The 63571-nt window shown below is 38.2% G+C and overlaps 4 protein-coding genes across 6 annotated transcripts; 3 read left to right on the forward strand and 1 right to left on the reverse strand.

Moving 5' to 3' along the window:
• Positions 1-1654: 1654 nt before the first annotated feature.
• LOC125239205 (axoneme-associated protein mst101(2)-like) lies at positions 1655-18065 on the forward strand. The gene is made up of 12 exons (XM_048146729.1): positions 1655-1778; positions 6542-6697; positions 6744-6856; positions 7510-7590; positions 8123-8287; positions 10433-10595; positions 11696-11876; positions 13119-13306; positions 14530-14643; positions 15321-15533; positions 16242-16333; positions 17570-18065. Exons 1-12 carry the CDS (start codon positions 1698-1700, stop codon positions 17697-17699), a joined length of 1677 nt encoding a protein of 558 aa, XP_048002686.1. The 5' UTR covers positions 1655-1697; the 3' UTR covers positions 17700-18065.
• Positions 18066-23194: 5129 nt separating this feature from the next.
• Positions 23195-24534, forward strand: LOC125241467 (mediator of RNA polymerase II transcription subunit 15-like). The gene has a single exon (XM_048149978.1). It carries the CDS (start codon positions 23247-23249, stop codon positions 24054-24056), a length of 810 nt encoding a protein of 269 aa, XP_048005935.1. The 5' UTR covers positions 23195-23246; the 3' UTR covers positions 24057-24534.
• Positions 24535-24785: 251 nt separating this feature from the next.
• On the reverse strand, positions 24786-27676 carry LOC125241475 (adenine phosphoribosyltransferase). The gene is made up of 3 exons (XM_048149990.1): positions 27364-27676; positions 26483-26720; positions 24786-25867 (listed from the first exon to the last, which is right to left on the reverse strand). The coding sequence occupies exons 1-3, from the start codon at positions 27450-27452 to the stop codon at positions 25643-25645; spliced, it is 552 nt and encodes a 183-aa protein (XP_048005947.1). The 5' UTR covers positions 27453-27676; the 3' UTR covers positions 24786-25642.
• Positions 27677-27976: 300 nt separating this feature from the next.
• On the forward strand, positions 27977-59749 carry LOC125242355 (trichohyalin-like). Of its 3 annotated transcripts, none has more exons than XM_048151133.1 (10): positions 27977-28673; positions 32250-32390; positions 50259-50432; positions 51092-51282; positions 51445-51529; positions 53413-53509; positions 55825-55925; positions 56944-57038; positions 57804-57906; positions 58277-59749. In XM_048151133.1, exons 3-10 carry the CDS (start codon positions 50280-50282, stop codon positions 59006-59008), a joined length of 1557 nt encoding a protein of 518 aa, XP_048007090.1. In that variant the 5' UTR covers positions 27977-28673; positions 32250-32390; positions 50259-50279; the 3' UTR covers positions 59009-59749. The 3 variants fall into 3 exon arrangements, with proteins under 3 accessions (XP_048007090.1, XP_048007088.1, XP_048007089.1); XM_048151131.1 differs by having other exon boundaries at positions 27977-28300; XM_048151132.1 differs by lacking the exons at positions 27977-28673; positions 32250-32390 and adding an exon at positions 37845-38194.
• Positions 59750-63571: the final 3822 nt, after the last annotated feature.

Genomic DNA, 63571 nt, shown 5'->3' on the forward strand with positions numbered 1-63571 from the left:
GTGGGGGCTGATTTTTTTTTTCATTCGAACCCCAACGTGCGATATATTGTTGGATAGGTATTTAAAAATGAATAAGGGTTTACTAAGATCGTTTTTTGATAATATTAATATTTTCGGAAATAATCGCTCCTAAAGGAAAAAAAAGTGCGTCCCCCCCCTCTAACTTTTGAACCATATGTTCAAAAAATATGAAAAAAATCACAAAAGTAGAACTTTATAAAGACTTTCTAGGAAAATTGTTTTGAACTTAATAGGTTCAGTAGTTTTTGAGAAAAATACGGAAAACTACGGAACCCTACACTGAGCGTGGCCCGACACGCTCTTGGCCGGTTTTTTCTTTTTCGTTTCATGTTGTTGAAGGCTACGGGGTGGGTCAAGGTGCTGCATGCGTTTACTGCTTTGGCCCCCAACTTCCTGCGGTCGGCCACCGACAAGACCGTGCCTCGGATCTCGCTACCTTCCAGCGTCAGCTACTGGGTCCGGTAAACTTTAGGATCCAAAATGACTAGCTGTAAGCAACATAACTGATACCCAATCATCGTCCAAAGGCACTGGCACTGTACATAGATGAAACGCAGCATGGCTGTTTGGTGCCTGGATTTCGGCGGGAGGGTGGTAGCAGACCAGTCGGCTTAGCACAACTTGCGTTCTCGTTCTCGCGCGCGAGTCCATACATCAAACGCGACTTCAAGTATGGACTCGCGGGCGAGAGCGCAAGTTGTGCTAGATCGCCAGATGGCCCCTTGAGGGACCTACTAACGTTGGTTGTCGTAGTTTAAGGACATGCCCGTGTCCTATTAAGTAGTTTAAGGACATAACATTAACTCACCTTTAACTAAGCGTATCTCAGAAACTACTGGGGCCACAATGATCCTTTTTATATTATTTTATTGGTAATTTATTATTCTTAAAATTGTTCATAATGACTTTAGCTCTTAAGAAAGTTTTTGATGGTGAAATATGAGAAAAACCAAAAAAAGTCATGGTTTTTCAAGTATTTAATAATGACCCGGTGGGCTTACGAGGTGGAAAACTCGGATTTGACATCACTATTTCATCCTTAACAATATGTATAAAAAATTAGAACTACCTCATTTGATGCAAGGCTGAATGTACGATTTCAATGGATCACTACGGTCCCTACGGATCCAAATGAAAATCTTAATGAATACTTTTATTACGCGGGCGAAGCCGCGGGTAAAAGCTAGTATGAAATAGAATTGAGTGACGTCACGGTCAACTCAGTTACTTTATATATTTTTACCTGACTTATTAAATAGAAATTGGATTTAAAAATAACTTCTGTCCATGTTTTTCGTATAATTATCTGATGCTTTATTTCGTGAATGGTATAAAATATTTTATTTTAACTACAGTCAAGTTCCCTATTTTGCACAGCCATCAAATACCGCAATGAATAAAACTCGTATGCGAGTTCTCGGACCATCTACTACCATCTCCTGGGCCCTAAGCCCTAATAGTCGTAAGTACATAACAGAAAAACTGAAGACGATCTGGAATGCAAGCAACAGGAGCAGCCAGGAGGCCAACTTTTACAAAAAGGCCCACCAATAAAATGTGTATTGTCACAAATACTGGCTGAAACCTATTATTGAATGACAAGACAGTCAAGTCATTGAAGTCGTAAGTCAGTTTGTAGTGTATACACGAGTCTGAAGACAATAGTTTATTTTATTATGATGGATAATACGGATCCTCGGCGGGCAAAGCCCCCATTGGATGGGCCTGGGCCCCGCGGCGTTCCTGACTGTTATTACGTAAGTTTTAGAATATTTTACTGTATTTAATTTATTTGATCTTGTAATTACTATAATGTTATTCACATAGGTAGCTCCAGCCTGTAAGAACTATTCCCGCTCTTGGATGACTTGACTTCTACTTATTTCCTAGTCTGCCCTCACAGAATATTTTCCTACTAGTCAAATCAGCTTATTTTTAAGAACAGTCAAAACGATTTGCTAATATGGAATTACTATGAAATACTGAGGAGTGACGTCACGGTCAATTAATTTACTTTATATCTTTCTCTTTGACTTATTAAATAGAAATGATATTTTTACATAACTACTGTCCATATTTTTCTTCTAATTATGAGGTGCTTTATTTCGTGCACTGCATAATATATTTTATTTTAACCCTTTAATGCATATTGTTGCCATTTGGCTACAATGCATAAATATTTGCATGTTTGTATTTTTATATAAACTAGCCAAAATATAAGCTGGACGTTTTTATAGTCTAGAGCCAATTTGGCCACAAGTCGTCTCCTTCACGATTTTCGTCGACATCTCTTCTAAATACCTAAAACAGGTATGGATATGTTCCTCGTTCTCTCCAGATTACGAATTGACCTGTTTTAGTTTAAGGAGGGGGGGACGGGTCGAGAAAAAGGGGGGGAAAGATGGCGACCGACCATCATAGATATTTATTCACATCTCGAGTCCTATGGCACCAATCTGTTCGTGCGAGGTGTCATTTGAAAGCTTATTAAACCTACTTTAATTGTTTTCAAATAACTATGCTCATAAAAGTAACGGTTTAGGAAATATTTGAAAATATGTGTTTTTTTATCGCGCATGAATTGCACAAGTACTAGTAAAAAATACGTCTAACTCAATAAACAATAACTTTACCGCAATTGATGTTATTATAAAATTTTCGCGTCTATTCATGCTCTTTCTAAAAATATAAGTTTAATTGGTATATGATTATATATAACCATGTAATTAAGAATTTTGTTTGGCAGGGGTTATCCTACAGGTCGCATAAACGGGCGCTGACCGTAGTAAAGTATTAAATATTTTTGAGGTCTTATTTTACGGATCCATATGTGAGAGGTATCGTTTGAAAGATAATTAAACCTACTATAATTGTTTACACATAACTATAGTATTAAAGGTAGCTGTTTACATAATATTTGAAAATATGTGTTTTTTATCGGGCATGAATCGCACAAGTACTGGTAAAAAAATGCTTCTAAGTCAATAAACAATAACGTTACCGCAATTGATGTTATTATAAAATTTACGCGACTATTCATGAGCTTTCTAAAAATATAAGTTTTATTGGTAAGTGATAATATAACCATGAAATTACGAATTTTGTTTCGTAGTGGTCACTCCGCCGGTCGCATAAAAATGAGCGCTGACCGTAGTAAAGTATTCAATATTTTTAAGTTCTTATTTTACAGATCCATATGTAAGAGGTATCATTTGAAAGAAAATTAAACATACTATAATTATTTTTGTATAACTATAGTTATAAAGGTAGCTGTTTACAAAATATTTGAAAACATGAGTTTTTTTTTCGAGCACGAGTTGCACATATACAGATAAAAAATGCTTCTAACTTAATAAACCATAACTTTACCGCAATTAATGTTATTATAAAATTTACGCAAAATTTCATGCGCTTTCTAAAAATATAAGTTTTATTGATGTATGATAATATATGACCAAGTAATTACGAATTTGGTTTAGCAGGTGTCACTGCGCCCTGTCACGATATTGGGTGCTGACTGACGTCGCCAAATTTTCTACGTTACTCTGATCCTATTTTACTGATAAATTTGTGAGAGGTATCATTTGAAAGCATATTATGCGTACTATCTTTATTTCTAATATTTCATGTCGAAACTGTAGAAGTTTACAAAATATTTGATTAGTAATATGTGTATTTTACTGTGCATGAACAGCATTGGCATTGATAAGACACGCTTCTAGCTCAATAAATTATAGTTTTCCGCAATTGAAATAATAACAAAATAAACGGAAAATGTATGACTTACACAAAAAATAAGTTTGGTTTGTATTGCATAAACAATTAATTTGAATTTGTTCAGCTCACCTACTGCGCACCGTCATATAAATGGATGTCCACCGTCGTTGCCTTTTTTCATGATTTTTCAGATTTTATTTCATTAATCGTATATTCATAATAAATATAATCTATCACACTATCACGTATCGAATTTACTTACTTGATCAGTAAAATAAAATCTGTAAAATGATGAAAAAATTAAGGCAACGGCGGTGGACATCCGTTTATATGACGATTGATCGTGCGCAGTGGGTATGGTGGACAAATTAACATTAATTGTTTAAGCAAATCTAACAAAACTCATTTTTTGTAAAGGCCATACATTTTGCGGTTCATTTCGTTATTATATCAATTGCAGAAAAATATAATTTATTGAGCTAGAAGCATGTTTCACTCGTATCAGTGCGAATGCTATTCATATACAGTAAAAATACACATATTGTCAAATATTTTGTAAACTTCTACAATTACGACTAAAATTATTAAAAAGTAACGATAGTAAGCATAATATGATTTCAAATGATACCTCTCACAAATTGATCGCTAACATAGGATCTGAGAAATACATAAAATTAGGCGACGGTTAGCACCTATTTACGTCACGGGGGTGCAGTGACACCTGCAAACCAAATTCGTAATTACTTGGTTGTATAATAACATACATCAATAAAACTTATATTTTTAGAAAGCATATGAAATGTCCTGTAAATCTTATCATAACATTATTTGCGGTAAAGTTATTGTTTATTGGTCATGCACCAAGATACAATCTTAAAAATTATGAAAACGGCAACGAAAATGGTCATCCATGTATATGACGGTGCGCAGTGAGTATGATGGATAAATTAACATTAATTCTTTATGCAATACTGACAAAACTTATTATTTGAAAAGGTCATACATTTCGCCGTTTGTTTTGTCATTAACTATATCAATTGCGGAAAAAAATATAATTCATTGAGCTAGAAGCATGTTTTACTCACATCGGTTCCAATGCATATTTTCAAATATTTTGTTAGCTACTACAGTTATAACTAAAATTATTGAGAACTAATGATAGTACGCATAATATGCTTTCAAAAGATTCCTGTTAAATAAAATAGGATCTGAAAAATATAGAAAATTTGGCGACGGTCAGCATCCATACGTGGCCGGGCGCTGTGGCCCCTACTTAACCATATTTGTAATTACTTGGTTATATAATATCATACACCAATAAAACTTATGTTATTAGAAAGCGCACGAAATTCCGCGTAAATCTCATAGTAACATCAATTCCGGAAAAGTTGTTGTTTATTGATTAAGAACCATTTTTTACCAGTAGGTACTTGTGTGACATGGTCTATAAAACACATATTTTCAAATATTTTCTAAACAGCTACCTTTATGACTATAGTTATTTATAAAAAATATAGTAGGTTTAATTAGCTTTGAAACGATAGCTCTCGCATATGGATTCGTAAAATAGGACCTCTAAAATATTGAATACTTTACTACGGTCAGCGCCCATTTCTGCGACCGGGCAGAGTGACTTCTGCTAAACCAAATTCGTAATTACATGGTTATATATTATCATATACCAATGAAACTTATATTTTTAGAAAGAGCATGAATAGACGCAAAAATTTTATAATACCATCAATTGCGGTAAAGTTATTGTTTATTGAGTTAGACGCATTTTTTCTAGTACTTGTGCAATTCATGCGCGATAAAAAAACACATATTTTCAAATATTTCGTAAACTGTTACTTTTAAGAGTATAGTTATTTAAAAACAATTAAAGTAGGTTTAATAAGCTTTCAAACGACACCTTGCACGAACAGATTGGTGCCATAGGACTCGAGATGTGAATAAATATCTATGATGGTCGGCCGCCATCTTTCTCCCCCTTTTTCTCAACCCGTCCCCCCCTTCTTAAACTAAAACAGGTCAATTCGTAATCTGGAGATAACGAGGAACACATCCATACCTGTTTTAGGTATTTAGAAGAGATGTCGACGACTTTTTGTAAAATAGGTCGTTTGGTCCCTGACTATTATATATTTTTCCTAGATCCTGCATCTAAATAACTAAATAAAAACATTATTTCCAACCAAAAATAAAAAAAATCATGCATTTAATTAAGGATTAAGATAAAATGGCGGAAAAGTGTGAAAAAACTGGATGATGGCGATTTTTAGTAAATGATTTGGGCAGATTTTTTCAGAGTTAGTAATTATTTTATCAAAGGGGTTCCACAAATAGTGTACCTTTTTAATAGTAGTCATTTCTTTTAAATAAAACTTATCAATTACGATATATTCATATAAATAATATTTGGCCTATTTAACTTCTAACACTGATTTAGTATAAAAATCGATCTTAAATATTTTTTTTATTATTTTTCCCAGAGTCAGAAAACCATTGTCTATCACATATATTAATATCTCGTTAAAAGAATAATTCATGCATTTAAGGGTTAAGTATAGGAAACTAGCCTATTGTACTTAATACCAAAATTTTATAAGGCACGATCCAGTGTTTCATCTCACGCCCTCCTGTCCTGTTTGGAAATGTTAGCTTAGTTTTTACCTTTTTAGGGTCCGGTATTTTGTATCAGGGACTAAATTATTTCATAAATTAGGTGATAAAATATCCTCGTTTTCACAGTTCACATTTTAACAGCTGTAAAAGGACACAAACTAATTTCGATTATGTTCAGACCTCCCGCGTCCTAGACTCGACGTACCGCTACGTGAAGTTCGTGCGAAAGCTGCGAGCAGAGGAGGAAGAACAACGGAAAGGAAAGGAGAACAAGCTAAAAGAGCTCAAAGACCAGCAGTACAGCGACTTCTTCATCAGTTGTGATCGCAAGCAAGTATCTCTCTATGTTCTTCTTAAGTGAGTCTATTATATACTTGAAGTTCGTGCGAAAGCTGCGAACAGAGGAGGAAGAACAACGGAAAGGAAAGGAGAACAAACTAAAGGAGCTCAAAGACCAGCAGTACAGCGACTTCTTCATCAGCTGTGACCGCAAGCAAGTATATCTCTATCTTATACCTTTAAACGAGCAATAATAAAAGAGTATATTTATTTATATATATATATATATATATATATATATATATATATATATATATATATATATATATATATATATATATATATATATATATATATATATATATATATATATATATATATATATATATACATATGTATACCCTCGGAAACCGCACTAACGATTTCGCTGAAATTTGTTATGTGGGTTTTCGGGGGTGAAAAATCGATCTAGCTTACGGCTCAGCCACGACATTGGTCTAAGCGCGGCAGCGGTGAGCGGCGGCCGTACATTGGAGCGAGACACAGCTATGGGACTTTTCATTCGCACGTATGGCTGCCGCTCACCGCTGTCGCGCTTAGACCAATGTCGTGGCTGGGCCATTAGCCTTAGATCCCGGAAAACGCGAATTTCGAGTTTTCAAGCGTTTTTTTTTTGCGTTAGTAAACGCAAAATATGGTCGTTAATTTCGCCGACCGAGCATCGGCTGAGCGTAGTTCAGTCGTAAGAGGTCGGTCTAATGTTCGCAGGCTCATCGTGGGTGTTCGGGTTTCGAATCCCGGACAGAAAAAACAATTTATTTATAAGAGTTTGCAATTTTTGCATTGACAAATTGTGCTTTTTATTAGGTCTCTGCTGAACAATGTGGCTCGCCGAGTAGAGTTATGCATGGAGTCTTATGAAGCGGATCTGGCAAAGAAAAGACAAAGGTAATCGGACCTAATATTTTTTGTTCAAGTGTCCTTAAACGGTAAATGTTTTGTCTTCTTAGCACCTGTCACCTTGGTCAGCACCAAAGTCCTCGTATAAATCTGAAGAGAGGATCCTAAGCGATGTCTTACCGTACAAATATTCCGCCATTTTTAAGGGGGAAACGTTCACACAGTCTTACTTTAAACGAAGTACCTAATTCTTTATGCCCAAAGGTTGTCTGGAAGAGATCGCTCTTAAACGATAAGACCGCCTGTTGTTACCTCTGTTTAATTGTTTTTGTTTCTTGTGCATTACTTGTAAACTATGTGAGGTGTGCAATAAAGAAGATGTTACCTAGGTACAGTCAACCAATTGGAACCCTAGGCCACTGTAGAACTATATCATAGTGACGTTATAAATCAAATTGTAAGAGATCTCTTACTGCTTGTCATTTTGACATGGTTGTAGAGTGGCCTAGGGTTACAATTGGTTGACTATACCTCTGAAACCATAATCTCATTGACTGTTCTTTCTTCTTTGTTCGTCAAGACTAAAAGAGCTGTACACTGAAGAAGAGGAAGAGAATATCCGCAAATTCGTGGCGCAGGTTCAAGCGGGAAGGGAAGCGGCCTGGCAAGCGAAGAAGGAACGCCTGGCGTATCTCATCGCGAAACGGAAGAAGGAACACGCGGACAAGTACAAGGACACACCTTTGTAAGTCACCTTTCATTACTTATTTTTTCTCACGTAGTTATTCGACATTTACATTACACAGATCTTTAAAACATATAAATAGTGTTGTGTTCCTGCCGGTGAGTAAGGCTGCCAGAGCTCAACGGTGTGCTGACGACGGGAGGAATTACGGAACTAATTTGTTTCGTCTATTGTCCTTTGAGTCGTCGGCAACAACCCAAACCCTCCTTGGAACTTGTGTACACTCCTTTTTGCTGTGTAATTAACACAGCAAAAGGGAGTGTACAAGTTTCTAATGGGGTGGCAACGCGCATGTGACACTCTTTGAGTTGCAGGCGTCCATAGGTTACGGTGACCGCTTTCCATCAGGCGGACCGTATGCTTGTTTGCCACCGACGTAGTATTTAAAAAAAAGATGCTCGTCCCCGCCCGGCGCCCCGCGTACCCACACAAGCTCTTAAAGCATTGTTAGGAAGCCTTTAATGGATATAGGTGGCTGGCGGCGGCGCGGGGGAGTGCGAGCGACAGATTGAGAGCCAGAAACAGAGGGGAGGTCGACTTCACGAAAGTTATTCTAGAAAACTATTAAAAAGTAAGTGCACGGTCGTAGAAAATAGTACATTACGATACAAGTGCGTAAAAAAGGAACTCGTGTCGATTTAAATCACTCCCTTCGGTCGTGTTTTAATTTATCGCCACTCGTTTCGAATTTCCTTTTTGCACGTGTATCGTACGACGTTTTTCAGTACAGATGAGCCTCAAAGCCTCAAAGTTTCGACCTGGCATATAATGAACCACTTCTCGCACTAGTGCGTAAAAAAAACACCATCTGTACTGAAAAATATTGTATGCAACGGTGTTTAAGAGGGCTTTCGTGTTAAAAATAGTGAAATCGCAACCGAGCGCTTGATCATACCGTGTGTGGTATCAAATTAAAAGGCTTTGCGAGTAGTTTATAAATATATATCACATTATAGGACTTTTTCTACTTGATCTAACAAAATATGAGAAAATGTCCAAAAGTGCTAATAATTGTACCGGTGAAGGCTCGTTTTCAAAAAATTGGCAAAAATCAATAATAGCAATTTATAATCACTAAGGCATAACAGCAATTTAAGTAAACGTTGCAGATTAATTTAGTACAAAACTTACTTCGATGTGATGTAGATTTTCAAAGAAATTGTCACTTAATTTTAGGTAATTTCTGAAAAAAATTGAATTCGCCTTAGGCTAGTTTACTCTTTTTCAAAAACTTAAAATAAAAATCTAGTCTGAAATGATTGTGGTACAGGATATACGAATTATAAATTTACCCGTTTTAATATTCAAAATTGTCCAAATTTTACAAATAAGATCGACTGATTCAGCTCTATACGTGCGTTTTTCTAAACGTGCATTAAAGAAAAATTCATAATTAATTTAGTGACTTGGTTTTCAAAAATCCAGTCTTATAAAAATCAAGATAATAAGATGCTCTAACTAGAACTTGAATTAAATAAATCTATTGGATAACGGAAAGTGTAGTATTTCACCGACTAAAACTATCAATTTTACATTCTTTTGACGTTTTTTTTGAAAGCAGCCTTAACTGAGTCAAAAAATACTCGTGGCGTCTTTATTAACAATTTTTCGGCTTCGCCTCAAATTGTTACTCACGCCACTCGTCTGACCTCACTTAAACGCCAGTTGCATAAAATACTATTATATGGCTGCCGAGTTTGAAGAGCGGAATATTCGAGAAGAGGAGGATGATATCGGCAAGTCGAACAAGCGGGCAGCGAAAGCAGCTTTGCTGGCGCACATGGCATACCTCATCGACAAACGGAAGAAGGCGCATTCAAACAAGTACCTACGGTATACTAGCTTTTGCCCGCGGTTTCGCTCGCGTTAGAAAGAGACAAAAAGTAGCCTATGTCACTCTCCATCCCTTCAACTATCTCCACTTAAAAAATCATGGCAATTCGTCGCTCCGTTTTGCCGTGAAAGACGGACAAACAAACAGACACACACACTTTCCCATTTATAATATTAGTATGGATTAGTATGGATAAGTCAAATAGTTTTCTGCAATGAACTGCCTATAGCTGACTCAAATATGTGTAACCAATTTAAAGTTTAGTAGACGATTATACGTCCTAGGTATCTCATATGCTATTTTTTACCCAGATCGAAATGTGTCCACGTGATGCCATGCCTCGTAAAACTCCGAGCGATGGAAGCCCAGGACATCCAGCTTTACCAGATGAAAGAGAAGGCGGCACGACGCGAGGCCGAGAAAGAGCTGGACAAGATGTGGTACAACCTCGCTATGAAAGAATCCGACGCTCTGGTAACGTACACTTTCTATAATTTAGGTTTTTTTCTTTTTCAAAAAAACTTATGACTAATGTATACATTTTTTCTTTTCGCCAAACTGGAACCAGTTTGTTGGCGAATACATTGGCGAATAGTGTTTATACATTCTTTTTTGAGGTCGCGGGTTCGAACCCCGGCTCGTACCAATGAGGTTTTCGGAACTTATGTGCGAAATATCATTTGATATTTGCCAGTCGCTTTTCGGTGAAAGAAAACATCGTAAGGTAACCGGACTAATTCCAATAACGCCTAGCTACCCTTTGGGTTGGAAGGTCAGATAGCAGTCGCTTTCGTAAAACTAGCGCCTACGCCAAATCTTGGGATTAATTGTCACAGCGGACCCCAGGCTCCCATGAGCCGCGGCAAAGGCCGGGATAACGCAAGGAGGATGAATATGACATTCTTTTTTGCGAGATTTGTTTTACGGCCCAGCCACGACATTGGTCTAAGCGCGACAGCGCTGAGCGGCAGCCATACGTGCGAATGAAAAGTCCTATCGCTGTGTCTCGCTCCAATGTATGGCCGCCGCTCACCGCTGTCGCGCTTAGACCAATGTCGTGGCTGAGCCGTTAGTTGTGCCGAAGGCCTAACGCGCCAAGGGCCTTGACTGGATCTAGAATTTTACCATATGACTGGGAGCTGGAAGAGCCTATTGACCACGAGATACGACGAAAGAATTTCTCTCAACACGGCTTCCGCTAAAGAAATATGTAAAAAGCCTTGACCAGAAATATATGAATACGCGTCATGTTGTGGAATTTAATTAGAACTATTTTCTTCACACTAAACTGAACTGTCACCCCATACATCAGAATAACAGCGCCCTCCTGACAATAGTCATATATTTGATCCACCGTAGACCGCATCATCACTTACCATCAGGTGTGATCGTGGTCAAACGTCTACCTATTCATACTAAAAAAAAAAATGGTTTCTCTGGTTTGTGGTAGCTAATGGACAATGTACTAAAGTCGGTGTTTACTGCATGAGGGACTTAGCTTATTACGTGGCCATCAATTTTCAGTGTTTACCTTCCCGACTATATTTTAGATCGAAATTATTCACGCATTACAGGCAGCTCGCATGGAATACGATGCCATACAGCGCGCTCGCCTTGACATGGCCTGCCATCGATACTCCATGTACCAGGTGGAACAGAACAAGATCAAAGAAGCTCAAGAGAAAGAGAAGCTTCGGAAAGAGACCCTGTACTTCAGGGGGCTATGGGACAAGGCTATTAAGGATGAAGAGGAAGGTACGGTGGAGTTAGTTTTCTTTATTCTGAGGAAATGCATGAATTTTAAAACTTTAACAGCTGTTGATAAAAGCTGATATATACTCGTATATACTTATATTATAACCTTCTCAGCACCGTGTCTGATTGGACTGAACTTAATACTACGCCGTAGCGTAAGTCAACGTTGCTCTATGGTTTGTGACAGATCTGCACGGGTAGCATGGTCGCGCGATAGACGATAAAATATCAGGCCGTCCCTATCACACTATTAAGGCAACTTGCACCAACGAAAATGGAGGGTTAACTCGAGGGTTAACCACCCACCATTTTATATGGAATTTGACAGTTGACAGCCCACTAACCCTGAGTTAAGTGGTTGGTGCAAGTGGGCTTTAGTAAGTGCGATAGGGACGGCCAGATGTTTTATCATTTATCGCGCGAACATAATTGCCTGCCTGGGGTGGGGTATTTGGCGTTGGACCTGCGCTGCCGATATACCTATACCTACCTATATTCATCGTCGATTTGGAAGGAATTTAGTGTCTTGCGGACCGAACCGCGCGGAGCGAATGGAACGACCAATTTGAATGAAGTTGATGTTGTCGTCCGCGGGGATCCGCCCGCTTTACTCTAAAATGCTCCTTAAGAGGACACGGTAGCGAAAATGCTAAAATGGAAAGGAGCCCCCCTTTCAACTTGGGAATTTTAGTTAAATACACATGTGTTATTAACTAGATTTATCGAAAAAAAATTGTCCATTAAGAACAACTCAGTCAAAAGATATTTCAAAAAAATCTTTAAAATCGAGGTTCTGCTCTCGACTCTTTCCTCCTTCAAAACTTAATCAATCGGAACGAAATTTGAGAATCTGAATAACAATGAAATAATCTATGTCGGACCGTTTAGCTTTTTTTGGTTAATTGTTACCAATCTTGAGTATCACACCTTTTTTTGCGCCACAATGAAAAAGGCAGTTTTTGGAAATTTTTGATTGGCTCTAGAGTCTTTAAAAAGCAGAATATCAAAAAAATCAAAACAGTCCGACACAGATAAAAATAATAACAATATGTGTTGAAAAACTCATTGCTCTATCTTCAAAAACCAGGGAGGAAATAGTCGAGGGCGTTTGTATGGAGAATTGACCCCTACCGTATCGTCTTAAACTGAATTCATATTAGACCGGTCCGATTGCTCCGCGCGGTCGGTGATACTAAAATCAGCCGAAAAGGTTAAATCTAAAGACATTGTTGTCGATTTCAGCTGAACGCCGTCGCTCAGAGGCTCGTCACAAGACCGGCCATGATCGAGCACAGGCGATCGAAGAGCGAAAACTAAACCTGGAGAAGCAGGCGCACGAACAGCAAGTCATACAGGACGCGTGGGCGTCCCTGGGCGAACAGGGACTAGCGCAGGTTAAAGCTGAAGAGGAACTCAGGAGGCGCAAGGAGGTAACAAACATTTTTTTTATTTAGTGTCCCACTGGGCAAAGGCCTTCCTCGTTTTTTCCACTCGACCCTGTCGTCGGCGTTTCCCCACCATTTTGGGTAGAATGCGTCCAGAGGCCCGTTTCTCGAAAGGTACAAACCAAAAATCATTAGGTACTAATTGGTCAAGAGTATATAATACTAGAGAGTGGATAAACGGACGGCGGTGGACGTGTCGCATTTGTTAGCTCATTCGGTTGTCGTTGTGTGCGTGCGTGATGACACGACTCGCTAGTCGTTCGCTTGTAGGTACACAGCGGCATGGAAATGACGCGCGTGTAGGTATTACGCAATAGCCCAATATAGGAGCGTCCATCTAACAAGTGTGTGTGGGTTCAAGAATCTCTGGGCTCTTTCATTCCTATCGTCATCATCATTTCAGCCATATCGCTCACTGCTGAGCATAGGCCTCCCTTCGTTTTTCCTTTTTCCTGGGCTAATCTCATCCAGAAGTGCCCCGCAGTTTTTCGTCGTCAACCCAACGAGCCAACGGATGCCAGGCGCTTCTTACATCCGATAGCGGCCACCATTCGGTCAACATTTTGTTCCACCTGCCATCACTCTGCCTGGCAACATGCCCCGCCAATTCCATTTGAGTTTGGAAATGACGTCACCCACGTCCCGCACCTTGGTGCGGCGTCGGATCTCGACATTCCTCACTCCTGTATCTCATCATTCTCATTCTTCATTCCTATATCTGTGCGTAATTACCCATTTATCCAATAATAAAGACGAAAATACGGAAGTCTTGACGCACAACTTTGTTGCTTTTGGTGTCGAGACCCTCAGTGCGTGGGGCCCGGCGGGTTCCCAGATTCTGTATAATGACTTGGCGAAGCGGTTGACTGACGTCACTGGAGACAAGAGTGTCGTGTTTTAATTTATCGCCACTTGTTTCAAACTTCCTCTTTTCCGCACTGTATACCATCGTAATGTATGCCAATATGTACCTAACCACAGAACTTAATTTAGATAGAAGAAACAAATTCATATATTTGTATAGGGGCTACAAGTTGATTCTTGCGTAATTTTAAATATGTCTCAGACTGATAATTTTTGTGTTGTTGCAATTGAATATCGTAACAATTTTTTATGATGATAGCGAACTCCGGACAACTCAATTTCACTGAGTTCATTTGACGCGCCTCTGACATCGGCCAACGACGACTAGACTGCAATACAGGAAGAACGCGCGCGACTCGGCCAACGACGACCTCATACAGGAAGACGCGGCGCGTTTCCAGAAAGTTCTCGACGAGAAACGCTGCCAGTACCTTGGCTGGTCGCAGAAGACCAACAGAGTGAGTCCACTATTACATTATAATCATTTCTAGTCTATTTTTTTCGCACACATTTGGTAGGCCTCCGTGGCGCAGTTGGTCAGAGCGATCGTTATCGCTTAAAGGCTAACCAAATATTGTTGCCAAAATAGCTCCTAACTAAATCATCACGCACAGTACGGTTTAGAAAAATTTTCTTCCGCAAAGTCTCCAGCTGTGGAATGAGCTTCCCTGCCGAGGTTTTTCCGAGGGTCTATAAAATGGAGTTCTTCAAAAAAGGAATGTACTGATTTCAAGATTCGGCAACGCGCATGCCTAATACAGGTCAATTTACAAGAGCTGGCACGAATGGAACGAATGTTTGAATGAAAATATGCATGTGTGTGACAGATTAACCAATAAAATGGTGGCTCTTGACAGTTACGACTGTATCCCAATACAGGTGTCACTCACACAATCAAAGTTTCGTTCGTTCCATTCGTACCAGCTCTTGTGAATTGACCTGTACCCCTGGAATTGCAGGCGTCCATAGACTGCGCTGAGTGAGCTGACTGCTAACCACCATGCGGGCCGTATGCTTGGTAGCCTCCGTGTTGTATGAAAAAAAACTTTGAACCTAATCGAAATTGTTACCGTTAGGAATCTAAACTTTTGTCGAAACTTTATTATTTACCTAATATTTCTAATTTACTCCATAGGACGTCCGCAAAGCCATGATAAACCAGATCCTCGACCGCAAGCAAGCAAAAGAGGAGCTGCAAAAGAAGCTTCTCGAACAAGACGAATATCACCAACAACTGTTCAACCAGCTGTTGCAACTTGCGGCACATAAGGACCTCACGGATGCTCAGAAGAGAAAGCAACATCAACAGAATCTGCTGAAGCAGATAGAGTACAATAAGCTTCTCAAGGTAAACTACTATTGCATATCAGACAAAAGATAAATTTCTCGAACAAGACTAATATCACAACCAACTGTTTAACCAGCTGTGGCAACTCACGGCACACAAGGACCTCACGGATGCTGAAAAGAGGAAACAGCATCAACAGGACCTGTTGAAACAGATCGAATACAAGTTATTGATTATTACACTTTTCTAGAATATTATGCACATATGGTTTATTCATGTTGATTAGAACTTTGTCACATGTTTATTTATTTATTTAAACTTTATTGGACAATCCAAAAAAAGTACAAATGGCGGACTTAATGCTTAATGGTGTTGCATGTTGAGCAATGGTGTTGAGAAGCGCTGGTAGCCTAGCGGTAAGTACCTGCGACTTTCGTTCTGAAGGTCGGGGGTCGAACCCCGGCGCGTACCAATGAGTTTTTCGGAATTTATGTGCGAAATGTAATTTGATATTTGCCAGTTGTTTTCTGGTGAAGGAAAACATCTTGAGGAAACTGGACTAATTCCAATAAGGCCTAGTTACCCTTCGGGTTGGGAGGTCAGATGGCAGTCGCTTTCGTAAAACTAGTGTCTACGCCAAATCTTGGGATTAGTTGTCACAGCGGACCCCAGGCTCCCATGAGGATGCCGGGATAACGCAGGATGATGATGGTGTTGCATGTTAAAGCTGGGGATTCAATGTATTAAATGCTTTCTCATGACTTTCAGGAGCGAGCCTTGCAAGAGGAGCAAGAGCAGAGAAAGAAATGCCAGCGCGCAGCCAAGGAATATGACGAGGAAATCAGCCGCATGCTGTGCAGGTCAGCGTTTAGTACTTACCTACCTACTCGTCTATCAGTCAATATGACCACGACTAGTAACTTAGAGAAAACATTGTACGTGAAGATATATTTTATTAACCGCCTTCCAAATCTCAAGGGAAGGGGTTCTCAATTCGTCTGTATTTTTTTTTTTAATGTTCCTCGATATCTCCGTCGTTAACATAATCCAACATTTGAAAGTATTTATCACCAGAATCCCAAAGGAAGGCGGTTTTTTTTTCTTAAAAATTATTATTAACCTATATTCGTTGAGATAAGCTTGCATGCCCTCACATGGCGCCATGAATTGACCTACCTACTGTATTACACCTGCATTTTAATGTATGTGGCATGACTTTACAATGAAATAAATGAAATGAATGAGTCACTTTAGATGGTCTAAAAAGAAATATTACTGTCCATTGTCTAAAATTTTACTCTAAGTATACTAGGACCCTCCACCAACTTGATGTTTCGGTTTAGCCCATGGTTGGTAGAGAATGCCATCTGGCATTACATCCGCCATTTTTACTTTTTGTATTGTGCAATAAAGTTTAAATAAATAAATAAAACGGTACGGTTGTATAGGATTCCGAAATCGAGGGTGTGTGAATCTACCATCATCGGCGGAATGAAATTCCACAGAGTTCGATATATCGGCCACCTAAGTACTTAAATTGGAAGAGTATAAATAAATATTATTATAGGACATTCTTACACAAACGCCGCGTTGTAGTATCGCGCTGCCAATAGCTACTCGGGACAACTGCCGCCCTATACCACTAGAAAGACAGTTGAGGTGGATCTGCAGCAATTTCGTACCGATAATTGTCAGGAAGCGGTGCAGGATCGGATTCGTCAAACATTCGTGATGACGTCCTTATCATTTAGATACTTAGCGAGAGACATCTCTAATATTCGCCGAATAGGCTAGTTTCCTACACTTAAAATAAAATATTTTATGCAGTGCACGAAATAAAGCACCTCGTAATTAGATGAAAAATATGGCCAGTGGTTATGTTTAAACATAATTTATATTTAATAAGCCAAAGAGAAATATATAAAGTAAATGAATTGACCGTGACATCATCACTCATTCATAGTAATTGCATATTAGCAAATCGTTTTCACAATTCTTAAAAAGAAGCTGATTTGACTAGTAGGAAACTACCGAATTCCTGCATGTCTAATGGCTACCGACATACTGATGTCAGCTCAAATGACTTGTTCTTCCAGGCCGTTCTACAGCGACATGCAGCACCCGTTCCTGAGAAAGATGGCGAGCGGCCTGACGATGAGGGAGAAATGCCCCTGCTCCAGGCCGGACTATTGCGCCGTCCCGGAGAAAAAGCCCGTTAAGGAATAGTTTACTTGCCTGGATAATTGAGAATGTTACTCGGCAACGGTCATCTGAGCGTTTTCACACGATCCGATATCGGATGTAGCACATGTCACAAGCAAGAACCAATGATATCGAATTGGAAAACGCACTCAGACGGTTTGTTATTCCGAATATCACCCATATAGAGTATTCCATTACCTATCTGGTCTCTACACTAAAATGTGTGCCGATTACCTACTTTGAACTCCAGAAAACGAACTTGGCTAAGTCTTGGAATTTATTTATTTTTGAAACAATTTTATGGGTAACAAATATAATTATTATTTCAGCTTAATTTTGTACTTAAATTCACCCTAGAATAAATAGCTCAACAATAAAAAATATTGATTCTTGTAAGTATATTGATTCTTGTATTATACTTTTCATTATTTTAACAATGTCATCCATAATGTCAAGAGTGTTGATGGCGGACAAAGGAAAGGCACACAGCACAGACAAACCTATTAAAAACCTTCACCAAAAAATCTAAAATATGACTTAATTATAGATTATCTTGACCTATCAATCCTATTATTAACGGAATAAGTACCTACCTACGCCAAATAGGTATAACATAATCTCACCCACTAGGCGCCCTAAGTAAATGTATAAATGTCTTTAACCAGTTTAACCTAGCACACCATTATCATGGCCATAATACAACAACCTTACAACTTGTCATACCGGACATAATAAATATAATAATCGTGTTTCCTATCTGCATCTAGATCATACGCTACCACATTTTTATGAACGACTATCCTTATAAGACGACAAAGTTACTGAAGGCTGTCATCAAAAAGCGCTGCCTACTATCGAAATGAATGAAAATACAGTTAGTTCTTGATTTGACCACCGACATTCATAACTTGGTGAAATGGCAGCTTTCCATGACACAAATTTACGTTAGCATGTCCTAGTGTCGCTGTAATCGCGCAACCTAATACAATCTGTTTAGTTGCAGCGTTCGTTTTAGATTTCGCCACCCGCATTATAAGTCTGTAAAGTTAGCTTCCTTAAATCGCTTCGAAGTTCGTCTCCATCGCAATAAGAGTGATGAATGAGATAAAAAATGGAAGAACACGTGGATGTCATCTAATTTGAATGCAAGGAACGTAGTAAGATGTGGCACGTAGGATACGCAGTAATATGATCAAATCGTGTACAGTGGAGTGGAAAAGTGATAACAACAGATATAGAAAGGGAGGAGATCGAATATGCCGGGCGATTTAGAATAGAATAGAATAATTTATTTACAAATTTAATTTATTTGTATTGAATACGCTTGTCGTTCTTAAACTCACACACAAACTTGGAAACTCGCATCATTACCATGTCTGTGTACTAAAAGATTTGGTTAAACATCGACAGCCAAAGAAACAGTCATGTGGTCAGTAAAGACGGCTCATGGTGCAAGAGGCTGGTTTGAATTGAAAGCACGTTTACAAAAACAACATAACTAACATTTTTGCGCATTTGAGTTATTGGTATTATAGCAGGTTCTACATTCTACAAGTAGAGCAAAAGGTAGTGTCCAAAAATGACCCCAATTTTCCAAAATTAGACTCCAAAAATATTTACAACTACATATCTACACTGCGGATGGAAGGATTGATATAAATCCAAAGATGAAAAAATGAAAAAAATGAAATAAAAAGATAAACTTGTACCTCTCTCATACACCGTGTTTTTTTTGTTTTCCGTTAAATTCGACACGTTGTTAGGTTCATTATCAGGAACTCTGTTAAATTCGCAAAAAAAATTTTTTCATCGTTTTCATACATAATAAATGAATTAGTTAGTGTGAGAGATCCTTAAGAATAATAATATTCAAGTCAGTGTCAAGTGATTGACATCACATTATAACAAATAACATTGAGAAGTGGTAAAGGCTGTCACACACATGTTCAGTAATTATTTTTATATTTTTAATAACTCGATAACCGTAAGAGTTAAGACACTAGTTTCTTAGAGAAATTAATTATATTCGATCTAAAGAACCATCCCTTAAAGTTAACGGAATTCAATAAAAACAGGTTGTATACCCATTTGCCATTGCTCGCTCAGGTTTTTATTTAATTTAATTTTTAAGTAGTTTTAGTATTATTTTATGTTATAGTTGCCTGCAATTTATTTTAAATAATAATATATAATTGTATTCTTCTGTTTTTGGCAAATAAAACGATTCTTATTCTTAACTAACAAAATTTTACAAAAACCGCATTAAATCAAGAGTGAACAGGCATCTTCTGGGCGAGCTCACTCCATCGTAGGCCACGTCTTTGCCTTTGGCTAGTCTGTGGTCAAGAGTAAGCCCATTTATAATAAATAAAAATAAAAAAATAAGCTACGAACTTATTTTTAAATTCTTTTTCCAAAAGTACTGGTCTTTGAAATGTGTAACAGTATATTTCGGAACTATTGGCCTATTAATAAAATCACGTAGGTATATCTCGAATATCTAAAATAAAATAAAATAAAATAATATTTATTGCCACAACTAAGAATATTGTACAACTTAATAACTTAATACTACATTTACAGAACAGAAAAAAAAATATAATAATAAACGAAAGTACATACACTTAGAAACTAGGCAATGGGTACGAGTCTCAGCATGTGCTAGTTAGACATAGTGAGCTATCTAGCGCTGATTTTCAGACTAGCCCCTAGCTAGGTCGTCCACGATTCCAGCAACTGCCATACATTGCACTAAAGGCTACGGCGACTGTATGTGTGTGGGCAACTGAGTAATTGGGTGTGTGTGTGTGTGTGTGTGTGTGTGTGTGTGTGTGTGTGTGTGTGTGAGTGCGCGTGTGAGTATCTGTACATAAAGGTATGTAATATATATGTAATCTTGTATGCTAATGGGACGATAATTAAAAATAAAAATAATTAAAAATATATATAAAATAAATAAAAATAGAAATGTTTAATTATAAATTATTCAATTATATCTACTGGGGTTGGTTTCCTTTTTGTAAATCGAGCAGGTATAATTTTACCATTTTCTTGTATTTAAACAAAGACATGGGACATAAGAAGACATTTAGTTTTTTAGTTTCCTGTAAATTCATGTCTAGTGTAGTTTTTTTTTTTAATAGGTAGACGTTTGATTACGATCACACCAGATGGTAAGTGATGATGCGGTCTACGGTGGAGCATGCAGTTATGTTGTTTTTGTAAACATGCCTTCAATTCATTATGTTACCTTATTTACCTACTTACTATAAAAATTAGGCACAAGAATAATTCTTGTCTAGGAAACTTACCTACAACAGGTTGGCTGATTCACCCGTGAGGTGAGACATAGAGGGTTATTGTTACAGCATTACTACACATAATTAGTTTAATTATAGTGCCTACTGTTATCCATGTTTAGAAGCTTGTCTGCTAGATATTGCCTCAGTACAGGAAATCATTTTAATTTCGATATACGCAAGAAATGTATACACGGTGTTTCCGGTAACACTCAAAACCTCAGACACCCCAATTGATTTTTATTTTTTTAAACTCATCTAGAGTATTCATCTTTTAATCTGATGGTTACTTTTTTTTGAATTGAATTTTTAATTTTTTGTACAGCTCTACTTGACTTTTAGCTCTACACTCAATAAAATAATTGCTAACTTCCACCATAAACCACAAAACTATTTATTTGTGTACGTTACTGCAACGACATAAGGTTTACCAATAGACAGCTAATATGTCACCGTAAAACACTTTAAAGCTTTGTCACAGTAAACTTCAAATTGGACAGGTAATCAAATTTAAACCCAATGTTTAAAATGACAAGGTTGTAATTAGGTACGAGTTCAATTTGTTATGACTTATGATAAACATTAAGATTAAACTGACAAACAACGTCAAACTCGTAGCGAAAAAATAATCGTCCAAGTAACCAGCCAGTATTAATACCCCTAAATACTGAAAAAGGTAAACAACCTCTAGCAATGCGATATACACAATGTTGTCTTACGAGTACAATAGAATAGGCACGTAAAAAATAACTAATAATACAAATTTAAATAAAAATATTACCCCCATCAAGATATAGCTGAATCGATTCTACTCTCGATTCTGAACAAACTGTTTTCAGGTTTTTAGTGTTAAGTGAAACACGGTGTATATACTTATTTAAAAAAAACATTCAGTCGAATTTAAGTTCCTCCTTTTTTTGAAGTCGGTTACTAAGCACTTAAAACGTAACTCAGACTTCAACATCTAATTTAATTCAAAGGTTGACTGGAATAGATCCCTTATAGGGATAAGTTCGCCTTTGTACACCATAACCACAGTATAATAAAGAGTACTATCGTACAGTATAGCCACTTCCGCTCCCCTCTGAAAGCGCCGCCCACCCCCTCTCGGTTACCTCACAGTTACCGCCTGTCAAAAACGCGAACAGTCAACCTGTCATATCTCACTCACACAAGCATGTTACGCGTTCACCTACACGAGCTTAGAATGTGTGCTAGGAACGCGCCTCTTTCATATATTTGATAGCCAGTGTCCGAGATGTGCCATAACTATACTTTATTTCTATGTCCTAACTTGTCTTATGTACAATAAAGTGTTTACATACATACATAGGTACATAATTTAATACAAGCTTTAGTAGTGATATAAAAGCAAGCTAGAAGATATTTTAAAATTAAATATCCTAAAAGTCCTGTCCATCCACGGAGCAGGTATCAAACTGCGCGTGGTGTTCTTGTCTGTCAGTGACTGAGATCATTTTTGGGACACTGAGCTAATGAAGCACCATGTTAAATAAGCAGGTAATATGTACCTACATTAAGCAACTAAACTAAATAAATTGCATTTTTTTTTATTTAAGTAGGTATATCTAATATGCGTTTATTGGTGATAAGACTGACAAGTTAGTCATATGTGTCTTGCCATTAAAAAGTTAACCTTGCATAATAAATATTTTATTTATTTTTATTTTATTGATTAGGGAAACAAACAGCATACATAATTTCTTATAGTATACAATAACGATATGTTAACACATTAGCCAAAACAGTTTCCACTGAAAGTTAGTACATACAATTTTGCTCTGAGAGACAAACATGCGATTAGGTCAAATGGCATTTTCGACTTACTAGAATTTAGGTACGATGTTAACAATTAAAATGTATAGGTACAAGTATTTAGTAATAACTTATTCTGCGTTAAGTAAATCCCCTTGTGTTTTTCGATTCAACAATATTTCGTGGTAGAATTCCTGATTAATTAAATTCCCAGCTCAATTCAGTGGTAAAATTCCAAAGATTAAATTTCCCCAACACGTACATGACTCAATGAGAGTGCAACAGGGTGCAATGAATAACAACAAATGAAACATTATTCACGCTTGTGTCACCGACTGTACGCGGGATATTTTCCTGATGGAAGCGTTATGACTAAGAGACACACAAAAAGAACGGAGTGATTTCATGCCTCAAATTTTCCTTAAACGCCGTATAAAAGGCTCACGTAAATTGGATCAGCATCAGTTCACTCCCAACATCCATCAGGACATCCAAAATGTATTGCAAAGTGATCGCAGTGCTCGCAGTTGCGGCGTTCGCCAGCGCCAACGACATACACGAGGGTTACAATGGCACCGCGAGCCAGAAACCAGCATTCCAAGGGCACTACGCTGGCGACTGGAAGTCTGCGGTCAGGCCTGGGATAGATATCTTCGTGAACACCACCGGCCTCATAACTGCGATCAACGTGACTGATCTGCGGGACGGCAAGGACGGCGTAGCGAGCATCGCCAGCGGCGGAGTCGGGCACGACAACGTCACCATTTCTCTCAAGAGCCCTAACATCCTCAGAGGATACGATTTTCTGGTCGAAGTTTTTGATGACGAAGAGACAAGTAAGACAAATGAGAGGGGCAACCGTGACGTTCAAGAGTCTGCTACGCCAAGAATCTGTCACTACCCTGCCGAGCAAATTCAGAGGGACAGTCGTGATGTCCAACAAACCGTGACTGCCAAGCCTATTATTTGTCACTACCCTAAGCCTGTCCAAACCAGCACTACTGGCAAGCCTACAGACCAACAGCAACAACATGGAACCACCTCAAAAACTGGCAAGCCAAATGAGCAGCAGCAAGCAACTGCCCCCACAGGCCAGCAACAACACCAAGTACCTACAGGCAAACCCACAGGCCAACAAGAACAAGTAACCACTGGCACGCCTGAGCAAGAACAGCATCAGCATGGAACTGGCAAGCCTACCCAGCAGCAAGCTGGACACCCTACCACAGCCAAGCCTAAGCAAGAAGTGGAAATCCCGCAGGAAGTCCAAGAGCAAACTGGTTTCCAAATTGAGCAACAGCATTAAACAATGGGATGTTATGTGACTTCTTGAAATATTTAAGCAATGTAGCTGAAGTTTGATGAAAAGAGCGTTGGTCAAAAGTGTAACTAGTTTATAGTTCTCAAAACTAATCTAATATTCGATATACGGCCTTTGAGACTAGTGTCCAGTTTAAATATTTCAATAAGTAATTGTCTGAATTTGAGCAGAGTTTGCCTGTGATTATTACGGTAGGCGAATGGCATAAAATTTCATCTTTTGGCCATGATTTCATGAATGATAAAGGTACAAAGGTATCATCAATGAAATGCCATTTTAGGTACATAGATTAGATATGATTCATTTGGTTATAACGCATTTAATTTTTGTTTATTTCCATTGGCCTTTTCAGAACATTCTAAGTTACCCTAGAATGTTCTGAAATGGCTAAAACTGATATTTATATTCATAATTCCATTAAACACCAGCTTAAGGATACCTACCGTTTAGTTAGATGTTCAATTCAAAGTTATATTTTAAAGTATTTTGTTCATTTTAAGTATATATTTAATTTTATGACCTTACATGAGATGATATTGTTAGTAAATTTGGAATAAGATCGGAAAAAAATATATTTACAGTATTTACCTACATAAAATAAAGGTACTTATTGATCTAACTAGCATGAATGAAATATTTCAACATTTTTGGATGTAACTATTCATAACTTTGTACTGTGTTATTAGCTTTAGTAGAATTATAATAAAACAATTATTTAAAACAATACAAATATTTTATTTTATAAAATATCCTCATTTTGTGAACAATAATTATGTACTTATATTATTATTATTAGACAGCCACCGCCACAGAGGCGCGACATTATCTGGGCTAGATAGACTACCCATCTTATTCTAACCCCCTTATTCATAAACGTACTCGTACTCATACTCGTAAGTTATCAAGCCGATAAAGTTCGTTTGTCCCTTTCCGACGTATTGGTGTGATAGAAAAGGACAAACAAACTTTATCGGTTTGATAACTTTAGAGTACGTTTATGAATATAGGGGTAACTATTTTAATACAGATGGATAGTACATATATCTCGCAGCTCGCAGGCGAGATTTGCGAGACACTTTCGCGCCGATCCGGAGCTTGCCTTGCTAGTAACAGGAATGATGAGACATTCAACTTTTAATTGAATCAATGGTTTCATTGGCATTTAAAAATTACAACCCTTATATTAAATGTTGTACAAAAACTTTGCTCATTTTCAACAAGCATTCATAATATACAAGACTACAAGTAATAGAACTTTGGATAATAACAGCTTACATCTTACAAATAGAATATCTTTATTTAGAAATATCTTGTCTCTTAAAGAAAAGTTTTAAAATACTTCAAAACGCTTTGTACTTTATTTTATGATCCTATCTTATACCCCATATGGAATGTTGGGCTGGTATGGTTATGGTATTCATATAAATTTCAAGTATTACAACTTTACAGATAATCCTGATGAATTTCGGCCTAACTAGCTCTTTATTATTCAGTGGTGCAATGCAATATTGTTTTTGGATGGTGTAACCCGCTTGATTTTGGAAAATGCGGATTTTTCCCATTATTAAATGCTAATCATACTTTATCAAAGAATGTACAGGTATACCTTCAGGAATGTTTTTGCGACCGTTTAGCGACTCCAACTCCAGGACCGCCAAGCATCCAGACACCTCTGCTCCAGTAGTCTTGAGAAGGCTCACAGCAGCAGACAAGGAACCGCCAGTGGCTATGAGGTCGTCTACAATGAGGCACTTGAGGCCGGGATGGACCGAGTCTTTCTTGATCTCCAGAATATCCTGAAATTTGAGATTAGGACTTAATTAGTTCTCTTCAAAATAAATACACACTGCTACCTACACAATTTATTTACTTTTTATGTTGGATGGACAATTTATCCACTGTGTATTTAACACAGCAAAAGGGAATGTACAAGTTTCTAATGGGGTGGCAACGCGCATGTGACACTCTTTGAGTTGCAGGCGTCCATAGGTTACGGTGACCACTTTCCATCAGGCGGGCCGTACGCTTGTTTGCCACCTACGTAGTATAACAAAAAAAAAATTATTTTGATGTCTACAGTAGCAAAGAATGCCATGAAAAATACAATTGTAGGCCTAGAGTATGCAATGTAAAAAAATCTTAGTTTTTGCAAAAATATATTTTGTCTTTCACACTGTTCCTGAATATTTTGAAACCTGAGATGTCTTCATCATCATCATCATATCAGCCGGAAGACGTCCACTGCTGGACATAGGCCTCTCCCAAAGATTGCCACAATGACCTGTCCTGCGCCACCCGCATCCTCTGACATGTCTTATTTTTGACAAATTGAGTGACTTGGTGGCTACTAGATATGAATGTTTATTTTTATTTTACTTTTGTCATATAGAAAAGCCTAAAATGATACTCACTGAGCCATACTCCAAATCATATTTATATGCCACCACCTCGCCCGGCAGTTTGCCCTTCTTCCGCACAGGCAAACAGCCCACGCCCAGCTCCGCAGCCAGGGAGAATGCGAACAGGAAGCCCCGCGACTCCAGCCCTACTACTGCCTCAATGCCTGGAAACTTGCTGCGCACTGTGTCAACTAGTAAGCCTTGGAGTAGTCGGCATGTGGCACCGTCAGATATGGCTGAGAATATGTCCCTGGAAAAGATATAATTCAAATTTCAATACTGTCTATACAATATTTAAAATTATTTCAATAATCCCTAATATAATTATGTACAGATGTATGAATGTTATTTAACTTATAATACACCATTGATTTATTTAATCTTATTATAACAGCACAAGATATAAATCATTAAAGAAATGTATGTTAGAAAAAAGTTATATCACCCTCCAATAGTATTGTGAGAAATATTTATAATAATAAAGATAAAAAAGATAAAGATAAAATTTATTTCATAGAAAAATGTCTAAAATTAAAACAATCACAATACTCTTAAATAATGCTTAAAAACTAATGATACTAATGTTACATGAACTTTATACCAAATTTAATGTTCTAATAATCTAAAATAAAAATAAAACATCATGCAACATGATCAAGTTATTTAATCATTACTATCATGAAAAGTCTTTACATGATCATATTTACATAATTATATAAGAAACTAAGACTAAACTTAAAAGCTAGCTAAAGTCTACAATAGGCCCTTGAGTCATTGTACCAAGGATACTGGCGACATTTCCTGGTTGTATTGCAATGCTGATACATTGTGCGAGGAAGTCGCCAGCTCTTTGGTCAAGGAACACTGACATCTGAATGACATAGAATACTAACCAAAATAGGATGCCCTTTTTGGGGAAGTCTGGATAGCTCTTAATCTTACTCTTGAGCTCTGCGATTTTCTTATCATAATCAGCGTCCATTATAAACCGAGATAAAGTTAATATTTCATTCAAACTATTCAAAAACACTTTAACACTTAGGCTAACCAAACTCACTACGCATGCCAAAGCGTTGATTAGTTTATAAGTATGTTACTTGATAAACTGTTATGTAAGTCTAACCGTCAAGTGTTTTAAGATATAAAAGTTATAAATAATTGAATTTTTTAATTGAAAATACCAGTTTAATGCGGCTAACCTATAACTTGATTAACTTGTCAGTGTCACTGTCACAGTTCGACTTTCGTGTCATTTCAAGGTCGAAATGTTTCAAAAGATTGTAAAACTAAAAAATGCGAACGTATTCAATTCACTTTATGTTAAAGTATATGAGTGTGAAGGATTTATAAATATATAAAATACAATATTTAAACTCGTGGCAAATTGGGAAATGTGTTACAATATAATAGCTATACATATACTCGGTTATTATGCACCGTACTGCTATAGAAATGTGACCGGAACGGAACGGAACCTTATACAATTCCTCTGTCAAAACTGTCAGTGTCAACGTCAAAGTTGTCAACATTTTCAAACACGCTCTCTCTCTAACGACTTTATTGTCGTCACGTATCGCTTTATTATTTATTTATTGTATAATATTCCTAGATTTCTCGGAGCTTTAGATCATCTATCGTATATAACATTAATCAGTGTGCGATCAATAATGGCATAGAATAATACCATACCCCACTTTTGCATGTGAAAACTGGACTTTCGCGTTAAGCGTTACAATGCTATCTACATCGGATTTAGAAAGGCTAATTGCAGTGAAAAGGCGTGAGATAGAAAATGAAAAAGCGCGACTGGGGCTGCCGACGCGACCAGACGTGAGTTAGACTATACTCTGTAAAGTTAGCGCCAAACGGTAACCATTAACCACCTGTTGTTTGCTTCGTCTAGCATATCGCACTATCGATTTTCCAGCCAGTGAGAGCCGGTGCGCATCGACGTTGCTGCATTCACCGGCTAATTTCTCAAATCGCCGCAATTTAAGTTAATTTTGTGTTTTTTATGTAAATTAGTGCTTGGTGGAACTTTTTGTAAACAAGTGAGCTTAAGTGGTGAATATTTTATGGTGCTTAGAGTGGTTAGCATAGGGTTTAAAATAATTGTATTGTACTTAGTTAAACTATTTGTATAAATTAGTCAGCTGCTGGTTTTCATTGGCAATTACCTTTTAATACTGAAGGCTTATTAAAGGTAGGTTCATTCATGTTTTAATAAAATTATATGAGTGGAATAGAAGGTTAATTTTATGAAGCCATTCTCAATTCTATGTAGGGTTTCATTTTAGGGCAGCACAGCCAAAATGGAAAACACAGAACCCATATACCGGGTGGGCCCTGGATCAAAAACAAATAAATTAACCGTAGGAGATGTATTGTGCCCGCCCATCTATCAATATGTCACAGCCATTTCACTTAGATACAATAAGTTTAAACAAAATTTGGATCAACCTTGGACCATGTGAATTATTATTTTCAGTTAGTTTAGAAATATACTCCAAATATACATGAGTCGGTACTGACCATATAAATAAATAAATAAATAAATATTGGGGACACCTTACACAGATCAACTTAGCCCCAAACTAAGCAAAGCTTGTACTATGGGTGCTAAGCAACGATATACATACTTAAATAGATAAATACATACTTATATACATAGAAAACATCCATGACTCAGGAACAAATATCTGTGCTCATCACACAAATAAATGCCCTTGCCGGGATTCAAATCCAGGACTGCGGCTTAGCAGGCAGGGTCACTACCGAGTGAGCCAGACCAGTCGTACACATAGCCATTTTCGTATATTTTCCAATTCCTGTCCTGCATAGACTCTCCAAAGGAAGTCTTTACTGAGAACACTGAAGTTTGCAAATTCTCCATTCTGCCTCAATTAGAGTAAAGAAGAAAGCTACCAACAACTTGCTAACTTCAGTCATTTTAGTATTCTCACTAGGGCTTTATCAGCCCAACCAACCGATCAGGGTAAGTAGCCGAATGGCACAAACGCTTACGAAACGAAACGCTCGTACATATCTATCTCTATCTCTCTTGCGTACTGGCGTGACAGAGCCAGACTACCTTTCGCGGCGTTTCGTTTTCGTTTCGCGTCGCAGAAATGCTATTTGGCTATGGCACCAGGAGTGTTAGAGGGTGAATTCAGTAGTGTTAGCTATCAAGATAAAGAATGTGTGGATGGGGGTTGTACCTATATGTTTCCTTCAGCTTTTATTTAGAGTGCAAAAAATAGCTAATCATTTTAGTATCTCCTCTGTTAACAATTTCTCAAAACAAAGGGTTCATTTAGAGTGCAAAAAATAGCTAATCATTTTAGTATCTCCTCTGTTAACAATTTCTCAAAATTTCTCTTCGTCCTTCGTCCTTATCAACCGCAAAAAACACTCAAACCAGTAGCTGTCTCCATCTCCATCAGCTTTTTACGCGTTTGAGCGATATACAGGCAGATAACGTTGTTTGATGTTAACGCTATATAGACTCATTTTAGTGTCGCGCTGACTAGCAAGGCTCTGAACCGGTTTAAAAATAGCGGTAAATACCCATTTATTTCGAATTTACTCCAAACTTTCATCAGTTCGCAAACTTTTCAACTTTCAAGAGCATTATTGTTATCTAACTAAATTGGTTTAATTTGACATAAGAAATTCATTTTCTTTCACGGGTATTCATTTTCCTAATCCGCTTAGTTTGACAATTAAAATTGTTAGCCAAAAGTAAAATCGTTGACAATCTAATATGGTAGTAATCTCTTTTTATCGTTCTTCCGTATTGGTGTGACAGAGCGAGTTGCGCATCGCTCGCCATGGAGCCTCAACAAATTTACATATGGCTAGAGGCCTTGTTATCCTAGAAACCGTTTAAAAATAACAAATTTTCAAACGAAATACGCGAAAAGTACATGCCAACGAATGTGGATATACTATAACCATTTCCGACCGAGCCTTGCTGTGACTAAACGAGTATTTATCATAACTAATTAGCTCAATAAAGTTACTCGGCTGAGCAATGTTCAAGTCCAACCCTCCAAGCAGGCAAGCACTGAAATATTGAGCAGGCTGGTCGTCTGATGTATTCGTTCCCTGTTTCTTCACCCCGTAAATGCCAAGACGTATCGATTAGGCATTAATAGTTCGTTGGTCTGTTTGCTGTTGACATGCTCACTTGCTCAGGTGATGGGTTATATTTGGGTCGTAGGTAAGTAACCAAAATTATTACCTACTCGAAAAACAAAACAGACTTTACAAAACACTGGATATCGACTGTGCCACTTCCGAAAGGCTGTTACTCAGTATGGAAAATTAGTTTTTTCTTCACAATTTCTCATGGTAATTATAATTAACAAAAAAATCGGAAGAATCTTTAGTTATCCTGGAGTAGGTAGCGGCAATTTTACGCCTAAATAGTATGTATGTATGTATGTATAAACTCTTTATTCTCTTTACTCTTTATTCTTTATTCTCTTTATTCTTTTTATTAGTAATAGTTGTATGATATAGAGCCGGATTTCAACGGAAAGTTGCCTTTGGTTGCTTGACTATGGTTTTTTGAATGCAAGGGCAATGATGAAGGAGGCCCCCGATTAATTTAAGGGGCCGCTGGTAATGCAACTACTATGCGAAGTGCCTAGGGGCCCTAGATTTCTAATCTGTAAAGCCGGAAATGTATGTTTGTTTAGATTGTTTTTAACCGCCGTCGCAAAAACGACTGGGTGTTATAAGTTTGATGTGTCTGTCGGTTTATCTGTCTGTCTGTCTCTGGCATCATCGTAGCCCTGAACGGATGAGCCGATTTAGATTTAGTTTTTTTTGTTTGAAAGCTGATGAATTAGTCTGGAGTGTTCTTTGCCATGTTTCATGAAAATCGGTCCACTAGATCGGGGGTTTTTAGGGTTCCGTAGCCAAAATGGCAAAAACGGAACCCTTATAGTTTCGTCATGTCCGTCTGTCCGTCTGTCCGTCTGTCCGTCTGTCCGTCTGTCACAGCCGATTTACTCGGAAACTATAAGTACTACAGTGATGAAATTTGATGGGAATATGTGTTGTATGAACCGCTACAAAATTATGACACTAAATAGTAAAAAAAAGAATTGGGGGTGGGGCCCCCCATACATGTAACTGAGGGATGAAAATTTTTTTTTCGATGTACATACCCGTGTGGGGTATCAATGGAAAGGTCTTTTAAAATGATATAAAGTTTTCTAAAAAACATTTTTCTTAAAGTGAACGGTTTTTGAGATATCAGCTCTCAAAGTCGTAAAAAGTATGTCCCCCCCCCTCTATTTTGGTGAGGTGATGCATGCTAATTAACTCTTTCAACGATTTTTGGTTTGATCAAAGTATCTCTTATAGTTTTTGAGTTTTTTAATTTTGTGGTTAGGTTTATGTAAGGATACACTCAATGGATCAACTGAAGTCCGGGACCGTACATCACGTACTCTTAGGGACCATCCACACTCATAAGACGCATGTCTTGCGGCCGCGAGACACGCGACGCCTAAGTGGGGACGCTGCCTTACATGTACGTATCAGTGGCGACTGGTAAAAATTTCTGCGAGGCAACACTGAGCAAAAAGAAACCTACCTTTACATTAGGTACTTTACTAGTAATCAATTTTAGGCAAGCCTGTGAGAATTGGCTTGTATGGATCAGCCGCTGCTTGTACCTATTTAGTTGTGCGAACATTGTTTAAACTTGTGTATGTTATTTTAAAATTTATTGGGTGCTAATCTATCTATTAATAATTGTTTACAGGAGAGCAACAATAAAGAAAATGCTGCACCGAAACAGAGCGGAAAAGTGAGCGAAGTAAGAGTAGAACAGAATGAGCAGAGCAAGGAGGAGGGAGAGAGAGAGACTGAAGAGATTCCGCCCGACCTAGAGAGATATATACGGGTATGTCAATTTGCATGATCCTTCCGAGTCTTCTGACCGTTTTCACTGTTTTCAGGAACCTTTTTACCAAAGAATATTCAAAATTACTCATCTAACCTATCTAGTAGCAAGACGAGGTGAATTCGAGTGTTTTAAATAGATTCCGTGACATCGACAGAGACTTTGACACCTCATTGAAGACCGCGCTTAGATGATCCTTGGGCGGGATGTCTTGGTCCGGAACATCATAGTTGATCACAGTATTTAAGAGCTATTATGATAATGACAGTCACTTTTATGTTTCAATTCCGATTGCGGGATTTTAAAATCTTTTATTTTTATACCACGTCGGTGGCAAACAGGTATACGGTCCGCCTGATGGAAAGCGGTCACTGTTATCTTGAAATAGTATAACGTTAAAAGTCATACATAGGTACACTACCTTTACATACACCTGCCCGTATAGCGCAACTTGCCTTGTCGCGCGCGAGTCCATACTTGAAGTCGCGCTTGATGTAGGTATGGTCTCGCGCGCGACAAGGCAAGTTGTGCTAAAGGGTCAGCTGAGGTAGCCTATTAGAATGAAGCCCCTTATGGATGGTAAAATTGCTGTTGTAGGTTATTTTGAAGATGGTATGGTATGGATGGTAAAGGTGGATCTTACCCGATCTTCCCGCTAAGGATACCAGCACCAGCGCGTTAACGGCATCCTTAATTTTAATAAATAAATGTTTGTGCTGAATTGTAGAGCCAGCTTGTACCACCTAAATCTCTCCATATCAAATAGATCCATGCCATCGTTTTGATTGTTTCTGTAAACATGATGTGTTGCAACGGACAAAATACCGCGATTACTTCCTGAGTTGCGCACGCGATCGAACCATTACGACAATTTACTGATCACTGATAGACCGTGTCACAAACAGATAAGGCATATTACTGATGAATTTGTTAGTGCAATTTGTGGGGAAAGGAAAAATTCGCGCAGATTGAGCAGTTAGATAGTGATTTGTTGGCATTTGAATTTCTTTTTCTTCGTTAACAATGGATTGAAGATTAGTCTAGTTTTGTGGATTCTATGAAGATTGCCGAAATGGTATTTGAATTTCAGTGTTTATACATTACATTCTAAGCCGGGGAAGAGGTGGATGGGCTGTGTGTGAAATGATACGAAACGAAAGCAAGTTAATGATAATGACGGGTGATAGAAGATGTATGGAAGAGGAAGGTAACTGGGATAAGGGCAAGAGAATGATGATGATATTCTGTCAGGTTGTCATTTACATTTTACACTAGCTTTTGCCCGCGGCTTCGCTTGCGTTAAATTCGAAAAATTGCGGAATGCTTCATACAAAATTTCACCCCCCATTTCAGCAATGTGGGGGGTTAGAAAGAGAAAAAAGTAGCCTATTGTAACTTTCTAGCCCGTCAACTATCTCCACTTAAAAAATCACGTCAATTCATCGCTCCGTTTTGCCGTGAAAGACGGACAAACAAACAGACCCACACACTTTCCCATTTATAATATTAGTATGGATAACCCAGATGAACCTAAGGGCAGGTACAGTACAGTCGGTACAACGGGGATTTGCTCCTCGACTGTAATCTAATACTGAAATCGCGCGCATATGACTACTTACACATCGAATGAATGCAATATTCTTGAAACCTAGGTATATAGCTATAGAGGCACCTAGCTATTTGAGTTGAATGTTTGTGTTTAGATACGTGATAACGTTTAAAATAATCATAGTTATTAGCCAGAAAATTACAAGGATACTTCGACAAAGTTACTTTAATTGCCCTTTACTACGAAACGTAGCTGCGTAGGCGTGTCCTATTCTACGCTATTACAGTAAAGTTAACTCGTAACAAATACTCCAATAGCATGCTGCGATCGTGATACTACGCGATGAAAATTGAATACTGAATGGGGTTTTGATGAAATGATTGATTGACATAGTACGTTTGTAACGGCCTCTTTTCAAGAAATTATTGTTGTGACAATGGGTTTTTACAATTACATGCATTGTACTTAAGTATTATTTATTACATTTGTACTTAACCCTTTATCGTCTGAATAATCAAAATGTTTTATGAAGTTGAACTTATACTACTTACCTACTTTTTTTATTTGAGCTGTCGATATTAGTTGAAGATAAATTGGCCATAAATGGCTCAGTCCCTATGCAGTAGAGGGTTAAATAAATGAGCTATTGGACCTCGCTAAATTTTCATGCCATAGATATTAAGCATTTTCTTGAGGTGTCATCTATTAGGTATATCAGTTTGGCAATCATAATATTATCACAGAATATATAATAGTACAAGTACAGAAGGCCCACTGCTTTGATGTTCACGACATGCCGCCTTTTTAAATGCCTACAAAAGTCTTACAAAGAAACGAGCCGCACGTGCACCGAAGTTTACCAACATAAATGTATGAAATTTTCACCAAACATGGGTATTATAATGAATATTAGGCGTCCGGTGATAAGGTTGCCTATGGATTAAAACGAATTAATACTCAGATAAAATTTTATACTATTATATTCAGCTTTTGGGTACTTTCTAGGTATATATATAGTATTTATACATTTTTGTTTAAGTTCCAACATCACAAGCCTTATTGAACCTCTCCGGGAGACTTAATCAATAGTAGATCTGTGTAAAAATGTCCTATGGTATTTATTTTATTCATGATATTTATTTAACTAAGCATTATTAGCCATTCCACACGCGGACAACGCATATGTACCTAAAAAAACTCACGACGTAAAGTAACAAAAGAAAGTGCGAACGTGCGTTCTGTGAGAATGCGCGCCACCCCTGATTAGGCCGCGAAGTCGCGGCCGCCAGCATGTACTTGTAGCGCGGCGATAGAATCGCGGAGTGAGCCGCCCCTGATATTATAGCAATTTTAACCTCCGGCATAGCAGCTTTTTGGAACTCTTTCTTTGCTGGATGCCACTGCCACGATTATTCTTATTGCTCTTCGTCTTCTGCTATTATCAACTGTATTAGGTATTATTAACTCATACTTACTTTTGACTTCCCAATATGGGGAACATCATTTAAACTACCAATTAATAATCAAAGTTAGCACATAAGGAGTGTAATAGCAAAAAATAGGTAGGTATAACTTATTCGTTACATCTTATAAATATCATACGCTACTTGCGTATTCTTAATCCGTTGAGTGATATCATTGCCAATGTCGAATCACTGAGCGATATAAATTAGGTATACTCGTCGCCCACGCGCTTAGGTTTAAAATAAAGCAATAAGCCCTAGATGTTTGTTACTCGACTCAGTGAGATTGGTCTCTCGTGCATAATATTCCATACTTTTTAATAGTTTATATACATATTGTTACTTGGACTTGTCTTATGGATTATGTTAATTAATTTTTTCTACTCCCGAACTGTTATTCGTCATTTACAGGGTCGTGCATAGATATTTAAAGCCCTACATAAAAGTCTATTCCCCAAAGCCAGCGTCCGCCGGATTTCCGCGCCGCGCAGTATCGAAAACACTGAAAACGCATTGTTTGGCTCTGTAACCATGGCAACGCATTGTTATAACGATACTGCGCGCGTGCGCGGGAAGGCTTTGGGCAGCTGAGCTGACAGTTCAAACCTTTGCGTCAAAATACAGGAAACAGTGTTACGAAAGTTATTCAAGAAAACAATTAAAAACTAAGTGCATGGTCGTAGAAAAAGTGTTGTATGCAACGGTGTTTAACTGAGTCAAAAAATACTCATGACGTCTTCGGCTCGCCTTCGGCTTCGCCTCAAATTGTTACCCACGCCACTCGTCTTTTTTGACCTCCTTTAAACGCATGTTGCATAAAATACTATATCCTATGTGTAGTTTTTCGTCTTAATTCGTTTTTTTAGTAATTTCGTAATCCGACTAAATACCTTTTATTTGGCTTTTCTAACTCCACTTAGGGCCAGTTGCATCATAAACCGTCTATGAAAATTCCCATACAAAAAAATGCGTACGCTAAATTCGATGACAATCGGTTTGGTGCAATGCAATGCAACTGTTTCTTAGAGAAGTTTATTGATGGGTAAATAAGTAGATAAACCTACATGATTATTCTTCATAAAGCTTCATAATATGGAACCGCGAAAATGGTTAAATATATTGAAAACCACATTTCTCCCTGTACAAAAAGGGATGTGTGGCAATCAAATTGAACCCTCTCCCTCTAATTTCTAAACAACTGTCACAGGTCAATTTGTCGCTGACTATACACGAAACCCTAAAAATAACAAAACTTATATTACTTTTACAACTATTGCTTTCACCGAAACTTGGCTGAAAGGCGGCATTAGCCAAGGTTCAACGCGTCATTTATCTTCCTAATAGCTTTCAGTCCTTGGGCCGAGTGTAGGTTTGACATTGGATTGTTGCCAAACGATGCGACAATCTGCCAAGCCTGGAGGCTTCATTGATCTGAACTGAACTGCAGATATAAGATAGAGAAGATAGAAACTATTAGAAGCTAGCCAAGAAGAAATGCCACGGACTTAAGACTACAACGTGATTAGTTGATAAGCTATACAGTCTAACGCAAGTAGTTGCACGATACGATAGGCTTGCATGAGTGCGCGTGACGCGATTTGGCACTAATATCCAGTAAATCATATCATTTATCTTCCTAATTGCTTGTAAAAGAGTCCTTGACATTGGCAAGTTTGATTGTTACCGATACGTCAATTCGCCAAAACTAAGAGGCTGCATAAATTGATCTGAATGCTGCAGATGTAGATTAAGAGCCAGCTCTGAAAAAAAAACCATTTTGAGTGCTACGAAACTAGGTACGAGATCTAGAAGCTACACTTTTTAAGTCCAGCTATATTTGGCGCTATAGGCACGTTAATTGGTACCCTTTTCATCAGCAATTACAAGTAAACAGTCCACCATATTTAAAGCACAGACGCTGTGCCAATATCAAAGCAGTGGCGTCATACAAGTCATACAAGATAGTGTCACCCACACACATCAAAATTAACGCTCGCATTCGCACGGATATACCTACACACAGCGCATCAGTGCGAAGTGACCTCGGACACAATATAATTATATACGCACACAGTAGGTCTTTTCCGATTAGATTTTTTTTCTATTAAAAGTGACTCATCACTGCTGGAAAAAATGATTGATAGTCACCAACGTCAATTTAGATAAACAAAAGGAATAACTCACATAATTTTGTGCTTTCAATGCAATGCTTTTTAACTTAACATCACCTATTTCATTTGTCTAATATAAACCTCCCATGAAGAGAAAGGAGGACTAATCATTCTCGCATATGTGACTCGCATTGACACATGAGAGTCTGCTAAAACTTAGGGTCATTAACTTAAACAAAAATAACGTCTGCGCAGTTCAGCAAGCCTTCTGTTAGTTCGTTGTTTCGCTGTGCTCAAACAATACAGCCAGAAACAATGTAGCCGCCGCGTCAGGAGCTCGTTTTGGACCGAAACGGAGCTAACTGGCCGATCAGGCATACCCAACTTACTTTTACCGCTCATAGTGCTATATTAAACTCTAATTTTATCGCAATAAGAACGGTCATAAGTGATTTAAAAAGTTTGACTATTCAGTATTTCAGACAAAAACCAACTTACGTTTACTTTTTAATTACATGAATTTAGACTTTAATTTCATCGCGTTAAGGCGGTAACGTGTAACAGAAAAGTTCGCGTGTGATTTGAATTTGGAATCGAATCGGAAATTCAAAATGTTTGACACAAATGTTTTGTTTTTAATTTCCGTGAGTGGTTTAACTGGATGTTTATTTGCCTAATGAGGTAAGTTATCTGTGATTAAAATCTAATCGTTTACCTAATGGATAACATTGAAACAAAGAAGAAACCAAAATAGAATAAAATTATAGTAATTATTAGCCAAACAATACATTTTATACCTAATAAATGGATGGATTATTTATATTACGTAGATGTGATCTAGTATTTTCGTAGAATAGGCCGTGACAGACGTACAGGCAGACGAACTTTTGAAGTACGGAACCCAAATTACGGTGGTATACATCACACGCACTGCAAGCAGGATTAGTCGCCATCATAAGCAGGGCGTGTGAAATTGCCTGCGTCTGCAGATATTTTGTCATTCATCAAAAATGAAATCGCTCCTAAAAAATATATTCCAATAATGGTTGTAACTGTTTAAGGAATTCCTGGCATTCAGCGCGGCCATGCAACGCTGTCAATCTTCTTGGCATCCTACCGGACGACACTCATCCTACAATTTGACGCTAACTTATTTTTTACAAATCGGTTTACAAATCGGTACTATTGAATTGCAGAAATTTTTTCGCATATATTTGATTTGTATAATACTTCTTGGCAGAAGTCACGTTTGGCAGAAACACCTTACGCAGAATATGCTTTGGCATAAATCATTTCGCAGATTTTTATAATACCTACCGAATCGTACGTGGCATAATGTTCATGAGCGTAATAGTCTTCTAGTCGAATAGTACTTTTTCGCATTCGCAGATAATTTTGTGCATAATATTTAGGCGGCATAAAGTTGAAATTTGCTTTCTGATAGCGAGTCAGATGTTTTAGGGATGCAAGATACCTAACACTCCTCCTCGCTTCTCTCGTCGTCGTACCTAACGGGGCCTTGGGAATTTCCTTTTCGATAGAGTGTCATAATTCTGCTGTTGTAATAGTATGCTATACGATTATTATGGTACATTACAACAACATTACATACGATTATGCTAAAACAAAGTCGACCAAAGTAATGTTCTGGAAAACAATATTCTGCCAAATGTGTCGTATGGCAGAATATTGTTATAATAACTAAGTTTACTGCTAAATTACCATTCGACCGAAAGTGTTTCTGCGAACCAATTTATGCGAAGTGTGTTTCTGACCAAAATTATTCTGCCCGATGAGGGTAACCCTTACAAATCATCTTTTCGGAAAGGGGTCTCTTTTCTCTGCTAGTAGGGAGCATCCAGCAGTGTGGGACTATTCTTAGCTGATGGGAGCAAAGTGACACTTTTCTGTTCTTGGACGCATTTTTTTCTTACAGTTTTGCATAGGTACCATGTTTTAGTTTTCTGTGTCTCTAGTGGTAGTGACACAATCTTCTATTTTAAAGCAAATGTTTTTTTTATTCCAATTGTAGCCAGGTTTACGCGAATGAAGAGCATTCTGTTACTTATAAAAACATTACCTGACAAACTCCAGTAACTGTAGGTTCGCCATAACTTGCTGTCCTATATTATAGCCATAGATAAGCGAATTAATTTGTCTAATGTTCTGTTATCGCCGCGCCCGCGTCGGCCTCGCCCGCCATTGTTTTCAGCTGGTTCAGGGCGGGGATTCGCAACACTTACAGAGCTACACAGATGACACTGACCAACCAGCGTATAGCGTGATTAACGAGGTTTAAGATTGATTCAGGACAACAACTGATATGAGCTTAGAAAATCCCGACGAATTGAGAATCTCCTCCTCGTTTTTTGAAATCGATTAATAATTTAAAAAATGGAAAATTTGTGCCTTCGGTTAGACGTAAACAAAATTCTCACCCAAGACACACATTTCTGTGCTTGTTAAGACATATGCATGAGACTACTAGAATGAACCACTGAAATAAATATTAATAAATTCACCTTTAGATTCTGCATGTTTGGAAATTCGCGGACCACTTCAATTATTTATAGTGTAAATTGTCTCGTGTGTCCGTACCCGTATAATAGAGGTAAATCTATAATTATAGATTTTTATCTTGTTGGGGCCGATACAAACGATCTGCAACTCAACTTCGCTGCAACGCAAATTGTATGGTAAGTGCACGCTGACGTTTCAGTTGGCTCTTATTGATACGTCAGAACGCTTAGCTATGGAGCTTGGATTTACCAGCGTTAGGTACGGTACCCAAGCAAAGGGAATAACTCATGTCATGATAGGTGCGGCCAAGGTTCGGCAAAAATATATTAAAATATACATTATACACGCCACGTCTCTATTCCCATGATATATTTGTTTCACAAGCTTTTAGGTAGTGTTGTAGGTACTATCAGCAACACATCTTAAAAAAATCTCTATTTGCATGAAAATTAATTAGGTTTACAAAATAAGTTTGTCGCTGTCATAACATTCATAACTATCATAAGAGCCTAAAACACTGTTTTAGAATTTAACCCTAAATGGACTTGAATTTTAAAACAACGGGCACATCAAAAAGATCGTGCACTTAAGGTTCATTCATCGTCATTCTAACATATACAGCATATATCTGAACGAAAAGCCAACACTTAAACCCGTTAACGTTTAGATCATACTGAGTAATTTCTGCTATGGGACCAAGACTGAAATCGCGAAAAAAATATTGAAGCTCCCATAGAAAAATTCAGCTTAACACGACCAAAATATAAGAAACAGCCAATTTTTTTTTAGTAAAAGTCGCTCAGTATGATCTAAACGTTAACGGGTTTAAGTGTTGGCTTTTCAATCAGATACATGCTGTATAATACGAGATTTTGTTCAAGAACTATATACAAGAATATGATGGTTCAGAGTGATCTTGACGAGTGCCTCCAAAGGGATAATAGTTATTTGTTATACAGGGGGGCAAAGTTGTATTTTAACGCCGTGTGGAATTGAAACACACGAGAAGTAAAATACATTTGCACCCGAGTGTAACTCAAAACTTTTCCCCTCACTATAGCGAGGAAACTACAACGCAAAAACTTTTTTCAGTAGTTCCACAGGTGGTAAATCATCTTTATTACTAGATTCACCTACTTTTATCAACTTTGAAGCAGTTAATTTGACTTTATTCAAGGTCAAATTACTTTACCCACTAGTGGATAAAATGCGTTTTTACCCGCTGGTATTAAAGGACAAAACATATGTTTCCAAGCTACACTGAGAGAAATTTGCATTGTGAATTTAACAAGTTCGACTTGTTGCGGTTTATCCGTTTGAATCAACCAAACGTATGTTTAAAACAATATGTGTCAGGTTGTTTTTATAAAATCGACTTGTTGATTCAAATATATTGCCGATTCAAATGACAAGTAGCTTGTTGTTTGAACCAAAGAGCACGTAGGCGCTATTTTAACCAAAAAACTTGTTGAACGAACATGAAAACTGGTTGTATTTTCTCTCAGTGTAGTGAGGGGAAAATAAGTTTATGTACCTCTGCAGCAGGTTACCTCCTGCTTATTTTTATGGTCGTTGCATTTTCGAAATTAACTGAGTGTGCAGTTTATTAGGTCAACCTGCATAATCATCATAAACCAATTACTTACACATGGGCAATTTTTCACCCCGGAAATTATAAAACTTCGCCACTTACCGTAATAGCAGTATTAAGTAGTTCCTTTCAGGAAATTTTCCCATTACGGCCATAAGTCATGCGTGTTTATAAGTATATAACCCATGTGAGTTATGGCAGGTACGGCCTTGGCCGAAATGAGTCGGCTTAATAAATAACTGCGTAACCATCCCTTTTTCCACCCTAAACGAATAGTTTAAGAGCTTGCACTGTTTATGTGCAGCTTTTCCAATCCGCCGCTTTATCCAGTCCGCTAGGTGATGTGATGATGTCTCAGATTGATGAACGTCTATAACCAAACGCATAAAAATATGATCAGTGTGTTATGAGTTCCCAAGGCTCCAGTATCCCAACCATACCCGATCCAATACAGCAGTATAAGAGTTTGGAGCACCATACTACAATTCAGCCTTGAAAGAAATTTTTCTTTCAATGTATTTACTACGTCTACAGCGCGTTTGGTTATGCGATAGACGCAACAATGAACGCATGCGATTTCGGAATGTATGAAAAATGATAAGGCTCTTACCGCAGCGTTATGTCATTTTCCGGACATTCTGTTGATAAAACAACAGCGCGATTAAGAAAACTAATCTGGTCGATAAAACTAGTTTGTCGAAATATCGGCGCTAGCTCTTAGCCCTACCCCGTTGCAAAACTCATAGCGATAGCGTGCAGAGCTCACTTACAGTTCGATGTACAGATGGCCCGATACCAACTTAAAACCTTGGAAATGTAATCACTGACAATCGTGCGAAGGAAATAGACCGAGTAGATCTTCAACCGACTGTTCTGACTAGGAATTCAACGAATTTCCAACTTACTCTTTTATACATATTACATTATACCTAAAAAATTACCTACGATTGTCCATACTAGCGTTTAACCCTACCCAATAACTCTTGGTGTGAAAATATCCCTAACACTTGGGTATACACATCCTAGATATACCATTACAGAACCTCGGAACTTAAATTCTAATCACTGCCAATCGTGTGAAGAAAATAGCTCGCGTTTTAAGAATCGAAGTGCAAAAGTTTTAAGTTTGGCCATAATGTTAAAATCATTTCAGTTGGCGTTTGATGGACTGATTTCAGTCATTTTCGTTTTAGTTGGCGTCTGAAGAGTTTTTCATGTAAATAACAAACTACACTGCGCGATTTAAAGTTGTATGTACTTTACGAGTTCCCAGATTTTTTATTTTCAATATTTTCTAAAGTCTTGGTCGTTCTTGGCTAGACGCCCATCTAGGCGTTTATATGGTGTGTTTGCACTTGCAAATGGGCGAGTGGTCGGTCTCGCACGTCCTATGCTCGCAGCGGGTGAGAATGACCACTTCTGAACAATACAAAACAAATAATCTTTATTGCACACCTCAATAAAGGACAACACAAAAAGATACAAAAAAATAGCAACCCCAACTAAGGTAAACAATTTAAGGCGGTATTTTCGCTCAAGAGCGATCTCATTTCATTTTCAAACATAAATAAATAGCAAATATTGGGTTGGCACAAAAGTAATGACACACTCTACAAAACTCTATACATTTCCTTTCTTAAGTTAATTGTTTTCGATAATATTCTAGTATGTTATAGAACATTCTAGGTACTTCTAATGTGAGGGTATATATAGCCGCCCTCGTGATTGGTTTAGTTAGATTGACATAAAATGGACGAGCGACAAGTTCGAACACTTATACGAGTACTAGTTAGGCCACAGTGCGCGGGCTGCGGCTGACAATATCAACACTGCATTGGACGCTGGAAGTACAAGCCATGCCACGGTGTCCAAATGGTTTGACCGTTTTAAATCAGGAGACAGGAGCCTTGAAAGTCAGTCACGCTCAGGGCGACCACCTGCATTCAATGATGACGATTTACGCCGCGAACTACAGTCGAATCCTGATGCTACTACTCGTGAATTAGCGGAAGCACTTAACTGCAGTCACCACGCTGTGGAATACCATCTGCGTGAGCTTGGGTATCGAAAAGTTTTGGCTCGATGGGTACCGCACATCCTTACCGACGCCAGTCGTGCAGTCCGTGTCGCCATCTGTCAATCACTTTTGCTGCGACCCCGACGTAAAGAGTTTTTGACTGATCTGGTTACGGGAGATGAATCATGGATTTATTATGAGAACGATACACGTCGTGCTTTTTGGCTGCCTCGAGAAGAAACGCCACCAACTCAGCCGAAGCTGAGTCAAAAGAACCGCTTAAAAGTTTTGCTTTGTTGTTTCTGGGACTCGCAAGGCATGCTGTTTCATGAACTATTACACCAATGAAACTGTAAACGCTAACAAATATTCAACACAGCTCACCGAACTATCTTCTGCTATCAAGAAAAAACGACGAAGACGAGCCACTGTAATTTTACTACATGATAACGCTCGACCTCATGTTGCATCTACCGTTCGCCAACAGCTGCAGAACTTGGGCTGGGAGACGATACCCCACCCACCTTATTCTCCAGACCTCGCACCATCAGACTTTCATTTGTTTAGAGCCCTGAAACGACATTTGCAGGGTAAACAATTCAATGATTTCCATGATGTACAGGTGGAGTTGAACAACTTTTTCGAGGCACAGCCATCAGAGTTCTGGGCGAAAGGCATCCAAACTTTGCTGGATCGTTGGCAAGAAGTCATAGATGCTAATGGTGATTACATCATCGACTAAGCTTTTTGTATTATAATAATAATAAAAAATATAAAACGTAAACCAAATGTCTCATTACTTTTGTGCCAACCCAATATTTAGAGACGTTAACATACAGAGTTAGAACAAAGGGTTAGAACGGCCGATGTCTAACTAATCCTGAAATATTGGTATGCGAACAAAATTTCCGAATGCACGAAACACAAAACTTCGAGTTTAAACAGGCAAAGGCGTCGAAGTTTTAATAAGCGCATAAAATTAATTACAGCCCGTCTACATTATGTCTGCACGCCATCGCCTAGAGCTACGTTATTGTACGACATAAAATTATACAAAATAGGAGAGCGCCGCTTTCTACGTAATCTGTCACACTTCCATGTAAAATTTTGTCACGTTTTAATTAATTTCCACAAATAGGTATTTAACAGCACTGTGTATAACTACTATAAGTAAGCCATTTCCTTATCTGCCATAGACTGCCCGATTTGAATTTTATTTATTCGATTTGTTTCCGATATGCCATAATATATCTGTCAGCATCAAAAGTGATTACAGATATTTGAATTGGGCAGATCTTCGCTGTCGATAAATCAGTGCAAGCTTGGCGTAGTATAACCCTTTTGCGAAATAGGGCGTAGCTGGCGGTCGCAATGACAACCCGATATCGATGACTGAAGCCATCCGAGCCGATCCTACCGCAGAATGGGGACAAGGTTAAGTTTGGCGAATGGCCACTGAGCTTTTGACATCTGTTAATGTGAATTATAAAAACAAATGTTACACCTGAACCTGTATATGGTGTCCATCCATTTTTTCCAATGTGTGCCTGTTTGTGGCATCGTAGCTCCCGATTTAAGTTTTTTTTTTGAAAGTTGAATTAGTCGGGAGTGTTCTTACTTCTTAGCCATGTTTCGTGAACATCAGTCCACTATGTCGGGGGTTTTTACAAAATTTTAATTTTGTAGTTAGGTTAGGTTATATTACTTTCAGTCCGTAGTCCGTACCGTATTCTACCTAGCGCTCTTTATCGGTATGGAGGTGCGACAGGTGCATTTCGATCATTATGTAGCGTTAACTATTGTGACTTTGGCTAGGCCCGAACGTAGCGTGCAGCTGTTCCTGCAGGGCAACTAAATTGCCGTCGCAAAGAACTGAAACTATTCCAGTTGATGATATCAGATTTGAGAAGTTATAGGTGGAACGAAAAATGAGTAAATAGTTCCGTAGCTGGCGAAAACCTTTTGTTTCCGAAAGAATGTTCATTTTCCAAGTAGGTATCTACGAGAGGCGGAACCGGAAACTATTATGAAACTGTTTCTGAATTTGAGCGCACGTTGCAGCGAAATATTGTTTCTGAAATAAATAAGAGCGTCAGAAATTGGGAACCTAGTTGTATTTACCCGATGTTTTCAATTATATTCGTAAAAGGAAAATTATAAATAAAATAAATAAATAAATATTATAGGACATTCTTACACAGATTGTCTGAGGCCCACGGTAAGCATAAGAAGGCTTGTGTCACACCGCGCGGCGTGAAGTTTGTAAGAAGAGTTATTACTGCTTTATACTGTGCTTGTGTTGTGGGTACTCAGACAACGATTTATATGTATAATATATAAATACTTATACCAGCTTATACATAGAAAATATCCATGATTCAGGAACAAATATCTGTGCTTATCACACAAATAAATGCCGTTACCGGGATTGGAACCCAGGACCGCGGCGTAGCAGGCAGGGTCACTACCGACTGCGCCAGACCGGTAGTCAATTGGACCTATTCCCTGTAGTCTTATCGCGTAGTTTTACCAGTTGAACAGTTGGGAAACTTGGGAATTTTCTTTCTAATAGACTTACTGATTGTAAAACTGCTTTTTTGTACGAAACCAGATTCGACAACGTTTACGCTACGGCTTACGCTGTTTTGGCTACGGGGTAGGGGATGCGTCCCCATGCGCAGTTATCCCGTCCACATTGTAAGCGCTAAACTTTCGTGCCGCTACTTTTACATGCATGTTCGTTATATAAACCTACATATTAGGTAAAGCGTGAGAATGTAAACTGTCCGTCAATATTCACAGCACGCTACTCCGTACTAATTGTTCAATTACGGAGTCGCGCGCGATTTCACATGCGCGTGTATCGGCGATTACCTGAAGGGTTCTCTATTCTACTTCAAACAAATGTATTATACCATCAAAAACATTTTTAATGTAAAATGTTGCTAATACCTAATACCTTCGTCTGCCAACAAGTTACTAGATCTCATGTGGGAAGCCCTAAATTCACCAACTAACCTCGCTTGCTCGTCTTGGCAGAGGCTTTGTCATGCCCCCAGATATTATATTTGGCGCGAAGACTAGATGTAGGTATATCGTTCATCCTCCGTATCGTATCGTATATCTCTTATGTAGAGAGAGAGAGAGAATCAAAGAGATAACTAGGTACGATACGCTGAGAATGAATGATTGGCACGTTGCTTATGAAGCCACTGCCTATGTCCTCTGTCCTCTATTGCAAACAAGATTAGTAACTATAGTTGCTGGGGCAGATCTTATACCTCGAAAATCCAGTATGCAATACTTCTCAATAATACAGACTGATCATTAGGCTAAAATGAAGGAAATCATTCCATAATGTCATATTTCCAAACAGAGTGATGGTAGGCGGACGAAAATGTTGCCGGATTCTTGGCCACTATCAACTGAATCAAGCGTCTGGCGTTATCTGGCTCGTTAGGTGGAAGACATTCGCTGGGCACTTCTAAATCAGACCAGCCCAAGACCGGTATACAACTTGCCAAAAAAGAGTAGAAATTAAAAAGTGGCAACATTCTCGTGTCATCTTTTTCTCATCAATATGTGTGAGAAAACGAGACGATAGGACGATGTTGCCACTTTTTAATTTCGTTTTTTATGCCAAGATGTAAGAGGCGTGCATGAAGACAGTCACATATGCTCAGCAGTGGGCAAGAACGTAATAAATTATTCTACATGTTTTTATATTTATAGTGTTTGTACTTAGACTTATTTATAGGGTTGACGTCTGAAATTCCTCACCTTTAAACAGAACTCCTCACCAATACTTAGAAGTGACAATATTGACGATATAAACGCTGGCAACGAAGCCTAATAGGTAATAGGTATACATAAATCCATCTAAATCTAGTGCGCACGCATCTTTGTTTGCTAGAGTTAATTAGCTCCAATGTTTGTGGATGTAACATACATGAATATATGACATATGTATATGTCGCAGTAAGATAGATAAAGCCGTTATATAGTTATAACCCTAGGGATATAATTATATGTCGTAACATAGTTAAACGAAAGCGATTAATTGCTATATTACTAGGAATATAACTATAATACTAAACTAGTTTAGTCATATAGTTATATGACTGGATTCAGTTTAGTGAAATGATTGTAGGCAGGAGTGCGGCGGTGCGGCGGAGGTATAGTTATAACCCTAGGGATATAATTATATGCCGTAACATAGCTAAACGAAAGCGATTCCTTACCATCTTACTAGGAATATAATTATAATACGTTACTAGTTCAGTTATATAATTATATCACTGGATTAAACTTAGTCTAGGGATATAATTATAATACGTCTCTAGTTAAGTAATATAGTTATATTACAGGATTAAGTTCAGTAGTATAATTGTAGCAGTGTAGTGCTGCAAATTGCACTATTTGCGATAGTAAATATCATGTTTATCTTAGATTAAATTAAAACTGCCATCGCACAAATCCAAATGCAGATACAATTTAAAAAATGAATAAATCCGATATTATGAAAAGAACCGAAAAGAAATCAAGAATCGGGAAATACCGGGAGCATGCCCTAACTGTTACGTTTTAACTAATATAGCTTGGATTCGTTTGTTTAGTAACCAAACCTTGTGTACTATGTTCGATACAAAATAAACTTTGTTCTAACGTCAGTGACATTGCAACCGAGACTTAATAGGTACATAGTAATACGCGATTAAGTCCCGTTTGCAATTTTAAATACCGTATTATAATTATATTCCTAGTAAGATGGTAATCGCTTTTGTTTAGCTAGTTACGGCATATAATTATATCCCTAGGGTTATAACTATACCTCCGCCGCACCGCCGCACTCCTGCCTACAATCATTTCACTAAACTGAATCTAGTCATATAACTATATGACTAAACTAGTAACGTATTATAGTTATACTCCTAGTAAGATAGCAATTAATCGCTTTCGTTTAACTATGTTACGACGTATAATTATATTCCTAGGGTTATAACTATATAACGGCTTTATCTATCTTACTGCGACATATACACTGCCTATAGCCATGGAATGTTTGCATTAGATTCGCATTCTATACCATGTCTCCCAGTCTTTCCTCTTTAAGTTATCAAATTGTAGAAGTTCTAGGATTTTTTTTCCGAACTTTATGTATAATTTATTGTATAGTTAGTTAGACTTCAGTAGTTATACCTACTGTGACCATGGCATAAATTGTAGCAATTGTGCATCGATATCAATTAACTCTACGATACATTACGTTTAGAATATAGCAGTTCGTTAGGTAAACTCCATCGGACGCCACACATCGCGCGTCTTTTAGAATCTTATGCTAATGTGCAAATGTTCGTGTTGGACTGTAACCGTAGGCCGTCAGTTGATGTTTTTTTTGGCGATCAAAAAGTTCCGTCTTACATTGGGTATGTCAGTCCATTTTTTAAAACGCAGCTATATTTCCGAGCTCATATAACCCGGCAACCTTCAAATCAAGAGTGAACAGGCATCTTCTGGGCGAGCTCATCATCGTAACTCTTTGCCTTTGGCTAGTCTGTGGTCAAGAGTAAGCCCATTTATAATAAAAAAAAAAAAAAAAGCAGGAGAGGTTTTCTCAATACAAATTCTCTCAGCTGTTTCCTCAGGAATCATTTTTAAACTTTGAGAGATTATTATTAGGTATTTGTGTTCACACAACGGCCAACACCGGCCTGCCGATTTAAATCATGTTGGTCCCTAATTATGAATGAACGGTAACGAGCAACACCTAATAAACCCATCAGTCTCACGCCTCGCTGCTTCAGGAATTTGATTGGCAATTACTGCTCACTCACGAGCCATTGCGCTCGAGTACCCACTGGGTTATGTAGATTTCAACGCGGACTTGCTTGTCTTGCTTAGTCTCAGTGTGAAATGAAGTATCTAAGTAGCCTTTCAATGAACGATTTAGATCCTTTAAAAAATCTTCAACAGGTGAACGAAAAATAGCAAATTAAACTAAACTATAAAATGGGCTTATTCATGACCCCAGACACTGACGCGAAGACGTGGCTTAGGATAGAGCAACTCCCAGAAGGTGCCTGTTCATATAGACGCCGGCAACGGATTTCACTCCTTGGCAGTGCGTATAAGAAACGAAGAAGCAAAGCGCTTTATGCGAATTGGTGCAATATCTACCACGTCAGGGTAGAAACCGGCCGTGCGTCTAAAAGTCCGATGATAGAATGGGGATGTTGGAATAAGCTCGATTGAATTGACGATCTGGCGCGGACGCGTACTACCTAACGATACCCCAGCCCCAAGAGCCAGGTGTATGGTATATTTACAGTACTTATATGTAATGATCAAGTCGGCAAAGAGCCTTATTTGCCGTATGGTCCCCTGGCAGAGTAGTTAAAGGCATCGGCATCCTTACACGTGTTTCTCATCATTTTCTCTTCGTACGAGTTAGCAACTAGCTACCTACTTTGCTGTACTTGCCGTACTTGGCTATATGTATGTATGTGTTTGGTTTCAACACTTGCGAGTTCTCTTTATTGTTGAGTAAACTTTTTGAAATGTTTGTTTTAGCTATGTTCTGTTGTTTTAAAATTAACAATAGCCTTCTTTTGTTACAGCGCTACCTAGGGCTTCCCGTAATGCTAAAAGCGGGTGAATACTCCCCGAACAACCCCCTTATACGGGGCGAGAGGTCGTCCGGCGACGCGTTACTAGGACTAGGGGAGTATGAACGAAGAAGGAACACGCTTAGGAAGCTGCGACAGCAACAGTATAGAGAATATCTCGACCAGGTTAGTCCCTTGTAATACAACACAAGAACCTCATACGGGGCGAGATGGGGCTTTTATAAACGTTATTAGTTAACTATAAAAATAACGAACTTTGTCAGGTCCAAGAGGCGCCAGAATGAGTTACACCTTCTTATGGCTCTACAAATAAAATCGTGTCCGATGGCAGCCTTCGTTGTTTATGAAAATGTAGAATTAGAAAATAAATTAGAAAATGATAACTGTAGAACCGGCATTATAAAATTACAACTCAGGCATAAGCAGTAAGTATGCAGTGCACCAATACAAACTATTTTTATAATCTACTAGACATTGCCACCAATACAAACTCTTTTTATAATCTACTAGCATTGCCCGCGGCTTCGCTCGCGTTAAATTCGAAAATTGTGGAATGCTCCATACAAACTCTCCCCTCCCCATTTTAGGGAAGTGGGGGGTTAGAAAGAGACAAAAAGTAGCCTATGTCATCCATCCTTTTAACTATGTCGAGTTAAAAAATCACGTCAATTCGTCGTTTCGTTTTGCCATGAAAGACGGACAAACAAACAGACACACACTTTCCCATTTATAATAGTAGTATGGATTTTATCAAATACAGCGGAACTGATTCTCTATACATCTAAAACTTATTCCTGAATCTAACATAACCTTTCCATCTCCAGCAAGCGAAGAAAAAGCAAGAAGAGAAAGAACAAGCAGAACGAGAGAGAAGAGAGCGCGAGCAACGGGAGAGAGAGCGAGAAGAACGCGAACGAGAGAGGGAGATAGAACGACTGGAAAGAGATAGAGTCAGCCCGGAGCGGCCGCGGGCGTTCATCAACACTGTGTTTAGTGCTACGCAGACTTTTACCAGGTAAGTGTTTTAGTTTTTAGTTGTTTCGTCGTAAGACAACTGAGTGCTTGTATTAGAAGTAACTACTGTAAATATCGATTATACTTGTTCTTATACATCATATTTTAAAATAAATACCTGCCTTATTTATTTTAAATAAAATTAGGTTTTTTCTGTTTCCAGCAAAGTAGACACCGCTGTGCAGACGACCACGGCAGGCAGGCCTCTCTCGGTGGCCGTGCAGACGGACGACGCTGAATTCTACAGGGTAATCCTGTACAACATACTTACTTAGAGTAGATAGTAAATAAATACAACTGACAAGTTGTTGTACATATCGATTTAATAAAGCTTAAGCCCGCTCCAGACTATGCGCGCGAATCACGGCGCGATGCCGCGAACGCGAGTGTGGAACTTTCTGCGTATCGAATCTACACTCGCGTTCGCGGCGTCGCTCCGTGATTCTCGCGCTTAGTCTCGAGCGGGCTTTAGGTTAGCCTTACAAATATGTAAGGTCCGACCGAGATCTCGGTCTCGGTCTCGGTCTCGGCATTCTCGGCCGAAAATCGGGCCGAGATCTCGGTCTCGGTTCTCGGCCAAAATGGGCCGAGATTCTCGGCAAAACCGAGACTGCGATTTTGAATTTATTGCGCACTCGCGTCCGGTTTTTAGCTTTCAGTTTGTTACATCGCCCGTTTGGTATCCCGATTTTAGTGATTTTGGTAGGGTCTTTATCGACATTTTAAGCCAAAAGCAAACAAATACCTAGGTATAACTCATAAAAGAGTGTAAAATATTTACGACAACTTGATGTGTGTGGAAGACAACGACGACGCGAAAAATCAAAGCAGCAGGTTAGAATAATACCTACCTTACATGATAGAAATGGCGAATTACGGAATATCTGACGAAATTTTGAGCTTTGTGGATGCTGTTTTGAGTTTTTTTAATGAGTATTGGTTTTTCATAGTCATGTTTATGATATACATACATACAATTTTGGAAATAATCGCTATCAAAAAAAATAGTTCGTGTCCCTTAACTTTGAATCATGTGCCTAAAAATACGTCAAAATCAAAGTAAAGCTTAGTAAAGACTTTCAAGTAAAACCTGGAAAACTATCCGTAGAAAACACAATTCGACAACCTGTTTTATGATTTCTTGCAAAGAGTCACAAAAAATCAGGGTATTAAACGCGCGTGTAAAACCTCTGAAATTGCATGCCTCTATAGGCTATGGCGACTGCTTACTACCGGGCGAGCCGTATAGTTGTTTTTGTCACTGACGTAGTCTATTATGCTACGGTAGATAGGTAAGGAGTGCGGGTAGGTTTGGGTAGTTACGGAACCAAACACTAAGCAGGACCCAACATACTCTTGGTTTCCTGGTTAATAGGCGAATTTCGATTATGAAAACATTTTTTTGTAAAAATGGCATATTTTTTACTGTTTTACAAATTCTCGGTCTCGGCCGAGAATCAAATTGAATCTCGGTCTCGGTCTCGTTCTCGGCCGAGACAAAAATATCGTTCTCGGTCGGACCTTACAAATATGTATCAATATAGTCACATAAACTGTAAGACTTTTTCTTCCTGCAGCGTCTCGCCATAATAGTTTACTCTTTACTACTGATACCTAAGTGGGTCCATTTAGACGGTACGAGAACTCGTATACGAGAACTGTCAAAGTAAAACGTGTAATTACAGTACAAAGACTGCCATCTCTCGACACAAGCTTAAAAATTTTGAACCTCGGTTTTGACAATTTGGCCCATATTATTAGCTTGATATGTGTTAAAATGTCAAATATTAATATTAGAGCCATCTAGCCGCATTCCCCAAAGGCGTAACGCCATCTAGGCCACCGTACCTTTTTCTCTATGGCTTTGAGGTACGTTTTTTTCTTAGACTTTATCCGTCTATACGAAGTTACATATCAGCACTACTTTGAAAAAAACTTGTATCTTCTTGAAGAGAAAAATGTATTAAGTATGTATGGAATGCATATAGACTTACTACGTTTTGTCTTTGAGGAGCAGTGTGAGATACGAGATTTTTTCAAAGTAGTGACAATATGTCTTTGATAGGTGTAATTACTAAGTATCACCGATACGATAAGCCACGATTTGCCCTAATATTATATTTCGTTGCAGTTGTCGTCGCCGTTGAAATGTCCGCTGACGCAGGCGGAGCGCGAGCTGTCCCCGCGCACGGTGGCGCCCGAGCGGCGCAGCCTGCCCGACTTGGGGCGTGAGTTCAACTAACACTTTCATATGTGGAGTAAAGTCGCCGTCAATAGAATTTGTGAACAATGTAAACAAACCTTGTAGTCAAAATAAATTAATGTCTTTAATTTCCATTCTAAGGGTCCCCCCACATCTAGCGTCTCGCGAGCGTCGCGTCGGGCCAACTGTATGGGCAAAGCCTGACGCCGCGTCGACGCGTCTTTTTTCATACAGTTGGCCCGATGCGACGCTCGCGAGACGTTAGTTGTGGGGGGACCCTTAGAATGGACTCTGGAAGGGACTCATCAGATACTGGCTAAATCCATGTGTTATTTAATCAATTCATCTCACATTATAATCCTCAACCTTTAAAATAATAAAATTGTGCTAAAATATTGATATTTTATATAATGGTTTGTTTACATTGTTGACAATTTCTATTGACAGCGATTTTATAATACATTAACACCACATGTAAACTTTACGTCTGTCTGAGTGCACATTTGCACAACCACATTACTCACATTAGGTACTTAAAATTTGACAGTCCTAAATAAATAAATAAATATTGGGGACACCTTACACCACAGACCAACCCCTATAGACATCCATTACAAGACGACTCGCGGTCACCAGCCTTACTTGTATTTGCCATAATATAAGCGCGGGCGCTCGCCGTGCCCGATCAGTAACGACCAAGTAACCGACCCGAAAGCAGCTCGTGTTTTTCGCAATAAAAAAATTGAAAAAGGGTATTTTGATGCCTTAAAGATGTCCACCTGTAGTGTGAAATGGTGTGGAAAGGTAACAAGAAGTTCAAATTTAAATACGGACGAAATAAGTCATATTTGTAATTTATTCAGAGCCGGCATAGGTCAACTTACACTGGCCACTTACGCGACAGTAGAGGGACAGTCATACTTCTGTCCCTTTTCATCTGGCGCGACTGCCTGCCGTCCTTGAAACGACCAATCGCAGCGCGCTAAACACATTCCCCTCCCGCTCCTCGCGCCCCAAGCACTGGTGATTTGTAGCACGCACAAAATTTACAATATTGGCACTCTATAGGAGGTTCTCTGTGCCTTACACAGATCAACTTAGCCCCAAACTAAGCAAAGCTTGTACTATGGGCACTAAGCGACGATTTTCATACTTAAATAGATAAATACATACTTATATACATAGAAAACATCCATGACTCAGGAACAAATATCTGTGTTCATCACACAAATAAATGCCCTTACCGGGATTCGAACCCAGGACCGCGGCTTATCAGGCAGGGTCACTACCGACTGAGCCAGACCGGTCGTCAGCGGCGTCAGCGTCAAATAAAGTCCGGAAAGACCTGTGTGCGGGCTTCAAGTGACTGAATCGCATCAGATCGCACAGGAAAGGAGCGAATCCACTTCGAGCGAGTCGCTGGGCCAGCTGCAAAAGTGGATGGCGTATTTATCAATGAATTCATTCATAATTTCTCCATGCTCTTTTTACAGCTGATAGTACAGTCGCCCAAGAAAATGGTCTACCAGTTTTTACAAAAGTTTCTGTGAGCTCTAACGATCGCTAAGGTTGACTTGACACATGGCATGACGTAAACATCATATATAGACAGAGCGATTGTCACTGAAATAATATTATTGCAAGCAGAAATTGACCTTGTTGTCTCATGACGTTTAAACGAACCTCACCCGTAGGGTGGTAAACCACATTTTTGGTCGACTGTAATATTAGTAAACGCAAAAACGACGGGGTGTTATAACACCCTATGATGTTATAACTTATAAGTTTGACGTGTCTGTCTGTTTGTGACATCGTAGCTCCTGAAGGGATGAAGTTTTTTTTTGTTTGAAAGCTGAATTAGTCCGGGAGTGTTATTAGCCATGTTTGATGGAAATCGGTCCTCTATGTTAGAGGTTTTTCAAAATTTAATTTTTGTACGATTTTATACAATCCAAAATGGGTGGTATAGCACTCATTACACACACCGGTCACACGGCTAAGGGAGACCACGACTCGACCCTGAATAGCTGTCAAACTTCGGTTCTGTAGGTGTCCTTTCTTTTTTTTTACTTTTTATACCACGTCGGTGGCAAACAGGTATACGGCCCGCCTGATGGAAAGCGGTCACCGTAACCTATGGACGCCCGCAACTCAAGGGGTGTCACGCGCGCGTTGCCGACCCAGTAGAAACTTGTACACTCCTTTTTTGAAGGACCCCATACTGTAGTTCATCGGGATATATATCTTTCTGTACGATATTACTTTTATCTAACCGAGCAGTGATGACTAGGATGGTCTTATAGCATGGGATAGCTCTCATATAAATCTAATGTATTCCAGAGTCATTGTGCCGTCCAGAGCGAGGCACGGGCGCGGAGCGATACAAGCCTTCTTTGCTGGACGCCGACGCTGTACAGCAGCGGAACGCTATGGCCGAAAAGGTAAGCTGTAGTGTCAATCTGACATGGACTTTCAATAGGGACTGAGCTCACACTTTTTTTGCCATACTAAATTGAACTTTATCACCGGTGCAGAAAGGCGTTCTTATCAGACTAGTAAAAGTGTGTCCACATGAGAGGGTCAAAGTTGGGGCTGGTGTCCCTCTCGCACGTGTGACCAGTGTTAAAGAGATTACTATAGTAGTAGTATTTTTACCTGTATGATAACTAAGTTTATAAACTTCTTAAATTATTTTTGTATTATATCGAGGCAAGGATATTAATACCTTGTAACGAATTGGTAAGTCATTATTATGAAGCCATAAAACCAAAGATTTGCGCAATTAAAAAAAACCTTTAATTCGGTATTAGTAGATTTGGTAGTAACTTTGAATATTGACTGGTATCCCCAAATAATGACAGTGATGACGTCATTCAAATAATTTTGACAGTGGCAATAAGTGCGAGAGGGACACCAGCCCCAACTTTACCCTCTCATGTGGACACACTTTTTGGCCTAACAACTGAATCTAGCTTAATAATATATAAATCTATGCAATCTGAAGACAGCATGAGCAGATGGCTGCATTCACTCACAGAATATATAATAGTACCCTTACAGAAGGCTCATTTTGAAGTTCACAAAATGCCGCTTTTTTAAATTCTTACCTACATTAACAAACGGACTGCACGCGAGCATCCGACATTAAATACATTCAGCACAGGAAGTCATCAAATACCGCAATGTAGTAAAAGCGCGGCGATAGAATCGAGTTCCGCCCCTGATACCGCATTCACTCGCAGAGAGATAAACCCTTATTCATAAACGTTCACTAAAGTTATCAAGCCGATAAAGTTCGTTTGCCCCTTTCCGACATATTGGTGTGATAGAAAGAGACAAACGAATATCGACTTAATAACTAGTGAACGTTTATGAATTAGGGGAAAGCCTACATAGTCAAACCTAAGGTGCTGGGCCCTAGACACTCATATTTTTCGATATTATTTTGATATTTTTCAGGAGGCCGCTGCCAAACGCCAGTACTATCAGCAAGAGCTCAAGAACCAGATACTTGAGCAGCAACGTATTCGGGAGGAAAGGAAAGCGAGGGAAAAGTGAGTTTTAACTTGTATCAAATAATAATCATCATCAAATATCTATTTAGCGACCACGATCATACACCTCTCTTTGTCTGTTTTCCCATTCCTAAACATAGTATTATTATTATGTATATGTCGGCGGACGAACGAAGAATCCGCCATATCACGAGATTCCTAGGCATATCGTGAAACGGCGCCAAATCATGATTTGGCGTAGTAACATTCGCCATAACGTTCAAAACTCACCGTAATAATTTGCCCAGTGACGTTTCAGCAGATCATCTATATCATGAAACGCCGCCATTTCGTGATTTCACCAAGTAAAACCCGCCATCATTTAGGCAGATCATGTCCTAGGCATATCAATTCAAAAAACCATAATAAGTACAATATTAAATTAAAAACTTTGTAGTTAACAAATGAAATGAAAAGAGACTTGTATTATTACCTAATTGGAATAAATATTAATAAATAATAATTATATACATTAGACTAATTTAGACTAATATTGACTGGGATATAGACCGTGATTACCTTTTTGTTTTCTGTGATCATGATGCATGTAACTGCGTCGAAATATCGAGAGCTCGACAAAACTCTCGATAATTGCCACCTTAAATAACTTTTTAAGTAAGCAAGTAAATACACTTTCATATAAATCAATCGCAATGGTTAGGTTAATCGCAATCGCAATATTAGGGTTATTTTAGTCTAAAGGTAAATGTACCTAATCTACGTATGTACCGTAACTACCATAACATTAAAACGTTCATGTTGCAGGTTGCTAGAGGCGGCGGAGATGCGGCGGCTAGAAGAACAACTTCGAATGCTACGTGGAGCTCAGGAGCTCGAGCTTAACAAGCACGCCGCACAACAACATCAAGTACCTACTTCCTTATTCCTTTTTAGAAGACTACACCCGAGACTATACACGAAAACTAAACTTACGGCTCGTATATACGACCAGACCATATGGAAACCGCTGATGGCTCTGGTATTCATACAAATTCGTCTTTTGTGTCGGCTATTGGTCTGGTTGAAATAATCCCGCATTGTGGCTGAGGACTATAAAATAAATAATCTAAAAAGAAGAAAAAAGTTATTGTGAATGACAATGACGAACTATAAAGGTGACATTAATGTCAGTATCCATTTATTTCATGCTATGTATGAAATTTTGTCAATTTAGCTCAATCACTTGACAGCTTGCAATCAATCGACCAGTATCATAATACTTGTATTTATATTTTCAGATGAAAGAAAACGCAACAGACTACGAAAAGAAGCGAACGGCGCTACAAAAAGAAATAGACTTGGAGCAACATGCGCTGATCCGCGCGCGCACACACACGCACACTTCTCACAGCGACGGACTGCCTTCCAAGCCCTCCAAGATCCCCTTCTACTGCCCCGCCGTCCACAAGAACAAGGAGAAGAAACACTTCTCCACGAACATTCCAGATCATTCCATCTTCTCACCGAATTACGACGTCGATACATATCTCCGAAAGAATCTTAACCCTTCCAAGGAGATGCTGAGTTCTCGGCTAGATACGTCGAGTTCCGAATGCCTCGCGTCCAAATATCTCGCCCGGTACGACCGGGAATCCAGGCTAACAGACAGAAGTGATAAAGCGGAGAGAAGAGACAAAGAGGATAATAGATTAAGTAAAAAAGTAGTTGTAGAAGCTATAGTACACGACCGTCCGAAATACGAGCCTAAAGAAATCGATAACCCTATACCCGTGTTAAGACATTCACCGGTCAATGTAAGGACTGTCCAGAAAAATACAGATTTAAGCGAAGCGATGCAAGTTGTAGATGATAAGTGGAAAGTGCCTGTTGTTCAGAAGAATATTCTGAAGAGTTTGCCAAACGAGGAGGGGAAGAGCGTGAGCATTCTCACGCAGCTGGGGTCCATTAGGAGGCAGCTTCAGCTGGAACAGTTGAAGCTGGATAAGATGCTGACGAAAGACAGCGCTTGAGGTGCTAGTTATGTGTAGTCTTAACGGCCTCGAAAATATAACTGCGTTTAAGTGCAGTTTTATAATACTGAGGGATTTTGGCGTTGTGGTGATGTAAGAATGTGTTTGATAGTCCTGCTAAAAAATTAAAAAGACTGGAAGTAGACGAAAAATTGATGCAGGGGTATATTTTTTCACGATTTTCATATCGGTCTCACGAGAAACCTTTTCAGAACGACCATTAATTATAAACATTTGGATCACGACCCCAAAATCGCCCGGTAAAAGTAAAAACAAAAACCATATGATGTTGTAAATTAGATTATTGAAATGTTACCAGCATGTCTAACATGTTTTACTAATAATGCTTCTGCTTACATAATAATGGCCTAAGTATGACCTACAGTACGATTATCATAAGTTAACGATTCGGGTTTATATCTATCGTGCTCGCACTTATGCGATCCCGATAAGAGCCAAAGCTGAAGGGTAAAAGCCGAATCGTTAGCCGATTTTAATCGCACTGTAACCATAAAAATATACCAATAATGTAATATACAATTTCTGCATTTACCAGTTCTCCCAGGCTACGTTCTAAGATCTCAATTATTTTATAATTTGTTCAAATACCATTAAATATTGATCCAACAAAAAAAGAGAGACAAATTAGTATTTTGTGCTATTTTGACACCAATTTTAATTATTTGTATTTGAATTAAAAATGATAACAATACTCCGTACTTTTAGGTACATAAAATAATGTACAGATGTAGTGGGAAGGGAAGGGGGGGGGATAAGGGAGTTCGGAAACGTTCGTATTTGTCATGCTAGTTCAGTCAATGTCAGTACATCTTGTACTGAGACTGACTGAAATAGCATGACACGTTCGTACGTTTCCGTAACAATACGAAGGCAACTCTTTTCGAACTACATCTGTATTCCCAACCAACCAAATACAAAACCAAATGGATCTTTCACTGAGCTTCTTATTTGGGCGTGTAATGTTTTAATTTACTCTCAAGTTATTGCGTTTATTTATTAAATACCTAAAAATACAGACTATAGGTAACAGAATACTAATCCGTAGATTATTAATGTATTACCTAGTTCAAATGGATATTTTTTTTAGTTTACTAGATCAATAACTTGAATAATAATTAAATAATGCCAAAGTTAACTATTTGCATGTCAATTATTTTGTATATTAAGTTTTAGCATGTGTAATACGTAACCAGTTCAATGTTTTTTAACTATTAGTCTATAAGCATGTTAAAAATACGAATAAACTGAATGTATATTTTTATTGTATTAAGCCTGGTTTATATTTAATTGTTTTATCTTGTTTTTTACATTTTCCAAGTAAGGTGGCGATTCAAACTATTTTAGACCAGAAATCGACGTTTTGCTAATCGCCACCTTGCGTTTATTATTGCATTTTTTAAATATTATTTTAATCTATAAATTGATGTTTTCATTGCTAATCTAGCAGTGCCAAAAACAACTGTTTCTTCCTAGGTAATTAGGTATTTATTAAAACTATGCACCGACATTTATACTTTCTAAGTTAAAAATAACTTCAATAATTTTAACACATTCGCTACCAGACAAAAAATGGCGCACTACGTCAGACACCCGACGTAATTGATCGCACAGCGGGTTCTCCAGTATCTGAGTAAAGTTCACAAGTGACCACCAGGCGGGTTCTTGGTTGCGAAAGTGCCTATCCCACTATTTTCTAACAATGAGACAAAGTTCTTAGTGCCACATTACCCATGTAAGAGTAGGTACTCGTACTGTCCTAATAATAAATACCCTATATTTTGAAATTACCCAGCATTATTGTTATTTAATTTTTCCTGGATTCAATGTAATTAATAGAGCTGTACGTAAAGCACGAAATAGTACATTACGATACAAGTGTGTAAAAAAGGAAGTTCGAAACGAGTGGCGATAAATTAAAACACGACCGAAGGGAGTGTTTTAAATCGACACGAGTTACGAATTTCCTTTTTGCACGTGTATCGTACGACGTTTTTCTGTACAGATGAGCCTTCAAAGTTTCGACCTGGCATATAATGAACCACTTCTCGAACTAGTGCGTAAAAAAACGACCATCTGTACTGAAAATGATTTTAATTTCCTCCCTTGGGAGCTCCTGACATCTTTATGGTATACAATACTAATTATAGTAATTAGGTATGTATTTATATAGGGTTATTGAAAGTAGGCTGTGAAATTGCCTATAAAGTTTTAAAGAATGCGATAGTTTGATAAACCAATGAAAGTTCTTATTCGGAACTTGATATTTGCCACTACATGGAATTTTATTTTTATTTCTGCTTACTAAATCTGACGCTATACGATACTTACACCTATGCTGTGCTATTTAATGGAGTTATTTAAAGCTTGGATAATTCGTAATGAGAGCTTGAAACAGTAGAAAGTAAAAGCTATGTAAAACATTATTTTTGTATTGCTACTAGCTAGCTACTAGTGATATTGAAAATTTGTGTGTGTGTGGATTGAGTGAGCACCTTCCGAAAATAAAAAAAAATATGCTGATCATTTAGTAAAAGTTCTAAAACAATTGTAAAACGAATCTCTGAATTTGTAAAAAGATAAATCAAAAGATACAGCCATTAACATGTGCTCACTCAGTTCTCACAAACTACCAACGAAAACAGTGAATATATTCATTTAACATATAATATTTATATACTAACATTTAGTAAAAAATAGGCCAACCTACCTCTATAAATATTAGATCACCTAGTGACGTATTAAATTTTTTACAAATAGTTTCTTATGCTCACTCAATCCACACACTTTTGAAAAGCCGAATTTTGATGAAAAACATAAGATTTAGACCGCTATTATATGTGTATAGTTTAGTAAAAGTGAAATGGGAATTTGTAAAATACAAAACGAACCACTAACGTGTCAGGTTTTTTTATAATAAATTTTTGTAAGTGCTCACTCAGTCCACACGTTTTGAGAAAGTTAAAAATGTAAATATCTTACGATTTGTAGCACCTAAGACACTCGAAAGTACTTCAACATTTAGTAAAAATTTTTACTAAATATCCACCATCTAATATTTTATATTCGTTGTCTGGTTTTAAAGATATTCAGACATAACTTTTCTCATACAAATGTATCAAGCAGGGTGACCACACTATGTCGGCTCCTGATTTTCCCCACCTTCCCATTGTCATATTGAGATTGGGGAGTTTCGTTCAATTTTGATAATAGTTTACCGGATTTGTAAGTGGGAGCGAGAAAAGAATAACTATTTCTCGCTCCCACTTACAAATCCGGTACGCTCATCTGTTAGCGCGATTAGATTACCAGGTTCTGGTTTCTTACTAGTGAAGTATTATATTCTTTGTTTCTTACCAATATTTCATTCATCTCCTTTTTAACCGACTTCAAAAAAGGAGGAGGTTCTCAATTCGACTGAATGTTTTTTTTTTTATTTTTTTTTTTGTATGTATGTTACTCGATATCTCCGAGGATCGTGGACCGATTTTCAAAAATTTTTTTTTGATCGAACGGGTATAACCCCGAGATGGTCCCATTGGCACCAAGTCGGGGTCTGATGATGGGATCTTGGAGAAATCGAGGGAACTCTTCAAATGTTATAGGCACATGTAATGTTCTTAGTGTATTTTTCAAAGGTACACCAGTATTTACGCCTGATGGTAATAATTTTATGTGGCTGAGCTGATGATGGAAGGTCAACTCCTCAACGGTTAGGAGTTAAAGGATAATTCTTTCACTACTGGACATATATTCGGACTGATACATATAATATCACTAGGAACCACTAAAAATCAACAAATAAATTAATTTTTTAACAAAAAATAAAACCGCCTTCAAAAAAAGCGTGTTACAAAACACGGAGAAACTAAAAAGCCAAAAATAATAAACCTTCGAATTCAGATTTCTTATCGGATTGCAATAATCTAAACATCCAAATTATAAACAAATCAATTATTTTTGGAGTCGGGGCCAGCCTGCGTATGGTTGGGTGGGGCAAACAGGAAATAGCAAGGCGACGAACAGGTCTGGTACCGACTACAAAAATAATTGATTTGTTTATAATTTGGATGTTTAGATTATTGCAATCCGATAAGAAATCTGAATTCGAAGGTTTATTATTTTTGGCTTTTTAGTTTCTCCGTGTTTTTAATGCATGCATGTCGATATGGTTATTATCCTGACGTCGATAAAAATTACACAATACACATCATCACTAGGCCAAGAACATAACCTAAAAACAGTTTGCAGATGGATAATTTATATGGTATTAGTTTAATATTATCAAAATTGAACGAACGAAACTCCCCAATCTCAATATGACAATGGGAAGGTGGGGAAAATCAGGAGCCGACATAGTGTGGTCACCCTACTTGATACATTTGTATGAGAAAAGTTATGTCTGAATATCTTTAAAACCAGACAACGAATATAAAATATTAGATGGTGGATATTTAGTAAAAATTTTTACTAAATGTTGAAGTACTTTCGAGTGTCTTAGGTGCTACAAATCGTAAGATATTTACATTTTTAACTTTCTCAAAA

This window comes from Leguminivora glycinivorella, chromosome 2 (genome assembly GCF_023078275.1).
Source record: "Leguminivora glycinivorella isolate SPB_JAAS2020 chromosome 2, LegGlyc_1.1, whole genome shotgun sequence".
Classification (NCBI taxonomy): domain Eukaryota; kingdom Metazoa; phylum Arthropoda; class Insecta; order Lepidoptera; family Tortricidae; genus Leguminivora; species Leguminivora glycinivorella.

Excerpts from the sequence above, each read along its gene's own strand:
- LOC125239205 (XM_048146729.1), top strand. The coding sequence starts at position 1,698 with ATGATGGATAATACGGATCCTCGGCGGGCAAAGCCCCCATTGGATGGG. Across the intron at positions 1,779-6,541 it reads GCGTTCCTGACTGTTATTAC|ACCTCCCGCGTCCTAGACTC; the intron begins GTAAGTTTTAGA and ends GATTATGTTCAG. Across the intron at positions 15,534-16,241 it reads AGTACAATAAGCTTCTCAAG|GAGCGAGCCTTGCAAGAGGA; the intron begins GTAAACTACTAT and ends CATGACTTTCAG.
- LOC125241467 (XM_048149978.1), top strand. The coding sequence starts at position 23,247 with ATGTATTGCAAAGTGATCGCAGTGCTCGCAGTTGCGGCGTTCGCCAGC.
- LOC125242355 (XM_048151131.1), top strand. The coding sequence starts at position 28,205 with ATGCTATCTACATCGGATTTAGAAAGGCTAATTGCAGTGAAAAGGCGT. Across the intron at positions 28,301-32,249 it reads GGCTGCCGACGCGACCAGAC|GAGAGCAACAATAAAGAAAA; the intron begins GTGAGTTAGACT and ends AATTGTTTACAG. Across the intron at positions 51,283-51,444 it reads GCTACGCAGACTTTTACCAG|CAAAGTAGACACCGCTGTGC; the intron begins GTAAGTGTTTTA and ends TTCTGTTTCCAG.
- LOC125241475 (XM_048149990.1), bottom strand. The coding sequence starts at position 27,452 with ATGGACGCTGATTATGATAAGAAAATCGCAGAGCTCAAGAGTAAGATT. Across the intron at positions 26,721-27,363 it reads AAAAAGGGCATCCTATTTTG|GGACATATTCTCAGCCATAT; the intron begins GTTAGTATTCTA and ends TATCTTTTCCAG. Across the intron at positions 25,868-26,482 it reads ATGATTTGGAGTATGGCTCA|GATATTCTGGAGATCAAGAA; the intron begins GTGAGTATCATT and ends CTCAAATTTCAG.